This window comes from Miscanthus floridulus, chromosome 3 (assembly GCF_019320115.1).
Source record: "Miscanthus floridulus cultivar M001 chromosome 3, ASM1932011v1, whole genome shotgun sequence".
Classification (NCBI taxonomy): domain Eukaryota; kingdom Viridiplantae; phylum Streptophyta; class Magnoliopsida; order Poales; family Poaceae; genus Miscanthus; species Miscanthus floridulus.
The window spans coordinates 96,444,852-96,516,940 of record NC_089582.1 but is presented as its reverse complement, the minus strand read 5'-3'; the positions used below and the strand labels follow the sequence as shown (position 1 = coordinate 96,516,940).

At 43.7% G+C, this 72,089-nt stretch overlaps 2 protein-coding genes and 1 pseudogene across 2 annotated transcripts; 2 read left to right on the top strand and 1 right to left on the bottom strand.

The window, feature by feature from the left end:
- Nucleotides 1-8,436: 8,436 nt before the first annotated feature.
- Nucleotides 8,437-9,455, top strand: LOC136546197 (HMG-Y-related protein A-like; annotated as a pseudogene).
- Nucleotides 9,456-37,781: 28,326 nt separating this feature from the next.
- Nucleotides 37,782-40,077, bottom strand: LOC136544086 (uncharacterized). The gene is made up of 3 exons (XM_066536356.1): nucleotides 39,767-40,077; nucleotides 38,958-39,172; nucleotides 37,782-38,749 (listed from the first exon to the last, which is right to left on the bottom strand). The coding sequence occupies exons 1-3, from the start codon at nucleotides 40,075-40,077 to the stop codon at nucleotides 37,782-37,784; spliced, it is 1,494 nt and encodes a 497-aa protein (XP_066392453.1).
- Nucleotides 40,078-41,592: 1,515 nt separating this feature from the next.
- LOC136541933 (plant UBX domain-containing protein 2-like) lies at nucleotides 41,593-50,525 on the top strand. The gene is made up of 3 exons (XM_066534118.1): nucleotides 41,593-42,531; nucleotides 45,055-45,333; nucleotides 49,987-50,525. Exons 1-3 carry the CDS (start codon nucleotides 41,755-41,757, stop codon nucleotides 50,230-50,232), a joined length of 1,302 nt encoding a protein of 433 aa, XP_066390215.1. The 5' UTR covers nucleotides 41,593-41,754; the 3' UTR covers nucleotides 50,233-50,525.
- The last annotated feature ends 21,564 nt before the right edge of the window (nucleotides 50,526-72,089 follow it).

The following is a 72,089-nucleotide window of genomic DNA, read 5'->3' as shown; positions in this document are numbered from 1 at the left end:
CACATGTTGAAGACTCAAAGAAACTATAGTGACAAGTGTGGTCTCAGCTTCAAGAAGAAGATGACAAAGGGCAAAAGAAAGAGAGAGAGAAAGATGAAGAAGCTACAACAAAGAAAGCTCTCTCATACCATGTGCTACCGGTGTCATGAAGTGGGACACCTTGAAAATGGTTGCCCTAACATTGAGAAGCTCAAGAAGATAAAAGAAGAAGAGAGGCTAAAGCATTTTAAGTGCTTCAAGTGCCACACTTGGGGTCACCTTACCTCAATGTGCCCAACCAAGCAATTGGTGAAGCAACTAGAAGAGCCTCAACCAAAGCCACAAGTTGAGCAAGAGAAGACACCCCAAGAGCAAATCAAGATCAATCATGAAGATGGTGGTGACTTGATGATGAAGAAGAAGAAAACAAGAAGGGGTGGAAAGGCAAGGCATCCAATGCAAACTCAAGATGCCAAGATGATGAGCAAGAATGAAGATGATAAGAAAGATTATGCTCACATCAAGTGCTTCAAGTGTGGAAATATGGGACACTTTGCCTCTAAGTGTCCTACCAAGCTTGAGAAGAAGGCTCAAGCAATCCATGAGAGGCAAGGCAATGAGAAGCACCACATAAGCAAAGAAGAGAAGGCTCAAGCAAAGAGAAAGTGCTACTCATGCCGAGAAAGGGGACATATGGCACATTCATGTCCCCTAGGTGATATTTCTAAGCCTATTTCAATTGTTGATAATAATGTGCTTAGGAAGGATGGTAATGGTACCTCTATGATTGCTAGTGTAAAACATCCCGCTATTCATACTAAGGCTATGCCTAAGTATGTTGCTCCTAACTTGGGAGGACCCAAACTTGTTTGGGTACCATCAAAAAGTGGATGATTGATTGTAGGTACCATCGGCATTGGAGACTTGGTTCAAATGATATTCACCTTGTTGATCATATAGTTGAGCCAAGTATTGCTAAGAGATGATCATTGTCCCAATGCCATGACAAATTGAGTGAAGTCCATATGTGCTATCAACATACAAGTGCTATAATTCAAGTTGTTAGTGATTAATTGGATATATTTGATGGTTTGCAAATAATTGAGTTGAAGCTTGCAAGGTGGATGATCATGAGCTAATCAAGGTATATCTTTTGTTGATCATTTCATTTGAGTGCATATGAGTTGATTGAATTGGATAAATATGCAATATTGCTTGCTATGAGTTGATTGAATGGATAATTGATTAGTAATCAAGGTTGGATTGATTTGTGTTGGATAAATACATGAGATAACTTTTAGTAAGTGGATTGAATGGATTTATGTCTTGTGAAAGTATTCAAACGAGTTAGTTTCAAGTTTGATTCATATTTGATGAAGTATAGCTCAAGTGATTGAAATCTATCCTATATTGAAAATCTGAGTGAGCTATGATCTTAGCCATGTTTGAGTGATCAAAACTTATTGGATTGGCATGAAAATTGGTTTACATGCTCTAGACTTATGGTATGAGATTCTGTAGAAATTTCATGAGAATTGGATAAGAAATGCTTTAGTTTTGGAGTGGTTCTTGTCAGCTATAGTGCAGCAGTTTTCAGCATGTAGCAGTGGTGGAAGAATTGAAATCGGGTATCAATCTAGAAGTCAAATGAAGCTCAAATTTTTACAGCTGCTAGATAACTTAGTAAAGCACATCTCCACCAAATTTTGTGATATTTGGATTTGTACTTTGGGAGATATGCTTATTTCTTTAAAGGGTACAGAATCTACCAGAAAAGTGATAAATATTGGATTGATTTAGAATCACTTTGATTGAAAGGTCCTCAAATTGAAAACATATTTAAGAGTAATTGAGGTACCTAACTTGGTTTAGAGATGATCTAAAAGCATGACAAGATATGAGTACAAGGCTATTTGATTGTGGAGTGTACTTTACACACTTTTGGTACTCAAGATGAAAATCAAGATCAAACTCGAGTTGAAGATGAAGTTTAAGTTCAAGTGATGATTGAAGATCATTTGGTAGAAAGAAAAGGACTTAAAGAAGGAATCAAGGTTACTCATCAAGTTAAGTCTATCACTTGGATCAATCAATCAAGTTATTTCAAGTGAGTGTCAAGAATGGTTCTTGGAGAGAGGTCACTTCTCCCTAGTGTATGGGCTTGCCGCCTATGTGTAGGTGAACCAAATGTGGTACTTGGAAGGCTAAATGGAAGTGGTGATCCGAGGAATATTTGAGATGCTTAGTTGAAGCAATCAAAAGGGTTGATCAAGAAAAGCAAGCAATACCCAAAAGAGAGCTAGTCATGATATTTCAAGTGGTATTCTCAAATTGATGCTCTCATGCAAGCAAAGATCAAAAGATAAAGAAAGCCAACCACAACAAGAAAGTGCACTTGATCATAAGTGGTATTCATTTCATATGGGTGAAGAATGAAATTCAACATGGTATCTATTGGTCTTCACCAAGCTTATAATTGGACTTCACATTGCTATTGGAGTAATGAATTAGAATCTATGTGACTATCCTCTACTCCAACATAGCAAAGGTATCATTGTAATGTGCATGATCATTTCATCCCTTACTAGTATGCGGTTAGTGCATATAGTACATGCTTTATAGGATCATGTATAACAAATGAAATGTTTAAATTCATAACCTACCACTATTGCTTAAATTATTACTTGATCTAGTGGTTAGTATATGAATTTGTTCATGAGCTAAGTAAACCCAAGTACTTGATTTAATTTGGATTGCAAACAAGTGATAAGTACAACATTGGCTTGATAACCCTTGTAAGAGGTGTGAAGAAGCTTGTCATTGGTTCAAACCGGACTTGAAAGCTTAGGCAAATCAATTTAGTTCAATTTAACCATAGAAGCTCATGATAGTGATAAGAGTACAAGCACAAGACAACAATGCAAATGGATATCTAGTTTGTTTGTTTCAAATGGTATCTAGACTCAAGTATTTCATCAAGAATCTACAAATGATGTCTAGATCAACTCACAAGTGATATCCTATAAGTGGTACTCATGAAGATAGCAAATGTTCAAGAAATGGTTTTTATTGATAAATCCAACAAGTGGTTCCGTACTAGAAAATTCTTTCAAGTGATATCATATCTACATATGGTATCAATCATGCAAGACGATGGTTCCATAAATGATCCTCAACTTTAAGTGATCATCAAATGAAGAATGCATCCTTCACCTACAAGAGCTCAAGTGTATCAAATGGATGACCCATGCTATCACATAGGGGGAGATGTCCCACAAATTGATCTCAAGATCAAAAATTTTATGTGTGGTATCTTAAGAAGCCCTGTACAAGTTACAAGTGGTATCTACAAGTGGTGTCATTCCAACGATCAAGTGATGTCCATAAAAAATGCAAGATTCAAGCCTCAACCATCTACCCCAAATGTATACCTTTGCATCAATGAGAAGCTCACCTTTTATGGAAATTGATGACAAAGGGGGAGAGATTGTACAAAGATATGAAAGCTTTGAGATTGAGATTGTACAAGGCGGAGATATAAGATATAAAAGCTCAAAGAAGTAGAGGTTGGACATAGACATGGACAAAAAGGGAGCAACATTGAAGAAAAGAGATGGATCAAAATTCTTGGACAAGAGAAGCACACAAGTAGGGGGAGCAAGCTCATGAACTTTGATTGATTGCATTTGATATGTGCATATTCATGTGCTTGATTGCATTGCATAAGTTTTTAAATTCAATATGCATGCTTGTGTGGTGTATGCTAGTTGTAGAATTTGTTTGATGATTTGATAACTAGCATGCATAGGATGATAGCTAGACACTTGGTATGCTTTTCAAGTAATGCTAGTACCTTGCTTTTAATGTTGATCTCACAAGGTATCTAGTGCTTTCATTTCTAAGTGATATCTAGCTAACCATTGTGCTAAGGATGAACTTAAAGGTGCAACTCCGATTGGTACACGCTTCAAAGGTTTATTCTATACACCTTAGCATCATTTAGTAGTAATTATTCTCCCACAATTTTAATCTATGCATATGTGCAAGCTTCAAATTAAACACTCTAGCACATATGTAAGGGGAGCAAATACTACCATTTCGGGTTTGTGGTACTTGTCCAAAATCATTTTCACATGGTAAAATTGCTTGGGCAAGCAACATGAATCCAAAAGAGCTTAATTTCCATATCTTTGTAGAGTTGTCATCAATTACCAAAAAGGGGGAGATTGAAAGGTCCTCGTGTGGTTTTGGTAATTGAGTGACAACCTAGGTGGACTAATTGTGTTTATGTGAGATACATAGGTGATTAGTCCATAGGTACATATGTGTGAGCAACATATGCCATGAAGGTGAAAATGGCTTGGAGATGTTGCAAAGCTCACACATGTGATGATGAAGGAGCTCATTGCAAATGAGACATGACATTGAGTCATGAGATCAAGGTGGAGAAGATCAAGACAAGACTTGGCTTGATGGACCAGTTGCAAGTGTGAAGGGCAAGTCAGAGGCTTTGGAGTGATGGACCGCGTGGCGGTGAAGCTTGAGCAAGACTTGGCGCCGATGGACGAAGGCAATGGTGAAAAGCAAATGAAGTCAAGATCGATAAACCAATATGATCACGTGATGATATGAAGTGGATCATATCATTGTTGATCATGTTGGTGCATGTGTTGCATCAACATTGGAGGAGATGGAATGGAATGCGCAAGGCAAAGGTATAACCTAGGGCATTTTATTTCACCGGTCATAGGTGTGTAGAGAAGTTTGTGACCGGGTTTAGGATAGATGGCCATACTATCAAGAGGGGCAAACTTGTTTATATATCGGTCATCTAGTGCCACTCGAGTGATCTAACTTTGTATCGTCGCTAGGATTGAGTGGTGTGGCAAGTTGAGTGGCTAATCCTTTGAAAAATGATTGTGAAAATGCTAACACACATACACATGGTGGTGTACACTTGGTGGTGTTGGCACATTATATAAAGGAGATGAAGTCGGAGTTGATGTGGTTCAACTCGGTGATGGAACGGAGGTGAGAAAAGTTTGAAACTCCATCGGTGAAGTGTCTGCCCGTAGAGTGCGGACATTCCGATGGTGCCACCGGCGACCTATATAGAAAAGATTGGGTCTCGTAGAGTGGACCGGACGCTGGGGTCCTGTGTCTGGTCAGTGGCGGCCGAGAGCGTGCAGTATCGGTCTTCGACCGGATGCTGGCGCTAGAAGTGATCGGACGCTGGCAGGGTGTGTCCGGTCAGGCTGACGTACGGTGACATAGGCGACACAGAAAAGTTGGAGAAGGACCAGACGCTGATGCTGCGTTCGATCATGATTGATCGGACACATCTAGTCATGTCTGGTACCTTACTGGAAATGACTGGACTCTGGGGTTGCTGTGTCCGGTCCATTGTTGTTGTAGCGTCCGGTCGACAGATGACCGTTGAGATTGGGCGAACAATATTTGAAGCAGGGACATGTGGCGTGCATCGCACGACTGGACGCTGAGGTCCAGCGTCTCATCGATCAGACCGGAGCGTCCGGTTGTCCCAACTTTTGCCCAGTGAAGGGGTAACGGCTCTATTTGTTCGTGGGGTTATAAATAGAAGCCATGGTCGGCCTTGGGCCAATAGTGGTGCACACTAGAGCCTTGGTGGCTTATGTAGTAGTGCTTGGGAGTCCTTCATCTCACATATACTTGATAGTGATCGTTCAATTGTGTGAGAGAGCGATTCTAGTGCGATTGCATCATGAGGTTGCATCGAGTGGCACTAGGTGATCGAGTTGCAAGCCGATGGTGCTTGTTACTCTTGGAGGTTGCCACCTCCTAGATGGCTTGGTGGTGATCTCCGTCGAAGCCCGCAAGAAGATTGTACGGTGCTTTGGAGAAGAGCTTTGTGAGGGGCATTGTGCTCGCCCCGTGGGAGCGCGAAGAGCAACTCTAGTTGATCGTGTCATTGAGCTACCCTCACTTTCGGGGTAGGTTCTTGCGGTGCCCAACATGCGGGCTTGGTGGGTGATGCCAATTAGCCACCGAACCACCAAGTGAGCGGTCGACACAACGGGGATGTAGCGTGTTGGCAAACACATGAACCTCAGGAGAAAAATCACCCTATCAACCTTGTTCTTCCCATTGGTTTGCATCCTCATTACACAAGCTTGTAATTACTTTCATATACATTGTGCTTGTGTAGTTGCTCTTGTAATTAGTTAGCTTGTGTAGCTTACTAGTTACCTTCTTGCTTGTGTAGCATAGAAGTAGCTCCCTTGCGTGGCTAATTTGGTTTGTGTAACCTTGTTAGTCACTTTGCTTAGTTTGTGTAGCTAAGTATTTGCGCTCTCTAATTTGGCATTGGTTGCCTTGTTATTGAGCATTGCTAGTGAGCATTAGGTGGCTTTGTGCTTTTGCTTACTAGCATGTGTAGGAGCTCCCTTATTTCTTAAAGTACTAGTGGCATAGGTTTGTGTGACCTTGCTCCTAGAATTGGTTAGGTGAGTTTTAGCTACCCTGGCACCTTTGTTGCTTGATTAGTATCTTTGAAAGGTGCTAGAGAACATAGATAGAGGGGTGTAGTTTTGGCTAGATCGATAGTTTTAATTCCGCACTTGTTTCGGCTAGCCAACGCGATTAATTTTAGAAAAGACTATTCACCCCCCTCTAGTTTGCCATCTTGACCCTACATAAATGACAACCAAAATCATTAGTTTGCCAAATCTTTTAGCTTGGCATATTTTAGAAAAGCCAACCAAGCAAGCATTCTCTTGTTTAGGGACGGAGGGAGTAGGATAGATAGTGCTATAAAAAAGAGTAATGCTAAACAACACTCGAGTGTTTCTCTCCCTCTCAAGACTCGATTACTCTCCCTCTCATTCTTCTCCACCTCTGGCCTCTCCCCCTCTTCTTCCCTAACTCCAGTGGGCTTACAAGAGGCTCAGGGGAGGCAGCATGGTCAGACAGTGGGGACGTCGAGAGAGCGGCATTAGGGTTCTAGCGATGACGGCTGGGCCAAGGTGGGGCGAGGGCGCCCATGGCCATAGTGGCGGTGAGAGACGGATGAGGAAGAAAGAGGCTGCCACGGACATGGTAGGATCTTGCTGGAGCTCCACGGTGGGACGGTGGGCCATGGCCGCGACGACACATCATAAGAAGAAAGAAGAGATAGGGCTTAGGATGAGCTATGAGCCGTTGGATGATCAGATCAACAGTCCAGAAATTGTGTGTTTTCCCCTCAAAACATCCGAGTGCTCCCTGGACATATCCATAAAAAATCAAACCATAGGGATCCCGTCCTACACCGATTTGCGTGCGGTGTGCCTACCTGTCACCTTCTCCGTGTTCTCCGATGCTTCAACCAGCCACATCCGTCTGTGGACTGTGGCACACAAAAACCTATTCCATACATACCCTTTTAGGTGGGTCCAAGGCCTCGACTCAAGCTTGTTAGACTGACTCTAACAAGAAGATGCAAACCCAAAAATACGTCCCACATAGTGTTTTACCTGCCCAAAACATCCTCCAACAGCTGACCAAGACACATGACGCATTTTGCGTACCAACCCAAACGCTACGCAAAAAAGCATCGCCTCTCTCCTCGCTACTCAAATCTCCGATGGTGGCCCGCCCGCGCACGCCGCTCATGCGTCGGCGCCCTCCAACTCCCCCCTCCCCTCCATGTCCTCCTCCCTCTCCCCTCCCAGGCCTAACCCCACGCGGTCGTGACTCACCCGTGTGAGGGCGCGTGCGTGCATGGCATGGCCACCACCGCCCTCCTCCTCCCCCCTCCTCCTCCCTCTCCCCTCCCAAGCCTGACCCCATGACTCAGGCCGCCGCCACCGCCCGCGTCGAGCACCGTCGGCGCCACTCTGCCATCGAGCCTGGCTGATGCCACTGCGGCCACCCTACACCCGGGCTCGGCCAGATCTGAGGCCCCATGGTGCCCAACCCCTTACTGCCCATCCGGCGCTGAGAAGGCTCCACGGGCTCCACCTTCACTACCACCGAAGCCGAGGGCTGCTATCGCAGCTGTCGCCTCCTGATCCGAAGCTAGGGCACGGAGGGATGAGGACTGGGGAGGAGGTGCACGGGACCGCAGCTCGATGGCTTCCTAGGCCAGGCGGTTGTCCTTTGCTTCGGGATATGGGTCACTGTCGCGGCGAGCGAGGTAGGCAGCTCGGCGGCGTTGCTGTTGGAGAGGACTGAGTTATGGGTGCGTGACCTTTTCCTGTGTATAACCCAAAACCTGGAACGGGTGTCGTGTTTAGTTCTCATTTGTTGGAGACAGTCTTAAGGCCCATGAGTGGGTGTAGTACGTCAACATCCCAAACATACAACCGCCCCTGTACAGCACAGAACAGCCAGCCCTTCTCTGCTCTCGTCTTCCCCCGTCCGTCGCCTTCACCGACCCATCCAAAACCCCAAATCCTCTCTCCAAACCCCACTCACGCGCAACACGCCGCCGCATCCATGGCCGGCGAAGATGGCGCCGCCCCTCCCCCGCCTCCGCCCCCACTCCCGTCCTACCCTGAGGTATGATTCTCCCATTACATTCTATTCTCGCCGCCAATCTATCCATGGTAATTTTTTAATCTACCCTGTGCTGCTCGCAGGCATGCCCACCGTTGCGGCCGTTCGCTCGCACAGATGATCATGGAGGCAATCCGCGTGCTGGGAATCAAGAACGTCTCCAACAAGACTGCGATCTCGGTCTAGCACAACGCCATCCTTACGGGTCACCTCGCCCGCATGAAGGCCACCAGCGAGTTCGCCTTCCTAAGGAACAACTACCTCCTCCCCGACGACGATGACGACGACGGCGAGGAAGCCTCCCCGCTGCGCACCGATGGGCACAAGGACCTCGCCGCCGACACCGACGCTGAGGACACTACTGGCATGTTCGATGCCACTTCCTCCCTCCTCGACTTCGATGACGATGAGCTGCTTGCTCTCCCTATCGTGCTCGACGCTTATGACATTGCCGTGCTTGCTCCAGCTCCCGTTATCACCGCTGATGTCAACCCTGTTCCTACCAAGTGGAGACGCGGACGCCCCCCCCCGAAGCCCAAGGACCCTGTTGTTGTGGGCTCTAGTGGTGAGCCCGCTATAGCTCCTCCCATCGTCGCCGCTGATGCCGTTGCCGTGCCTGTCAAGCACGGGCGCAGACGTCCGCTGAAACCCAAGAACCCATCATCGACGACTCAGCTCCCACTGAGGCTTCCGTTGTCACCGCTGATGCTAATGCCAATGCCGTGCCTGTGAAGCGTGGGTGCGGACGCCCCCCCAAGCCCAAGGACCCCATCAATGAGGACACCGACCGGGCCACCAGCGGCATGCTCAGCCCATGTGGCCGTGGCCGCCCGCCCAAGAAGGCCCAGGTCGCTGTGGAAGATCCCAGTGGTGAGCTTGCTGCTGTTCCCGGCGTTGTTGCTGATGCCAGTGCTGTACCTGTCAGGCGTGGGCGTGGGCGTGGGCGTCCCCCAAGGTGAGTCTTTTAGGTGGTCTTTGGCCAAATGTCAGGACACATGCACGGAGTATTAAATATAGACTAATTATAAAACTAATTGTATAGTTTGCGATTAATTTATGAGACGAATATTTTAAGCCTAATTAGGCCATAATTTAACAATGTGGTGCTACAGTAACATGTGCTAATGATGGATTAATTAGGCTTAAAAATTCATCTCGTGGAGTACTGACGAATTATGTAATTTATTTTTTGAGTCTGTCTACCCAACAACCATGTGTTTTATGCAGTTTCAACACATGAATTTTTTTGCACCATAGAATTAAGATCCAACAGCCTCCATTTCCTTCTACCTCCAGCTTTCTTCTACCTCCAGACAATCATAAATCACAAGATCATAGATCACAAGAAACAATTTTTTTTCTATAGAAGGACAAATCACAAATCTTCTTGACGCGTTCCGATGCAGCCGTTCTGATGCAGCACTGTGAGTCACTGCCGAGTCACTCCCGAGGCCGTAGTAGCATGGCGTCCACGCCCTGCAGCTCCGACAGGATGGCGTGGCAGGACCTGACGGGTGAGCTCGCCGGAGCCGGTGATCACCGGTGAAAAAAGAGAGAAAAAATCCATGTGTTTTCCCCTAAAACACATGTGTGTTGTATAGCATTTCTGTTTGTTTTTTTATTAGTATCAAATATCCCGTGCAACATCCTCCCAACACACCTCCTAAATTTTAGTCACTATATCCAAACACCACCTTAAACCACGCACATTGAATTGTGTGATGGTAATGGTTGCAAGGTTTGGAACTTGAGAGTAGCCTGGCTCATCAAATTGAGTTCTGCACTAACTTTTGCAGTTGGTTGAATAGTATCGGTTAAAGAGTACTCTTAGTAATCTAGATGGGTTTCTGTACATTGAATGGTGGGTGATCTGTAATAGTTGACTGCTGCTGAGAGCGATTTAATCAGTGCTATTTTCCTCTTGTTGCTGCGTGCTAATTATGATGATGATATTTGCAATGTTGACGGTGTGGTGACTGTCTCCTGGACCTATTCCTGATCTGTGCATTTTGACTGGTCAAAACAAATGAGTCCAGGTCCGAAGTTTCCGAGATTCACCCGTTTCGGTCAGGTCTGAATTTGTTTTTGCATTTGAATCCCAGAACCTTGATTCTGTTTCAGTTTCTTGTTAGAGTATGGTGGTGTGCTACTGGATTATCGCTAAATTGTTCTAGCATACTGCTTGAGTACAGAATTAGTTCTTTAATCTGTTCTGACTTCCTGGATTATATACTAGTAAAACTTAATTATTTTTTTATCATCAAGTACACAGGTTATTTCGTTAAGGGTGGTTTATAGGAATTGCTTAGGGCTTATCTGTTATGCATCCGCATCTCAGCAAAGATTCAAGTTGGTAGTTTAAGGCTCAGTTCAATGCATATGTGATTTGGTTGTTAGTTTCCATTACTATTACACAAACATGTTCAGTGAAAGTAGAATTTTGTTTACACTTTTCTTTTGAACAGGAAGTTGATCATCACTCTGTTGGAGTACTACCAAAAGAATAAAAAATCTAGAGTCTATATCTTGAAGTTTTTCCTTGTCTGTGTGCAGCCCTTAATTAGTCTAGGAGTCATGGCATGGTTGGTTGAAGTATGATATGATATGATATGATATGATATGATATGATATGATATGATTTGTGGTAGGTTCTTGCATTTGAACTATGGTTGGACAACGTGACATTGCAGAGAAGAATTTAGCTTTTATTGTCAATGAATTATCAGTTTGACTTCAGCGTAATGATGCATGTCAATATATTGCTGCATTGTTCTAGCATGCTGGCTTGATTGTATTTTTTGTAAGAACTTGTGCTACTTGCTGGACTATGATAGTAAAGTTGTACTGCTTCTTTGTTTAGGATCATTAAGGCATACATGCTATTTTGGTAAGAGAGGTTTAAATGTATCAGATGCAAAGTGAACTAAAACTCTAGCGCCTAGAGGTGTAGTCGTCACTTATTTTTTTTACCCATAGTTCATCCCTATTAATAGTCAACATAGCGTCGATTTGGATTGTCTGGGTGTGCTTACAGTTGGTATTTTAAGCCTGTGTTCAATGGATATATGATATGGTTGTTTGGCAAGTGCCTTCACTATCACAACTTCACAAGAACATGTTTAGTGGAAATAGAATTTTGTTACCAGTCCTTGAACTGGAAGCTGACCATCTGTCAGAATTAACCCATTAGATATAATGCTTGCGATAGCTTGTTTCTTTTGGACAACTGGAGTATCACACTTATATTATTTGAAACATTTTCACATGGAGACATTATTGTGTTTTTTTTCAGGTTTGAGTGTCCTTTTTTTTGACAAGGGGTTTGAGTGTCCTTGATTAATATCCTGAGATGTCATGACTGATTAATGTATGATGATACGACCTTGTATATGTGTCCTAAACATGATCCAGGAACAACCATTACATTCTAGTTGAAAAATATCTGCAACTTTTTGTGATTTGAAACACGAATCTGCAATTTTTTGTGAAATTTGAGCATTTATGTATATCTTGCAAATTTCAGCATATAAATTCACATAATCATTTGGACATCTTTTACAATAACGAGTCTGATGATTTTAAGGTTGCCATGCCAGGGTTGAATTTCTTGTGCACTTATGTTTTATGTTGATGAATGTCCATGGCATCATCATCTTTTCCACCCACGCCTTTTCTAGATGAATTTAGTTAGTTTTTTTCCCCAAATGTCACCAGGCGTGACTGCAGATCAGCAATTTCTTGCTTATTTTCTGGGCCTGTATAGCAGTGATCCTTGCACACTTCTTATTTGATATGCTAGGAAGTAAGAGCGTGTTTGGTTCGGGACTTCGGGCGTTTTACCTCGTTACCACCGGTTCACAGCGGCATCATCACCTCATTTGCTTCCGATTGACGCGGTGTCTGAAACCTGTGTTGTCTTCAGAATGATAGTGCCCATCGCCCGGAGTTATCGATTGATCGACTGCGCCCGGCACTTCTCTTCCCCGTCTCCGCTTGCGGGAAGCGGGATATTCGTGACTTCGTTCGCATCCTAATAGCCAAACAAAAGCTGCCATCTACACTAACAGATAGCAGCGTGAGCTGATTACATTACGATAATGATAAGCCACGGACGTCTGTCCGACGGACCGACCCACCTGCATCACTCACCTGCGCTGCGCGCCGTGCGTCTAAACCCACGTCGCCCATCCGCGCCGCGCGCCCCCGCCCCACTCTGTGCTTGCTGAGACTGCCGCCCCACTCCGCCTCGCTCCCTCCCTCCCGTCACACGTGCAGTCTGTTCCCACCAGTCGCGCGTGCTGCCTGCCCGATTGAGCCAAGGCCGTTGCTAGTGGTGCTGACGATGGTGGTGCTTGTGCGTCGCCGCTCGCCGCTGGCTCCCACCCCGACGTCTGGAATCGACCAGCTCCGGCCTTCCCTATGTTGCAAAATGCATGTTTAAAGTATTTCAGGTGTTTCGGATATATGTTTTAGATGTTTTATATGGATGTTGCAATAGTAGTTTTTGGATGTTGCACATGTTGCAATAGTTATACACGTATGTTGTAAGAATTTATTCAAAATGTTTCATCTATTTCAGACGCATGTTTCAAGTGTTTTATCTGGATGTTGCATATGTTGCAATGGCTATGTTGCAAATGTATGTTTCAAAAGTTTTATTTGTTTCAGACGTATGTTGCAATTGTTTAATCTGAGTGTTATAAAAGCAAATCTAGATGTAGGGTTGTTGAGCGAGGAAGAGAGAGATAGCTTGGGAGCCATGGCGGCGCCGATGTGGGGAGGAGGCGCAGGCCACGTAGCGTCGGTGTGGAAGAGATGGGGGAGTCATCGAGCGGTGCGGAAGATGTGGGCGCGAAGTGGTGTGGAAGAGGAGGGCGAGGCGCTGATGTGGAAGAGATAGGGTCGAGTCATCCGGGCGGTGTGGGCAGCGGAGTGGAAGGGAACGGCCCGAACACAGGCGTGGGAAGCTGAGTTGGCACAAACGGTGCGTGAATCTGAGAGACCAAGGTGGAGCAGACGCGGACGCCCGGACACGTGCAACCATGTGCGCTAGTCTTTCCACATTACATTAGTGTTACCATCACAAAAGTTGAACCAAACAACAACTTGAGAACAAGCCAACAATGAATTTCTTTAGTTGTGTCTGATGTTAGAAATGATTCACCTTAGAAGATGTGAATGCCATTTAGTGGCTTGCCGTCATGGCTTCCAATGTGCTGAAGGCATGTTTGTTTCCGTGATAAGCGAACGCGGCTCAGATGCTGCATTGGTGATTTCTCATCATGTAGTTTATTTTTCAACATATCCTATTGCGGGCGGCCGGCGGACGCGCATTCACGTGAGGTGTTCGGCAGACCTTTCTCGTGATTTCGGCTTGAAAGAATCTAGCAAGTGGCCTAGAGAGGGCTGTGATGAGGATATCACTTCTTCATCACATACAAGCCAAGGAGAGGAGGAGGACCAGCATGGACGTCCAATTCATCTTTCTCATGGTGGAGGCCTAGTCCAATTGAAGTTGGAGCCCATCTCGGGTTCTAAGACTAGTCTGCCTTAAACTGGTCACCCAGGACGCATTCAGACTTTGTTTTCGATGATCCACATATGGTTCAAAGCTAATTTGATAAGGAAACCAGTCCAAGTGGTCTCATGTCAAAATACCTTTGGAATCAACGGGAATCGTTGAAACAAGTCAGCATCCAGAATCTGTCAGGGTGCTATGACACCGTCTTTTGGTCCGTTGGACCGTGTATCGTGTTTAGGCCCATTAGAGAGCGCGTCTAGGGGGTGACGCCCAAGACTCTATAAATAACAGTTGTCGCTCTTCTTAGGGTTTGGGTTTTGTTTACTTCTTTATTTCCTCGTGAAACAGACATCGTTTTGCTGCAACTGTGCCGCCAAGGCTGCTTGCTGTGAACCAGGGCCTCAGTTCTTGATTTTGTTCGCCTGTGGCGATTAGTCCTTTCAAATAAAGACTTGAACTCCTTATTATCATAAGCCTCATATTTATTTGTAATTTCAGATTGCGTTCAACCCGTTCTTACTTATGTTCTCGATTCGCTTGTAGGAAAGCCTTCTCAATGAGGTCAATCGCGTTCGCGTGGTTGATAACCAACGGAGTAATGGTGTAACGGTTGCGGGGGTCTGAATCAGTCTTAGTTTGAAGCCTAGATCGTGAACATCGAGTCTCCACCAATCGATGCTATCATACCTTTCGGAAGATCGGGCCTAGTCTACATCAAGTGGTATCAGAGACCTTGTTGCCCGTTAGTTATAACTTTGTTTTTTCCTTTAGATTGTTACTGTTTTTGCATTACCTATAGTCCACAAAAAGCCAAAAACTATACAGAGCCACATATTCCCTGTCATATAGCCTCGTTGTGCCATGCAATTTCGTCTCTGTGTCGCGTGGTTGAGTTTGTGCCCTAGGTCAAACTCTGGTTGCTGGTTTTAGATTGATTTTGAGTCCAGTTTGTGTTTTTCCTTTGTTTTTCATCATAATCTGTGAACACCTTCAAGTCTTGCTGTGTTTCCTTTATATCCATCAAACCCTAGTCCACGTCATCTAATTTGTTATACTTGTCTTCACTGTTTCTATCAAATCCTTGCTGTCATGACTAATTTTGCGCGCATTGTTCCTATTTTGTCCTCTAATTCGGAGTAAGTTCGTAAAACTGGTCTAGTTTTCGCATACGAACTCAGATTTCGACGTTCCATATATCAAAATCGATCAAAAAAAATTTCGGATCCATCCATCCCCTGTCTTTTCAGGGTCAGAGATTTTTATTTTAGTCAAAAACTGGTCACAAGATCCTATTTTCGTGGTCACAAGCTTTTTGTCGATTTTGAGCATGTCTTCTAAAATTTCCACAGGCCACGCCTTTCACTTGTCTAAGCTCATATTTTCTGTGGTTACTTCTTTTGTGCTCCTAAGTGAAGAAAAAATATCAAAAAAATAAAAAGAAAAAGTCAAAGAATCCCAAAAAACACCGACAGTCCAAAAATAAAGAAAAAAGAGGGGCAGAAGTGGAACAATATCTAGAGGAGCACATAGAGAGCGCCATTTGAGCTGTGTTTGCATGTGCTGATTTCTGCCTTATTCCTAATCATATTCCTGCTATTCACATCACTTGATACATCTAGTACTTGGAACGTGAATAGGCCAACAACTAAGACAAGTACTTGGGATATTTATTCAGCTTTGCTATTCAATTGCGAATTTTGCTATTCCTTGCTACTATATTGTGCCTGTCCAAGCTCCACTTTCTTCTAACCAAGTACAGGTTCGCCTTACAACTGTTACACTCAAGCTACAATGGTATCATAGTCACCGACCGATTGCACCGCATGTTGCTTTGGTAAGAACACTTGTAAGACCGTGGTAAGACGCTTGAGAGTTAAGTGCTTTGTTTTTCCTTGTCCACAACCTAAGTAGTTGGTAGGGATAATACTATTTGTGTTGTCTTCTTCTTTCTACTAACCATGTCAGGAAAAGCGGAAGGCAGCGGCAAAGGAAACGGGGACACACCTATAGATTTCAATGACTGTGTTTCTAAGAATGAGCTTCGTGCCGTTCTTGATGACAAGTTCAATGAGACCCTTCAACAAATCACCAACTTGGCCAAGAGGATTGAAGATGTTGAACAACGACATCCTGGACCACGTCCTGAAGATGATGATCTCTCTAAGGAGGATGATGGCGACACAGAGGCTAAAGCCGAAGCTCAACAACGCGCTGAGGATGCACATAACCATAATCAGTTGAACTTTAACCGACACAGTATGGGAGGTAATAACCAAGGTAATAATGATCATTTCTCTAAAACCAAGTTTAAGATACCTCCTTTTTCTAGTTCTGCTGATCCTGAAGCATATTTAGATTGGGGGATGGCTGTAGATAAAAAATTTAGCTCCCATCAAGTCCCTAAAGAATATAGAGTTAGACTTGTTACTAGTGAGTTTACTAGTTTTGCTCTTTTCTGGTGGAATGATATTTGCAATAATGCTAATGCTAATGCTGATGCTCAAATACCTCAAACCTAGACTGTACTTAAATGACGAATGAAATCGAGATTTGTTCCTCCATACTATCAGCGTGATCTACGATTAAAACTGCAATGTTTAAATCAAGGTAGTAAGACTGTTGAGGAATATTATCAGGAGCTTTTAATTGGTCTAGCACGTAGTAACATACAAGAGGATGAAATGGATAAATGTTCTAGATTTTTTGGAGGTTTGTGTCGTGAAATACAGGATGTTCTTGACTATAAAGAATGGACTAAATTTTCCCAATTATATCATTATGCTCTTAAAGCTGAAAGGGAAGTACAGGGACGACAACCTAGGCGTTCCATGACTCCATCCACTCCTTCATGTCCAACTGAGGTGAGTAAATTTTCTGATGTGCAGACACCACCAGCGCTTGTAAAGAAGAGTTCTTCTATCACTCCTTCCAGTGGACCTGCTACACCTTCCTCTAGCAGCTCTTCTAAAATTGTTTGCCACAGCTGTAAGGGCATGGGACATATTGCTAAAGAATGCCCTAGCAAACACGCATATATTGCTACTGATGATGGTGGGTATCCTAGTGCTAGTGATGTAGAGAATGAATTTGCACTTGCAACTGATCTTTATGCAGATAAATTTGCGGATAGTGCTGAAGATCCTGATGAGGTAATTGATAGTGTGACATACACTGCAAACTACAAATCAATCCTTGTTCAGCGTATTTTGAGTACACAAGTTGAGCCAGTAGACAAGCTACAACGCCACAATTTGTTTCAAATGTTCCTCATTGTCAATAATTTTCATGTTCGTGCTATAATTGATAGAGGGAGCAGCAATAACTTAGTAAGTTTTGAGCTTGTCAAGACCCTTGGTTTATCTACACGTGCTCTTCCACATTCATACCATGTTCAGTGGTTCAACAATAGTGGTAAGGCAAAGGTAACACAATCTGCTCGTGTGCATTTTTCTATCGGATCATACTATGATTATGTTGATTTTGATGTCGTGCCTATGCAAGCTTGTTCACTTTTGTTAGGCCATCCTTGGCAATATGATAATAATGTTCTACATCATGGTAGGCAAAATAGATATACTTTTATATTTAAGGGAAAGACCGTTGCTTTACTTCCTTTAACTCCTGCTGAAATTGTGCAATATGAAAAGGAACTTGCTGAAAAGAAAAATAAAGGCTGTGATAAAGACTTTATCAAACCAACAAATGAACCATCAAGTAACATAAAAGAACTTTTATTTGCTCTTAAATCTGTTCTTGCTGATCATGATGAACCTTGTTATGCTTTAACTTGTACATCGCCTATATGTTCACTTGGTCCTGCTTCTAGTGCTATGCCTCTTGTTGGTACTAACCTTTTGCAAGAGGAGGATGAATTCCCAGCAGGGAAGCCACCATGGCAGCCGCCTTTGCGAAGGATTGGGCACCAAGATGAACATCTTCTTACGGAGCCATTGTTGCTGTCATCCAATGGAGGAGACGATCTACTTCAGTCGAGGACGACTTCAATTCAAGAAAGGGGGGATGATGAGGACATCACTTCTTCATCACATACAAGCCAAGGAGAGGAGAAGGACCAGCATGGGCATCCAATTCATCTTTCTCATGGTGGAGGCCCAGTCCAATTGAAGTTGGAGCCCATCTCGGGTTCCACGACCAGTCTACCTTAAATTAGTCACCCAGGATGCATTCGGACTCCGTTTTCGATAATCCACATATGGTTGGAAAGCTAATTTGATAAGGAAGCCAGTCCAAGTGGTCTCATGTCAAAATACCTTTGGAATCAACAGGAATCATTGAAACAAGTTAGTGTCCAGAATCTACCAGGGTGCTACGACATTGTCTTTTGGTCCGTTGGACTGTGTATCATGTTTGGGCCCATTAGGGGGTGCGTCCAGGGGGTGACGCCCAAGACTCTATAAATAGCAGCCGTCACTCTTCTTAGGGTTTGGGTTTTTTTAGTTCTTGATTTCCTCGTGAAACATACATCGTTTTGCTGCAACTGTGCCGCCAAGGCTGCTTGCTGTGAACCAGGGCCTTAGTTCTTGATCTTGTTCGCCTGTGCCGATTAGTCCTTTCGAATAAAGACTTGAACTCCTTCTTGTTATCATAAGCCTCATATTTATTTACAATTTCAGATTGCGTTCATCCCATTCTTGCTTGTGTTCTCGATTCGCTTGCAGGAAAGCCTTCTCAACGAGGTCAATCGCGTTCGCGTGGTTGATAACCAATGGAGCAGTGGTGTAATGGTTGTGGGGGTCCGAATCAGTCTTGGTTTGAAGCCTAGATCATGAACGTCAAGTCTCCACCAATCGACGCTATCATTCCTTTCAGAAGATTGGGCCTAGTCTACATCAGGGTGAATAGGTCTTTTTCTAAAATTTAATCAACTTATGAAAACAGTCAGAACGTGGAACCTCCGGGTTTCAGCAAGGAGGTTCTAGGGCGCAGAGGTTCCGGGACTGAGCGTGGAACCTCCGGGGATCAGAGTATGAAATTGATCTACTGCGGAATTTAACGAATGAAAAATAGATCAAATGTAATACCAGCCTTCCTGGGGAGTATGTTGACCTATCCAAACAGTCGGTTGCACCTAGAAGATGAGGAATTCATAGATCAGATGCAAACCCTAAAAATCAATCCAAATGACAAGTAATAGCAACAACAACAACAACAGCAATCACAGTGAACACAAGGATTTATCTCGTGGTTCAACTCACCACAAAGGCTTGTTTACATCCACGTTGTTGAGGTTAGCCACAAAGGCTATGGAGTCTCTTTCAACTCGCTCCTCTTCTCCAACCTATGGCCAAGGCAATGGGTTAGAGGGTTCCACTAAGTCACAAAGAGTAATACAAACTTCCTGGTGCTCAACCACAATGGATTGGGAGCTACCGGGCGATCGCTAGCCGTCTAGGAGCCAAGCTCAAGAGTAATGAACACACCAAGCGGTTAGGGCTTCACCAAGTGCACAAGAACGGAGGAGAAGGATCTTCTTGAGCTTTCTCACACTCTCTAGAGCCAAATCTCTCAAGGAATCACAAAGATTTGAGCAAGGGAGTTGGGAGCACCAAGCTTGGGTGAGAGAGAGAGAGCTTCAGTTTGAGTCTGAGTGAATGAGGAAGAAGATGACCATTGGGGGCGAAGGGGTATGGTATAAATACCACCTATGACACCCATAAAATGGTCTAGTTAGACAGACCTCGGAGCCTTTGTGTTTGATCGTGGAGGTTCCGCGTAGGCTAGAGCAGATAAGAATTCAGCTCGGCTGGCTTTTTGTGGCTGGGATTATTTGAGTTGAAGATAGAGTTTTGAGCACTTGGTTCCACCCAGCACACCATTAGTATCCCCTTGATAGTATGACTTGTCCTATGACTCAATTTCAAAATATAAAATGAATTAACATAGCTCTTTGAGCCATTGCAAGCCATCGATTCAAGTTGGAGAACCTCCTCCTTTGTTTCTTTGCATCCACGATTAAAGATATTCTGTCAAACACTTGTCAAAGCCATTAGTCCTTTAATTATGTGGTCAATATCACCAAAACCCACTTAGAGCTTGATTGTACTTACAATCTCCCCCTTTTTGGTAAATGTTGACAACACAATTAAAGCTTACATTTAATTGAAAGATTGAGCTTTTGATAGCAATAATACAAGGGCCCCCCCCTTAATATATGCAAGATTTGTTTGGAATTATAAAAATGTCCTTCAAGGCATACTCTGCATATATTAAGAGCAAGTGTGAAAGATACATTGTATTCATGCCATCGTGGGGTACAAAAGAAGTGTGTCAAATAATAATCTATGATGCGTATGATAGTTTATGCACAAAAGAAAATATCCTAGGTCTGCTGATCGCGGAGCCTTCGGGCCAAAGCGCAAAGCCTCTGCATTCTGCACACTTAGAATCTTCTAATCAGAATAGAAAGCATCACATATATATGAATAGACATCACACAGTTATGGAATGCTAGTAACTTATAAATATAAAGAAGTTTTACTACAGTTATAGCATTTCATTTCACATAAAAATTCACATATCCATGTCCATGACCACCAATCACCACACAAAGGTGAATCAAAGTATTATTACAGACCACTAAGAAAGAAAGAGAGTTCAAAAAAAAACTTCGACTCTCACAACTCACAATGTCCACTACTACTACTGCCACCATGACAAAAAAAACAACGACAAGACAACGACGACACAAAAGAAACATCTCAATCTTGCCTCTCTCCCCCTTTGTCAAGATATGGAAAAAAGGGAAAGAACAAGAGAGGTAAATCACGGTCGTCTCACTGCTCCCTACTCCAATCACTGCCAATGTCACTGTCATCATCATCTACCGAGTCAGTCTGCTGCCTACTGCCTGAAATAGTCCTCTCACTGAACCCCTCATCATTATCACTCACAATAGCCCTGCCGACTTTGTGTGTAGTAGTTGTGTGCCTCTATGGTGCTCTTAAAGCTGAAAGGGAAGTACAGGGACGACAACCTAGGCGTTCCATGACTCCATCCACTCCTTCATGTCCAACTGAGGTGAGTAAATTTTCTGATGTGCAGACACCACCAGCGCTTGTAAAGAAGAGTTCTTCTATCACTCCTTCCAGTGGACCTGCTACACCTTCCTCTAGCAGCTCTTCTAAAATTGTTTGCCACAGCTGTAAGGGCATGGGACATATTGCTAAAGAATGCCCTAGCAAACACGCATATATTGCTACTGATGATGGTGGGTATCCTAGTGCTAGTGATGTAGAGAATGAATTTGCACTTGCAACTGATCTTTATGCAGATAAATTTGCGGATAGTGCTGAAGATCCTGATGAGGTAATTGATAGTGTGACATACACTGCAAACTACAAATCAATCCTTGTTCAGCGTATTTTGAGTACACAAGTTGAGCCAGTAGACAAGCTACAACGCCACAATTTGTTTCAAATGTTCCTCATTGTCAATAATTTTCATGTTCGTGCTATAATTGATAGAGGGAGCAGCAATAACTTAGTAAGTTTTGAGCTTGTCAAGACCCTTGGTTTATCTACACGTGCTCTTCCACATTCATACCATGTTCAGTGGTTCAACAATAGTGGTAAGGCAAAGGTAACACAATCTGCTCGTGTGCATTTTTCTATCGGATCATACTATGATTATGTTGATTTTGATGTCGTGCCTATGCAAGCTTGTTCACTTTTGTTAGGCCATCCTTGGCAATATGATAATAATGTTCTACATCATGGTAGGCAAAATAGATATACTTTTATATTTAAGGGAAAGACCGTTGCTTTACTTCCTTTAACTCCTGCTGAAATTGTGCAATATGAAAAGGAACTTGCTGAAAAGAAAAATAAAGGCTGTGATAAAGACTTTATCAAACCAACAAATGAACCATCAAGTAACATAAAAGAACTTTTATTTGCTCTTAAATCTGTTCTTGCTGATCATGATGAACCTTGTTATGCTTTAACTTGTACATCGCCTATATGTTCACTTGGTCCTGCTTCTAGTGCTATGCCTCTTGTTGGTACTAACCTTTTGCAAGAGGAGGATGAATTCCCAGCAGGGAAGCCACCATGGCAGCCGCCTTTGCGAAGGATTGGGCACCAAGATGAACATCTTCTTACGGAGCCATTGTTGCTGTCATCCAATGGAGGAGACGATCTACTTCAGTCGAGGACGACTTCAATTCAAGAAAGGGGGGATGATGAGGACATCACTTCTTCATCACATACAAGCCAAGGAGAGGAGAAGGACCAGCATGGGCATCCAATTCATCTTTCTCATGGTGGAGGCCCAGTCCAATTGAAGTTGGAGCCCATCTCGGGTTCCACGACCAGTCTACCTTAAATTAGTCACCCAGGATGCATTCGGACTCCGTTTTCGATAATCCACATATGGTTGGAAAGCTAATTTGATAAGGAAGCCAGTCCAAGTGGTCTCATGTCAAAATACCTTTGGAATCAACAGGAATCATTGAAACAAGTTAGTGTCCAGAATCTACCAGGGTGCTACGACATTGTCTTTTGGTCCGTTGGACTGTGTATCATGTTTGGGCCCATTAGGGGGTGCGTCCAGGGGGTGACGCCCAAGACTCTATAAATAGCAGCCGTCACTCTTCTTAGGGTTTGGGTTTTTTTAGTTCTTGATTTCCTCGTGAAACATACATCGTTTTGCTGCAACTGTGCCGCCAAGGCTGCTTGCTGTGAACCAGGGCCTTAGTTCTTGATCTTGTTCGCCTGTGCCGATTAGTCCTTTCGAATAAAGACTTGAACTCCTTCTTGTTATCATAAGCCTCATATTTATTTACAATTTCAGATTGCGTTCATCCCATTCTTGCTTGTGTTCTCGATTCGCTTGCAGGAAAGCCTTCTCAACGAGGTCAATCGCGTTCGCGTGGTTGATAACCAATGGAGCAGTGGTGTAATGGTTGTGGGGGTCCGAATCAGTCTTGGTTTGAAGCCTAGATCATGAACGTCAAGTCTCCACCAATCGACGCTATCATTCCTTTCAGAAGATTGGGCCTAGTCTACATCAGGGTGAATAGGTCTTTTTCTAAAATTTAATCAACTTATGAAAACAGTCAGAACGTGGAACCTCCGGGTTTCAGCAAGGAGGTTCTAGGGCGCAGAGGTTCCGGGACTGAGCGTGGAACCTCCGGGGATCAGAGTATGAAATTGATCTACTGCGGAATTTAACGAATGAAAAATAGATCAAATGTAATACCAGCCTTCCTGGGGAGTATGTTGACCTATCCAAACAGTCGGTTGCACCTAGAAGATGAGGAATTCATAGATCAGATGCAAACCCTAAAAATCAATCCAAATGACAAGTAATAGCAACAACAACAACAACAGCAATCACAGTGAACACAAGGATTTATCTCGTGGTTCAACTCACCACAAAGGCTTGTTTACATCCACGTTGTTGAGGTTAGCCACAAAGGCTATGGAGTCTCTTTCAACTCGCTCCTCTTCTCCAACCTATGGCCAAGGCAATGGGTTAGAGGGTTCCACTAAGTCACAAAGAGTAATACAAACTTCCTGGTGCTCAACCACAATGGATTGGGAGCTACCGGGCGATCGCTAGCCGTCTAGGAGCCAAGCTCAAGAGTAATGAACACACCAAGCGGTTAGGGCTTCACCAAGTGCACAAGAACGGAGGAGAAGGATCTTCTTGAGCTTTCTCACACTCTCTAGAGCCAAATCTCTCAAGGAATCACAAAGATTTGAGCAAGGGAGTTGGGAGCACCAAGCTTGGGTGAGAGAGAGAGAGCTTCAGTTTGAGTCTGAGTGAATGAGGAAGAAGATGACCATTGGGGGCGAAGGGGTATGGTATAAATACCACCTATGACACCCATAAAATGGTCTAGTTAGACAGACCTCGGAGCCTTTGTGTTTGATCGTGGAGGTTCCGCGTAGGCTAGAGCAGATAAGAATTCAGCTCGGCTGGCTTTTTGTGGCTGGGATTATTTGAGTTGAAGATAGAGTTTTGAGCACTTGGTTCCACCCAGCACACCATTAGTATCCCCTTGATAGTATGACTTGTCCTATGACTCAATTTCAAAATATAAAATGAATTAACATAGCTCTTTGAGCCATTGCAAGCCATCGATTCAAGTTGGAGAACCTCCTCCTTTGTTTCTTTGCATCCACGATTAAAGATATTCTGTCAAACACTTGTCAAAGCCATTAGTCCTTTAATTATGTGGTCAATATCACCAAAACCCACTTAGAGCTTGATTGTACTTACAATCTCCCCCTTTTTGGTAAATGTTGACAACACAATTAAAGCTTACATTTAATTGAAAGATTGAGCTTTTGATAGCAATAATACAAGGGCCCCCCCTTAATATATGCAAGATTTGTTTGGAATTATAAAAATGTCCTTCAAGGCATACTCTGCATATATTAAGAGCAAGTGTGAAAGATACATTGTATTCATGCCATCGTGGGGTACAAAAGAAGTGTGTCAAATAATAATCTATGATGCGTATGATAGTTTATGCACAAAAGAAAATATCCTAGGTCTGCTGATCGCGGAGCCTTCGGGCCAAAGCGCAAAGCCTCTGCATTCTGCACACTTAGAATCTTCTAATCAGAATAGAAAGCATCACATATATATGAATAGACATCACACAGTTATGGAATGCTAGTAACTTATAAATATAAAGAAGTTTTACTACAGTTATAGCATTTCATTTCACATAAAAATTCACATATCCATGTCCATGACCACCAATCACCACACAAAGGTGAATCAAAGTATTATTACAGACCACTAAGAAAGAAAGAGAGTTCAAAAAAAAACTTCGACTCTCACAACTCACAATGTCCACTACTACTACTGCCACCATGACAAAAAAAACAACGACAAGACAACGACGACACAAAAGAAACATCTCAATCTTGCCTCTCTCCCCCTTTGTCAAGATATGGAAAAAAGGGAAAGAACAAGAGAGGTAAATCACGGTCGTCTCACTGCTCCCTACTCCAATCACTGCCAATGTCACTGTCATCATCATCTACCGAGTCAGTCTGCTGCCTACTGCCTGAAATAGTCCTCTCACTGAACCCCTCATCATTATCACTCACAATAGCCCTGCCGACTTTGTGTGTAGTAGTTGTGTGCCTCTATGGCCTGGACTGTCCTCTCTCACGTCTGAGGATGTTCATCCTCTCACCAAGCGTCTCCTGATCATGAGGATACTCTATCTCTTCATCATCCTCACTACTATCCTCATAAGGTGGAAACACTGGCGGTGGTGGAATCTCTCTAACCTCAAGTCCCAGCTACCTCTTCATGTCATTGATGTCCTTCCTTCCCTCATAAGCGGCATCCATAGGATATTGACACATGAAAAATATGTTCTTGAGGAACTCCTTGAGCTTGCTCCCCCTGGATCTATGGTGGGAAGAGGAAGGCCTGCTACTGCTAGGTCTCTCTAAGGGTGTAGCCCCTCCTGCAGCTGACGTGCCAGCAACCCCAACCAGTGCCTCCTAGCCTGTGTGCTGCCACTGTGTCAACCTGTATGGTCTGTGCTCCACATCCTTCTTAAACTCAATGCTGGACACCCTCTCAATTGTATACATGATGTAAGGAGCATACGAGAGATCATTCCTAGCATCATCTAATGAGTCACTCAACTCAACCCAAATAAACCTACTAACAGAGAAAGCATCACTCCCTGGAGCCATCCTTGCAAGCAAGTTCCTTGCATACTTCCTTAGTGAAGTTGAGTCACCACCTTTTGGGTTGATTGTCTCTCTAATAGGTTGTTCATGGCATAGTAGAAAGACTTTAGCCCTACTGTTTTCCCATCAGCTAGACCTCTCCTCTCATATGCAAATACAATATCCTTAGCTTTCATGACATTCTCTATCTGAATGGTGTCTGCATATCTATCTCCACTCCTAAACCCTAGAAGATGAGCAAAAGTAGTGAAATCTACCTTGTAGTGAACTCCTTCCATCAACCAATGAATGGTCTCATTTGCCACATCATGGAAGAAAGTGGCATGAAACTGAGCTAGGATCTCTTGATTCCAATCATATTGGAAACCCATGATGTCCTTCAGCCCATGCTCAATCACTGTATCTATCACTCTCTTGGAATCTAGGGTGTTCATGCTCTCAATGTGATCCCAGTCAATGTACTTTATCTGCACTATCTTCTTTTCTTTGGCAAGAATCACAGTCTTATAGAAGTCAAACTGAAATATAGACCAAAACATGTAGTCTATCCCTCTGTCATTCAGCCACACATAGGGATTTTCTACCCTAGCTCTCTTGACTTGCACTCCCAAATTGTGATAGTTACTGTGTTGCCTTTGGACTCCATGATCATAGATCATTGGTTCTGTCCTCACTGGAGCACCCTAATGCTGAACCATGTAGGACTGATCAAATTCTAAGAATCAAGGAGGTGTATCTAGTGCTCCGACTATAGGTATGGTCTTCCTTTCTCTTCCTCCATCATCGGTACATCCTTCTCCATGTACAGCACTAGCCCCATGGCTAGCACTACCACGACCAGCACCACTGCCGTTGCCTTGCCCACTACCTCTTCTAGGTTGAGCTTTTTGGCTACCTCTACCATAGACTTGCTGCTCATGGCTGTGCCCTTGCTGCTCACTACCACCCTACAGCTCTCGAAACACAAGACCTCTGATCTCTCGGTCTACTGGATCATGATTCCCTTTTGATCTTTTCTCCCTTCTCTGACTTGGATCACCATCCATCTAAAGAAAAGTGCATAGAAAGGATGAGAAACTAGTGCCAAGTCATAACATCAACATTACATGAGGTTAGAGTAGAATTTTGAATCAAACTGAGGCTGTTGATCCTTCCATACCGCGGAGCCTCCACACTCTGGCGCAGAGCCTTTGGGTCCCAGAGCCTCCACGTAGAGGCCTAGAGCCTCTGCACTCTGGTGGATTACATCCTAAATTTGATTCAACCTTCTACTCAAATCTTACTATAATGTACTACTAGATCTAGCACTAGAAGGCGAAATAAACTCATCCACATAGGAAATTGAAAGAAACAAAGACCCAAAATTGAATCCATGGTAGAAATAGGATTTCACCTTGGATGAGAGAGATCAGAGAAGAAAGAGATAGAAGCAGTCGATGATGGCCTCAAGGAGCACCCTCCTACCACGAGTGCAGCTAGAGAGTCAAGGATTTGGCTGGTCGTCAATGAATCCTCTAGGCGACGACTTGAGCGGCTTCTTCTCCTCTGCAGACTCCCCCTAAGTCCCAACCTCTGGCACCACCACCACAAATGCCTGTGCGACATAGGGGAGTAGGGCGATGGAGCGGCTGCAGCGGGAGCGGTGGCGCGACAACGGCGATGGCGAAGGCGAGCGTGCACGTGTGCGAGAGGAAAGGGGCGTAGTGTTGCTTAAGTGAATCCCCAGTAACTCAGAGAAGTTACTAGGAGGGGTAAAACAGGAAAGATGAAAAAATATTTTGATTTTTACCCAAACCCTAACTGAACCGTCAGGGCATGGAGCCTCCGAACCGTGGAACCTCCACGCATAAACACGGAGCCTCCGCGATCTGACACCGAGCAGAAACTAGGTCTGTATTCCAAGGAGTTTCTAAGTGTTTTAATTAATGGTCATGGACTTTTGTTTCTTGTAGCTAGCCAGCAAAACAACAGTACATAACAATAGCTACTAGAGACAAGATTGGACATATGAACCAACATTTTGAAACACTTATGAAAATTTTGCAAGCCTAACTAGTTGAAACATAAAGCAACAAACAGAGGCGTGCACAATTTCAAACTACGTTACGAGAGTCAAGTATATTTAGTTCACTCCTCAAAGCATAGAACCTTGACTCGTTGAGAGGCTTTGTGAAGATATCAGCTAGTTGTTTTTTGGTGCTCACATGATGAATTGTGATATCTCCTTTGGCTTCGTAGTCTCTCAAGAAATAATGATGGATGTCTATGTGCTTAGTTCTTGTGTGGCTCACTAGATTGTTTGCAAGCTTTATGGCACTTTCATGGTCACACAAAAGTGGGATCTTGGTAAAGCGACATCTGTAATCATTGAGGGTTTGCTTCATCCAAAGTAGTTGGGCATAGCATGCGCCGGCCGCCACATACTCGGCTTCAGCAATGGAAAGGGCTATAGAATTTTGCTTCTTAGAGCTCCAAGACACTAGAGACCGTCCAAGGAATTGACATGTCCCCGATGTACTTTTTCTTTCTACTTTGCAACCGGCGTAATTGGAATCCAAATACCCAAGTAGATTGAAATTTGAGCCCTTAGGATACCACAAGCCAAAGTTAGGAGTGTGTACTAAATATCTCAAGATTCTCTTAATGGTCATAAGATGACACTCTTTTGGGTTAGCTTGAAATCTAGCACACATGCACACACTAAGCATAATATCCAACCTAGATGCACATAAGTAAAGTAGGGTGCTGATCATGGAACGATAAACCTTTTGGTCAACAGCTTTCCCATCTTTATCCAAGTCTCAGTGCCCATTTGTTGGCATAGGTGTCTGATGGGTTTGGCGTTTGCCATGTCAAACTTCTTGAGTATATCCCTTGTGTACTTAGTTTGGCATATGAATGTTCCTTCCTTCAATTGCTTGACTTGAAACCTAAGGAAGAACATCAATTCATCCATCATAGACATCTCAAACCCCTTTGTCATAATCTTACTAAATTCTTCACAAAAAGTTTGATTAGTACTACCAAATATTATGTCATCGACATATATTTGGCATACAAATATATCATTCTTAATCTTTCTTGTGAAGAGAGTAGTGTCGTCTTTGCCTATTTCAAAGCCTTGCTTGAGCAAGAAATCCTTAAGGCATTCATACCATGCTCTTGGTGCTTGCTTAAGCCCATAGAGCGCCTTATGGAGTTTGTAGACATGGTGAGGATGCTTAGGATCTTCAAATCCTGGTGGTTGCTCCACATAGACTAGCTCGGAGAGTGGACCATTGAGAAAGGCACTCTTCACATCCATTTGATATAGCTTGAAATCATGATGGGCGGCAAAGGCTAGAAGCATTCGAATTGCTTCAAGTCTTGCCACTGGTTCAAAGATCTCTTTGAAGTCTAGCCCTTCAACTTGAGTGAACCCTTGAGCAATCAATCTTGCCTTATTCCTTGTCACCACACCATGTTCATCTTGCTTATTTTAGAAGACCCACTTGGTGCCAATCACATTAGTCTTGGATCTTTCCACCAATTTCCACACATGATTTCTCTCAAAGTTGTTCAACTCTTCTTGCATAGCCATCACCCAATCTGGATCCTTAAGAGCTTCATCTACCTTAAGAGGTTCTAAGAAGGAAACAAAAGAGTAAAATTGGCAAAAAATTTGCTAGACGAGATCAAGTTGTTACCCCCTTTCTTAGGCTCCCAAGGATGTTGTCAACGGGGTGATCCCGTTGTACACTTTGATGCACTCTTGGATGAGGTGGCCTATCTAAAGGTTGATGTAGAGGTTGGTTGTCATCATCTTCATTAGCTTGAGGCTCATCATCTTGTATTTGTTCCTCCTCTTGCTAATTGTTGTCCCAGACCCTGGAGCCTCCACGTCCTGGCATGGAACCTCTAGGCCCCGGAGCCTCCACGTCCTGCATGTTCATAGGACCTAGGACAATAGTTGGCCCTTGGAGTGGAGGGTCTTCTTCTTCGGTCACTTCAACTGGTCTCACATCACCTATGGCCATATGCTTGATTGCTTCACAAGGTGACTTTTCTTTTCCTACAACATCTAAATCAACTTGCTTCACTTGAGAGCCATTAAATTCATCAAATGTCACATCTACCGTGATTTTAGTTCTTCTAGTAGAAAGATTAAAAACCTAATAGGTGTGCTCATTTGGATCATAACCAAGAAGAAAGCCTTCATCAATCTTAGTTGCAAATTTAGAGCTTCGAGGCTTCTTGTTAAGAATGAAACATTTGCACCCAAATACTCTAAAGTATGACACCTTGGGTTTGTTACCAGTTAGAAGCTCATATGAAGTCTTCTTGTAGTACTTGTGAAGATAGAGGCGGTTGATAGCATGACAAGCGGTGCTGACTGCTTTGGCCCAATAGTTGTCTAGAGTCTTATACTCATCAAGCATTGTTCTTGCCATGTCAATGAGAGTTCGGTTCTTCCTCTCAACCAGCCCATTTTGTTGAGGGGTATATGGAGCCAAGAATTCATGCTTGATGTCCTCCTCATCAAGAAACTCTTCGACATTGGTGTTGAATTTGGTACCATTGTCGCTTCGCACCTTCTTGATAGGTAGCCCGGACTCCCTTTGTGCTCTTCTAATGAAGGTCTTCGCCTTCCCTTGCACTTCACTCTTATCATACACAAAGAACACCCACGTAAAGCGAGAATAATCATCAACAATAACAAGACCATATTTGTTATCGCCAATGCTAACGTAGGCAATCGGTCCAAAGAGATCCATATGGATGAGCTCCAATGGGCTTGAGGTAGCAACGATGCTCTTTGGTGGGTGTGGTACGCCTACTTGCTTTCCAACTTGGCATGCTTTACATATCCTATCTTTCTCAAATTGAACATTTGTTAGTCCAAGGATGTGTTCCTCCTTTAGAAGTTTGACCAAGTTCCTTATCCCAACATGAGCTAGTCGGTGATGCCATAACCAACACATGCTAGATTTTTCCACTAAACAAGTCTCAAGCATTGCTTTACTTTTGTTGAAGTTAACTAGGTAAAACTTGCCCTTCAAGCGACCCGTAAAAGAAATAGACGAATCATCCCTTCTAATGGTGGTCACACCCTTATCCATAAAGTGACAATCATAGCCCATCTCACATAATTGTGATATGGACAATAAATTATAACTTAATGAATAAACATGTAAAACATTGGAAATTGAATGATCTTGAGTTATAGAGATTTTACCGACACCAAGCACTTCTCCTTTTGAATTATCCCCAAATACTATGTTTTCACTTGGACCTTCCATTTGGGCATAAGATGAGAACATACTCTTCTCTCCGATCATATGATTTGTACATCCACTATCAAGCACCTAATTTGATCCACCAGAGGAGTATGCCTACAAAATAAGTTTAGGTCCTTCTTTTAGGTCCCCAATTAGCATTGGGGCATTGAGTGTTAGCCACTAGAATCTTAGGAACCCATAGAGATCTTTTCACATATATGTTGGACTCATTTCCAACATACATGGCGACAGCTTTACCAAGGTTGTTGTGTCTCAACACATAGCTAGAGGACTATGGCAGAATCGCCTAATCTAATGCCTCCTAGGAATACTTGTCTTCCATTAGACACTAAGTACTCAAGGGAGGACACTAAATTATACAGTTCCATCGAGCACACCCCAAGGGAGAACCCAAAGATCCACATTTTTCCGTTAGGATCACAAATGAGAGAATAAAGCTTACAACATTTTAGCCATTTCTCACATCCCTTTCCATGCAACATCAGAGTGTAATATTTATTGTTTATAATAGCAGAATATGATCATGTTATCAGAGTTATGAACAATTTAATTTAACAGCGGAATATAAACATGTGATCACAGTTATAGCAAAAATAGATATCTATTCATGACATGATGAAGCATTGATATGTAAACTGTTACAACAGATTATAAAACTTCTATTTATAAAAACATTTAGTGAGAGTTATAAATAAAAACTATGATCGCATCATAAAGGAATCCTCACTGAGCCCACTAGGAGGTTCCCGCACATAAGTGTCAGCTCTAGCATCCGCCTATCACCTGCAATAGGGTAGAACAAACCTAGAGTACTCAATTGTACTCCGCAAGACTTACCCATCAAGAGAAAAGAAAAGACTCCAAGAATATGCAAGGCTATCTGGCTTGTGGGTTTATTGTATCTACTGGAGCATTACTAAACGTGTGTCCTTATATTCAATTTTATTAGCAGTCATTATTAGTTCATTAATTAATCATTCTATGTAAGCACCTGTACTACTTTCAAGCAGGTGGTAAGCAATCAGAACCAGTTTTACATCTTTCATATTCTAGTTCTTACTACGGTGCTAGACTGTAGACAAGTCGTACCGAATCACCCGGCGATTCACAAACTAATATATCCTAGCTGGGTACCCTGAAACACATGCCCTGCTTGTACCCCAAGCACAAGCAAGACCAACCCACTACCCTCCTGACACATGGTCCAGGTCTTGTCCAAACTAGGACTCCAAGCCCCCGCTCCTGAGTCCTGGACTCAGTGCGGTGCTTAGACCTCCACCATCCCCACCTCTAATCAGTTAGTCCAGAAAAAGCCAAAACCCATGACAAGATAGCAATGAGCCTTCCCACGCCCATACACAAGTATGTGTTCAGGAAAATAAGTCCGTGACCTGACTACAATCCAATGCAATGGCCGGTCCTTAACCGACACAGGCAGAACAAGTGCAATCCGAGCCTCGCTCGAATGCCAAACCAAGTCCAGATCTAAAGTACCATTCTGCCCGATCTCCAATTATCATTCATATATATATTCTAGATGATAATAATATAGTAACAACAATAATATATTTCCTATCTCTCGCGAGTGACAGGCAATCACTCGACTTCTACCATAGTCCTATAGCATAGCAATCTACATGATCCTATCATACTAGTAAGACTCATAGGATAAAGATATATATATGCAAGTGGGTTTCATTCAACTTCTTAAAACTTAATGCACAAATATAATATAAAGTGCAGAAAAGTAGGGGTTATGCACTGGGGCTTACCTGGGTAACATATAACCAAAGTTAGTATTCCATCTTTGTGTCCTGATCCCTGGCACCATCTTTTCTGCTACTCCATTTGATACCATCGATCCACTGTCATTCCTATTATGATATGTATTGATGCAAATGCAGGGATGGCGCAATCAATCAAAAGGCAACAACAATTCTTAAAATACGAGTGCACAAACCAAGCTAACTCCTATGACTAATATATATTAGCTAAATATTAACTTCACTAAACAAAGCATCATTTTCATCAAAAAGTACTAATTCTTACCAAATCAAGTCTTTTTTTATTTATTAATGATTTAATATACTTGAAACTAGGGCACATTAACTACTCTAGTAAACTAATTATTATCGGGCTGCAAAAATTACACAGAACACCTGATAACACTTCTAATCTACTGTAAAATTTTTAGAGCTAACACTATCACCGATTTATCATGTAAATTCCTACAAGTTTATGTCTTAACAATATTAAGTATGTTAAAATAATTAGAGCAACCCTAAAAACATATAGAACCTATGCGAACAAAATACACTATCAGATAGATCATGATTTTAGAAACTTAACAAAATTAGCCCGGCATTTTTGTGTTTTTTTCTACATTTTATTATCAATTTTACAAGATCACTGCTTTGGAACAAAACACAAAATCAGAAAGGAAAAGCTTCGCGGCTCGGCTAGGCCCAGCACTGTCCGCTCGGCTAGCCACCGACCCAGCGGCTAGAGGCCTAGGTGGGGGCGGGGCGAGCGTGTGGCCACAGGTAGTGGCCCATTGCATGACGAGCGTGGCCCAACATGGCACGGGCATGAGCGGCCCAACAGCCGGCTGAAAGGTCCTAATATGGCTAGAGGGGGGTGAATAGCCTATAAAAAATCTATAAATCAACTAGAGCAATTTGATTAGTGTGACAAATAGCGTAATGTAAACTTGCTCTAGCTCTACAAGGGTTGCAAGCCACCTATCCAACAATTCTAGTTGCAATGATTACTTAGGCACACAAACTTGCTATATAACTACTCACTAAGAGCTCTCAACCTTGCTACTCTAAAGAGCTCAACTAGATGAATGACAATAATAAAGCAAGCTCTCAATTCTAATTACACTAAAGAGCTTGTATCAACTAGTTTGCAAGAATGTAAATAGGTGAGTAGGGTGATTATACCGACGTGTAGGGGATGAAACAATCACAAGATGAAGATTAAGCCAATCACCGGGAGAATGCAAAAGACAAGAGACAATTGATTTTCTCCCGAGGTTCACGTGCTTGCCAACACGCTACGTCTCCATTGTGTCGACCAACACTTGGTGGTTTAGCGGCTAAGAGGTGTTTCACAAACCTCGTCCACATGATAGGACACCGCAAGAACCAACCCACAAGTGAGGTAACTCAATGACACGAGCAATTTACTAGAGTTACCTTTCGGTGCTCCGCTGGGGAAGATACAACTCCCCTCACTATCACCGGAGATGGCCACGAACAATCACCAACTCATGCCAATCCTCCACCGCTGCTCCAACCGTCTAGGTGGTGGCAACCACCAAGAGTAACAAGCGAAATCCGTAGCGCAACACGAATACTAGGTGCCTCTAGATGCAATCACTCAAGCAATGCACTTGGATTCTCTCCCAATCTCACAAAGATGATGAATCAATGATGGAGATAAGTGGGAGGACTTTGGCTAAGCTCACAAGGTTGCTATGTCAATGAAAATGTGCAAGATGGTGAGCTTGAGCCAGCCATGGGGCTTAAATAGAATCCCCCACGAAATAGAGCCGTTGTACCCCTTCACTAGGCACAGTGCGGGCTGACCAGACGCTCCGGTCAGACTGACCGGACTCTAGACCCAGCGCCCGATCAACCGATGTAAGCCACGTGTCATCCTGTGTTCAATAGGAGTCGTCTGATCTCAATGGTCATGACATGACCGGACACGTCAGTTACAAAGTGACCGGACGCTGGATCTCAGTGTCCGATCGTTTCCAGTAAGGTTCCAAACGTGAGATTTTACGACCGGACGCGTCCGGTCATGCTCAACCGGACTCACCCAGCATCCGGTCACTCAACTTCTCTTCTGTACGCCCTACGTCAGCGTACGTCAGCACTGACTGGATGCACCCTACTAGTGTCCGGTCGCTTTTAGCGCCAGCATCCGGTCGAAGACCAAAACACGTGCCCTCTGCTGCCACTAACCGGACGCTCCGGTCCAACTGAGGCCAGCGTCCGGTCACTTACAGTGACCTCCAATTTTTCTGTCTAGGGCGCCGGTGGAGTTCCTTACTCTTGCTCCTAAACTTCACCACCCTTGATCAAATGTGCCAACCACCAAGTGTATCACCTTGTGCATATGTGTTAGCATATTTTCACAAACATTTTCAAGGGTGTTAGCATTCCACTAGATCCTAAATGCATATGCAATGAGTTAGAGCATCTAGTGGCACTTTGATAACCGCATTCCGATACGAGTTTCACTCCTCTTAATAGTACAACTATCTATCGTAAATATAATCACACTCACTAAGTGTCTTGATAACTAAAACAAAATGACTCCTACATTTTATACCTTTGCCTTGAGCCTTTTGTTTTTCTCTTTCTTCTTTTCCAAGTTTAAGCATTTGACCATCACCATGCCATCACCATTGTCATGATCTTCAACATTGCTTCATCACTTGGAGTAGTGCTACCTATCTCATAATCATCTTGATAAACTAGGTTAGCACTTAGGGTTTCATCAATTACCCAAAACCAAACTAGAGCTTTCACCGGCCCACACGCCCAAGGCAAGGCGGCGGCACTTTTGCGAAGAGACCCCTGAGCTTCTCTCTATTCAACCCTTAGTACATCACACACTATGCATCACTATTTATATGTCATGATTTTGCATTAGGAACCCTGGAAAAGTTTCTATTCTATTTTTCTCACCTTTCTTCTTCCTTTGGCGTAGCAGAGGAGCAGAGGAAGGACAGCTCTGGCCGATTCTCACCAGAGGGGCTACTGCCTAGTGGCATAGGAGTAGCAGCAGACCTGGTCATGCTCGTGGGCACTGGCGACAAGGCCAGGGGTGGCCCGAGGCACCCTGGCCATGCACATACGTGGTCAGCCGCTCAACAACAGTGGCACAACCATGGTGGGGGCGCTGCGCGGCGCGACAACAGAGGTGGAGTGGCATGGGGCAACGCGAGGGCCACGATCAGGCCCAAACCTGGCCATGGTGAGAACTAAGGCGGGGCACGGCACGGCGGCCACGTGCGGCCATGACAGGGGAGGTGGCATGCCGGAACCCGGCAAGGGAGGATGGCCGGTGGCGAGGGAGAAGGCCACAAGAGCAGCAAGGTGCTTGGCCGCACCCGAGGGGCTGCTCGGCTCGGCCCGAGGCGGGCCAGGTCGGCCTGCTGGCCACAGAAATAGATGGTGGCAGCGATGGCTACGTTAGTGATGGCGGCTTCCGATAGCAACATGGTCGGCAGAGGAGGCGCTCGGAAGCTCATGCAGGGCAGCGTATGGCTAGGCGGACAGCGGCAGCACGCATGAGCCGGCGTCCATGGCGGACGCATGAGAGAGAAAGGGAGGGAGAGGGGCTAGACAGAGGGGCATGAGAGCAAGCTAGGAGCCATGCGTGTCACACCTTGTCCAAAAGCCAGACGCAGGGGCAGGGCGGCATAGGCAGTGACTATGGCACCATCGAGCTCGGTCCTTTCCTTAATAACGCACAAGTTGTACCGAGCGAGGTAGGTGAGATGAGTGGCTAAGAGCGAGCGCTACAGTGACTGAATGACAACAGACAAGAGCACCACTCGACATGCGCGCACGGATGGCATTACAGTCGACAGGAGCTACACACGAGTTTTAAAGCGAACAAAAAACTGCTAACGATCACAATTGAGGTTCAACTAATTCCACAACTCTAAAGTTGATCTTATCAGCTATCTAACAGAGCAATCTGCACAACAAAAGGACCACCTAAGAGGAAAATACATGCATGCCAAGATGAGTTCATCATCGAAGTTTTAGTTCACGACAGAGTGTTAACACAGAGCTCGCAGCGCGTTCTAATGAACTTAGGCAAATTTTTATGAGAGTGCCATGACACCCATCGCCACCTCGACCTACACCACTCTCAAGTGCTCATTTTGATGCAACTGACGGTGCAAAAACATGGAGTTGGTGTTAGGAAATTTTGTGGATCTTTAAATGTCGATGTAGCATTGTCTATCGTCTTTTCAGACTTAAAAGGAATTCAAGGTTCCAGTTAGAACTAACACTCCCTGGCACTTTGCCATAATTATAGCAAGGTCTAAACCTCGATGATTTCAATTAACAAACATAGCACGACATATCACATACTCCATACTAACCCACAAGAGCAACACATTTGAACACCTCTTAATTATTTTACTTAATATAAATAGTCAAAAATAGCATCCTAACTATAATTTCAACTTCTTGTTGATTCACGAAAGGTCTAGTTTAAATGTCGGATTCAATTTTTGAACTATCAGATATACTATTGAACAACTTTTATTCACCAAAACAAGAGTTGCATTTTCATCTATTAAACTTGCGCTCCAAATTTTATTCAAGTACTAAATACAAGTTATATTTTATTTTGTTTATAAAAATTACTTCTCATGCCAAACAATTAAAAGTACTTTCCCTATTTTCTTGTTAAGATTTTCATTAGCACATTTAAGTAACTAACTCACTATATTTTAGATCTATTCCTTAGGCCATAATCTCAGTGCTAAGCGAGCACGTAACACCAGAGGTGTTACAATGACATGCTCTCATGGGGTGCATAGGCCTTGGGCTTGTAAGCATACTTGTTCCTCTTTGGTATGATTGGGTTCTCCTTGACATGCAGGCAAGTGTTAGATGCTTTAGGAGCTTATTGTATTGGTTGAGATGGTGCCTTGATTCTGTTGGTGCCACTATTCTGCTAGACCCCAGAACCTTTATGTTTTGGCGTGGAGCCTTCAGGGCACGGAACCTCCGTGTTTCTACGTGGAGCCTCCGCGGTCTACACTGGTTGCACCTCTCCAATGGTTTCCTTCTTCTCAAACCTGATGCAAGACACTCCATTCACCATCTTCCTTTCATCGGTCTTGCCACCCTTCTTGTGCCTGAGACCATCCTTGATAAATGGATGTCTTCCTTGAATGAACTTGTTCTTCTTGCTTGCATCATCCATGCACCCACTAGCTATGATATTGTTGAGTCTTGCAATTTCCTTCTTCATAGCTTCTATGTTAGCAAGGTTAGTAGCACAAGCTTCTAAATCAACATTGTAGCATCTATCACAACCCTTGCTAGTAGATGCATTAGAGATCTCACTTGCCTTCGTAGGATGTGAGGTTTTATCCCAAAGGATGCTAAATTGCTCTTTAAGCTCCTTATTTCTTGTCTTAAGGGCATTGTTCTTCTCTTGAAGAGTATTTAGGTCATCCTTTAGGGTAGCTATGACACTTTCCGCTTGGTCAATTTCCAAACGTAAAGTCTCAACCTCACTTCTTTCCGATGCAAGAGCTTTCTTGCAAGTAACATAGAGTTTCTCTTGTTTGGCAATAGTAGCTTGAGTTCTCTCTAATTCATCTACCACCTTGGCTATAAAGTTCTTAGATTTTTTATCCATTTTACTTATCAAGTTGTTTACTTCATCATCACTAGATTCATCACTAGAGTCTATGTTGGATTCATCACTAGATGGAGGAGAGGGTTTAGGCTTGGATTTTGGTTTTACCTTTTCTCCTTTGCCCATGAGACAAAAGAGTGTAGATCTCTCCTCATCATCGGTCAAGTTGGTGAAGAGCTTTGGTGAACAAGAATGCTTCTTGATAGTAATGGCTGCAACTTTGTTTGTTTCTTCTTCACTTGATCTATCATCATTTGAATCCCATTCATGACCAATATGAGCTTGACCCGAATAGTTCTTCTTCTTGTGTTGGGTCTTGTCATCTTTCTTGTATTGCTTCTTGTCTTTCTTGTTCTCTTTGTTCTCATAAGGACAATCGGCAATGAAATGCTCAGCATTTCCTCTTTTGCTTGTTGGGAAATCTCCTCTTCACAAACTTGTACCCTTCTCTTTTCAACCCCTTCTTGTACTTCCTCATGAACAAAGCAACATCACCAATCTCGCAGAAGATACTTCATCATGTTCATCATCACTTGAGTCACTTGATGAATCAACCGTCTCAACCTTGCTTGATCTTGATCTTAGTGGCTTGCTGCGAGGTGAAAGCCTTGTTTGATTTGTTTGCCTTGAGAGCTACCTCCTTGACCTTCAAGTTCTCCATCTTTGCTTCTAGCTCTCCAAACTTCTTCCTTTGTTGTATCTCCATCTCCTTGAGCTCATGAGTGAGTATTCTTCTAAGGACATCGCTAGGGGTGAACTCTTCAAACCTCTTCTTCTCTCTAATCAATGTCACAAGAGTTGGGTTTTTTTGGTGCAAATGCTTCCAACATCACTTTTACAACATGATGATCATTCAAGTCATCCCCACCCAAGCCTCTAATCTTGTCAACTATCACCATCAATCTATCAAACATCTCTTGAGGGTGTTCTCCATCCTTGATAACAAACCTATTGAGTTGAGCCATCAATAGATCAATATTGGACTTCTTTACCTTACTAACCCCTTCATGTGCAAGATGAAGGGTGTCCCAAATCTCCTTAGCAATCTCCAAACCAATCACTTTGTTGTACTCTTCCAGGTTTAATGCACTTAGAAGAGCACTAGTAGCTTGAGCATTGCAATGTATCATGCGAATCTATCTTGGTGTGGGATTTTCAAGATCAATGGGATCTTCAAAACCTACACACACAATATTCCACATCTTCGGATGGAGTTCAATAAGATAAGCCTTCATCATATGCTTCCACTTGGCAAAGTTGGTCCCATCAAATTAGGGTAACTTGCCACGGGTATGTTGATGTGAGTGTTAGTGGGCAAATTTACAGAATCATAGTTAAAGGATACACTCGAATATGATCTCTTGGTGTTAGACCTGAGTGTCCTTTTTGGTAGCCTTTGAGCATAGTACTCATCATCATCATCTCTATTCTTCGACTCGCTGCTTGGTTGTGGACTCGATTGCACCTTTCTTCTTGATTTGTGTTTCTTCTCCTCTTTGTTCTTGTTCTTGTCCCTTTGCTTGTCTCCCTTGGAGGATCCCTTAGCATCAAGCTTGAGCTTTGGAAGTCGCTCAAGCGCTGCTGTGGCATCATCCTTAGGAGCTTTGGGTTTCTCTTCACTAGGAACATCCTCAAAGTAGTCCTCTCCATCTTCCTCCAGTGCCCTTTCTCTAGGACTTGCCATTTCCTCACACGGTTAAGTGCTATCACGAGAAAACCTGGCTTCGATACCAATTGAAAGGATCTAGCAAGTGGCCTAGAGGGGGGTGAATAGGCCTTTTGCTGAAATTTAATCAACTTATGAAACAGTCAGAATGTGGAACCTCCGAGTTTGAGCGTGGAGGTTCTAGGACTGAGGGTGGAACCTCCGGGGATCAGAGTATGAAATTGATCTACTGCAGAATTTAACAAATGAAAAATAGATCGAATGTAATACCAATCTTTTTGGGGAGTATGTTGACCTATCCAAGCAGTCGGTTGCACCTAGAAGATAAGGAATTCGTAGATCGGATGCAAACCCTAAAAATCAATCCAAATTACAAGTAATAGCAGCAACAACAACAATCACAGTGAACACAAGGATTTATCCTGTGGTTCAACTTGCCATAAAGGCTTGTTTATATCCACGTTGTTGAGGTTAGCCACAAAGGCTATAGAGTCTCTTTCAACTCACTCCTCTTCTCCAACCTATCACCAAGGCAATGGGTTAGAGGGTTCCACTAAGTCGTAAAGGGTAATACAAACTTTCTAGTGCTCAACCATAGCGGATTGAGAGCTATCGGGCGACTGCTAGCCGTCTATGAGCCAAGCTCCAAGAGTAACGAACACACTAAGCGGTTAGGGCTTCACCAAGTGCACAAGATTAGAGGAGAATGATTTTCTCGAGCTTTCTCACACTCTCTAAAGCCAAATCCCTCAAGAAATCACAAAGATTTGCGCAAGGGAGTTGGGAGCACCAAGCTTGGGTGAGATAGAGAGCTTCAGTTTGAGTTTGAGTGAATGAGGAAGAAGATGACCGTTGGGGGCGAAGAGGTATGGTATAAATACCATCCACGTCACCCATAAAACAATCTGGTCAGACAAACCTCGGGGCCTCCACGTTTGAGCGCGGAGGTTCCGCGACTGAGCGCTAAGGTTCCATGTAGGTCAGAGCAGATAAGAATTCAGCTCGGCTTATTTTGTGGCTGGGATTATTTGAGTTGAAGATGGAGTTTTAAGTACTTGATTCCACTCAGCACACCATTAATATCCCCTTGATAGTACGACTTGTCCTATGACTCAATTTCAAAATATAAAATGAATTAACATAGCTCTTCGAGCCGATCGATTCAAGTTGGGGAATCTCCTCATTTGTTTCTTTGCATCCACGATTAAAGATATTCTATCAAACACTTGTTAAAGCTATTAATCATTTAATTATGTGATCAATATTACCAAAACCCACTTAGAACTTGATTGCACTTACACGTCAGAGACGCGATGCGACCGCGGAAACAAACAGGCCCTTACTGCTGCGTGAGAAACGCGAGAGGCCCATTTTGATTCCCGGGCTTTGACCGTGTACGAGGCTACCAGCCCGTGCAGCCCAGCAAGGTATTGCGGCCCGCCATACAGTCTAGTAGCGAAGATGCCTTGGCAGCTACTCCAGTAGGCACAAGTACAACCGCACAAACAAACGATTTTCGTGCAATCAAGCTGTATCGCCTCTCGCTTTTATTCCTCGTTTGCTTCGTCCCCGCGGCGACAACGATCCACCAGCGCCACTCCAACCAAGTCGTCTACTCCGCGTGAGCGCGCGTCCACGCCCCCAATCCCCTCTGTTCGCGGCCGCCCACGCTTCCTCCGCCGCCGGCGCCGCGCCATGATGAAGGACAAGATGAAGGAGTTCATGAAGAAGGTCACCTCCTCCGGGTCCGGGACCGCCTCCTCCTTCAAGGGCACCTCCCACGTCCTCGGCTCCGGCCCCTCCCCCTCCTCCTCCCACCCCGCTGCCCGCCCCTCAAACCCTAGACCAAACCCCAGGCCCGCCCCTAAGCGGCCGTCGCCACCTCCCCCGCCCACCTCAACCACCGATTTCACCCCCTTCACGCCCCTCGTCTCCTCCCGCCGCCCCGATGCGAACGGCACCGCGGCCGCCGCCACCGTCGCGTGCCCCAGCTGCGGAGACGCGTTCCCGTCCGAGCTCGCCGTCTCCGAGCATCTCGACGGCTGTCTCGCGTCGGCGGGGGGCGCCCGCGCGCGCGCCGCCGCGTACCTCGCCGCCGACCCGCCTCCGCCCGGGGCCTCCGTCGAGGTGGTCAAACGCCTGCTGGGCAATCTGCTCCGGGAGCCCGGCAACGACAAGTTCAGGCGGGTGAGATTGGGCAACCCGCGGATCAAGGAGGCTGTGACGGACAGGGATGGCGGGGTGGAGCTCCTGGAGGCCGTCGGCTTCACGGTTGGGGATGAGGGCGGGGAGCCCATCGCCGTGATGGACGAAGTGCCCAGCGACGCTAGGCTCAACGGGATCAGGAGGGCCGTCCTCCTGCTCGAGGGGGCACACCCCTCTGCGCCTCCAGTGAAGGCGGAGGCTGAGGCCAAGGAGAGCAGCAGCAATGTGGCTGATGTGCAGGAAGGTGCTAAGACTATTGATCGGCAGGTAAGCCGAGGGTTTAGGTTGGTAATAAGACATTTAATGTGCTTGTTTTAGCGTTAATCAGCTGGGTAACACAAAGCTTTCATTCCCATCAATCAGCACAGTTTGGTTGTTTGATTTACTTATGGGTTAATTAGATCTGTGCCATTATAACTTTGTCTTTTCTTAAGAACACCATTACTATTCGCCTATTTCCATTACAATTCTTCGTTTCCCACAAATATGCCACTGAATACGTATGGACACAGTCTGGGCCCAGCTGCAGGCGTATACGAAGACGTATACTTCATCTCCCCTGTCACTGACACGCGGGCCCCACATGTCATCTTCTTCTTCCCCCTCTCCTCATCACCTTCCTCCTGCTCCCACCTTCCGTCCATGGCTGTCGTGAGATGCTGGCATGGCGCTCCAGCGACCGTGGAGGGCTAGTGGACGGCGGAGGAGGTCAAGGGTGGCCCTGCAAACACACCGAGGGTGCCCTCACCGGTGAGAGCGGATCAGGTGAGGCCGGCGTCGATGAGGATGGCCCAAGGTCCGCCGGCGTCTGTGGGAGACGAGGTTTCCAGCTTAGGTTAGCCACGAGATGTAGCGAGATGGCCTCCTCATGCGCTTGCGAAGCCGATGGAAGCAGCGGAAGGGCGCAAGATGGCTTGTGCGAGGAGATCGACGAGCTCGGGTTGACCCCGGCAATGGTGGTGGCGGTGCTTGGTGGAGGCGCTGGAGCAAGGAGGGCTTGTGCTGCTGCTGCTGCTCGCGGCTTGGAGATGCCCATCTCCCCGAGCGCGGCCATCACCTCCTCCCCGAGGCCGAGCTCCTTGAAGCTCTCGGCGGCCTCGACCCTCTTCCCCTTCCCCTGCTGCGAGCTTCGCTCCGTGGCCCTCGAGGCGGGCCTCGGGACGCTAGGGGACGAGGCGTCCTTGAGGTGGCGGAGGCGGAGGCGCTCGAGGAGGAGCTCGTGCCGCGGAGGGGGAGCGGGAGTGGAGGTGGGGCCGAGGGTGGGGGCGGCGGTGGAGAGGGCGGCGCGGAGGAGGCGGAGCCGGAAAGGGGGCGGGCGGGAGAGGAGGAGGCAGCGACCCGCGGCGGCGGTGCCGGCCATCGCCATGGGCGACCTGCGGAGGCAGCGACCCGCGGCGGCCTGGTGCTCGGGATGGAGAGAGAGAACCGGAGAGAGAGATTCGGAGTAGAGGAGGAAGAAGATGACATATGGGGCCCGCGTGTCAGTGACAGGGAAGATGAAGTATACGTCTTCGTATACGCCTGCAGCTGGGCTCAGGCTGTGTCCATACGTATTCAGTGGCATATTTGTGAAAAACGAAGAATTGTAATGGCATGCTTCAAAATAGACGAATAGTCATGGCGTTCTTCAGAAACGACAAAGTTATAATGGCACAGATTCAATTAACCCTTTACTTATTATGTCATGACATTTTTACATGAACCGCCAATTTTAGGCTTGTTTCGTTGCGCTGTTAGCTTCATTAGGACTTAGGAGATAATAGTTAGTTATAGACAAATGTTAAACAACACTCGGTTGTTTTGGAGCAATCCAACACTTGACTTCTTGTGCCCTGTGATTAGCTTGGTTAGGGTTTGGGGTTGGGTGCCTTTCTTCTCCAACTCTGGCGGGTTTAGAAAAAAAATTGGGGAGGAAGGCTGGACAAGCGGTGGCGCCGCCGGCCAGGCGGTGGAGGAAGGCGGTTGGGCAAGGGACGGGCGGGGGCGTCATGGTGGGAGCCCGGCGAAGCCGGGTTAGCGTGGCAGCGGTGGGCGGTAGGGAGCCAGCGGAGATGGAGGAGGGCGGGGCGGGTTAGCGTGGCAGCGGTGGGCAGAGATGGAGGAGGGTGAGGCGGGGGCGTCATGGTGCAGCGAAGCCTGGTTAGCGTGGTAGCGGTGAGCGGCATGGAGCCAACGGAGATGGAGGAGGGCGGGCCAGGTTAGCGTGGCAACGGTGGGCGGAGATGGAGGAGGAGGAGGGCGAGGCGTGGGCTTCATGGTGATAGCCCAGCGAAGCCGGGTTAGCATGGCAGCGGTGGGCAGTGGCAGATTCGGCGGCGGGGAGCCGCTGGAGATGGAGGAGGGGCGGAGGCACGGCAGACTCGGTTGTTGGGTAGACAGATCCTAGTTATAACATATTTCCCCTTTTGAACTATTATCTCAAAAAAATTGCTGTTAGCATAAACATAGAACAGTGCAAGATTGTAAAGGCATGTACCCGGAAGATCGTATGTGTTACTAAATGTGTAACCATTTCTTGAGGAGGTATTAGTGGGACACTAGCTATAAATTAAGGGATATCAGAAATGCACATATGGGATTGACTAATTAATACGTACATATGGAGGTCCTTTTAGTTCTCTGATATTCATGTTTACAATGTCATTGATCGTTTCTGATGTTTATTTTGGTACATTGTATGATTTGTGTATGTTGTTGCTTGCTGTCCTGCCATGAACTATGTTCAAAATGTATTAATAAGATATTATACTGAACTCCAAAAGATTACAGTATGCGTTGTCACCTTTACAGATTCGGGTATTTGTCTCTGTTCCTGGGAGTTCTGTGGCACAAAACGATGTACCAGATTCTTTTTACAAGCTTAGTGGTGAGGAGATAAGGAATGAAGCAAAGATGAGGAGGGAAAGGTTAGAACAATCTCGATTGCTGATACCAAAGTCTTACAAGGAGAAGCAGGCATTGGCTGCTCGACAGAAGTATAAACAAGCAGTCATTCGAGTTCAGTTTCCAGATAGAATGATTCTTCAGGGCGTATTCCTACCAGGAGAGGCCACTAGTTCACTGTATGAGGTACCATGCTTGTTTCTTCCAATAATTTGTCATGTTTTTCAGTATCCTTATTTTCTTGATTCGGAATATGCTGATGTTCCATTCTTGGTGGCATTTGAATATACTACATTTTTCGGTATCCATATTGTTTTGATCTAGAATTTGTTGATATTCTTTTTTTGGTATCATTTAGTGGCGCTTCCTTAGTGGCGCGCTACATCGGCGCCCAGGTGTAGTGAAAAATGAGCAAGGGTATTCACATCTGAGTCGACGGGTGCGAAGGGTAAGAAAGCTAGTCGAACCAACTAGAATCCGTTTAGGTAGTTGGAATGTAGGGTCGCTTACAGGTAAGTTAAGAGAATTAGTTGATACCGCGACTAGGAGGCGTGTAAATATATTATGCATTCAAGAGACTAAATGGAAGGGTCAGAAGGCGAAGGAGGTGGACAATACAGGTTTCAAGCTTTGGTACACAGGGACAGTCGCGAATAGAAATGGAGTAGGAGTTTTGATTGATAAGAGCCTCAAGAATGGTGTGGTGGGAGTGAGAAGGCAAGGAGATAGGATTATCTTAGTCAAGCTTGTCGTTGGTGTCTTGAACGTAATTAGTGCGTATGCCCCCCCAAGTAGGCCTCGACGAGAGTGCTAAAAGACAGTTCGGGGAAGACTTAGATGGTTTGATTAGAGCTATACGTAGTAGTGAGAAACTTTTTATAGGAGATCTTAATGGGCATGTAGGTACTACAAGCGCAGGTTTCGAGGCAGTTCATGGAGGATTTGGGTATGGTAGTAGGAATCAGGAGGGGGAGGAAGTTCTGGATATCGCGGTAGCTTTTGACCTGATTATAGCCAACACTTTCTTTAGAAAGAGAGAATCTCATCTAGTGACCTTCAGTAGCGGACAACACTCTAGCCAGATTGACTTTGTCCTCGCAAGAAGAAAGGACAAACGAGCATGCTTGGGTTGCAAGGTGATACCAGGGGAGTGTTATTTCTCAACATAAGCTTTTGGTGACAGACTTTCGTTTTCAAGTGCGTGCCCGTAGGGATAAACAAGCTAAGATTGAAAGAACAAAGTGGTGGAAACTGAAAGGGGAGACGTCATAGGTAATCAGGGAAAGGATTATCAAAGAGGGCTCTTGGAAGGAAGAAGATGACATAAACAACATGTGGGAGAAGATGGCAACCAACATTCGGAAGGTGGCCTCGGAGGTGTGTGGAGTAATCAAAGGAAGTGGAGGCGAGGCTAAAGATACTTGGTGGTGGAACGAGAAAGTCCAAAGGGCTATTAAGGAGAAGAAAGAATGCTATAGACGCTTGTACCATGACAGGAGTGTGGACAACATAGAGAAGTACAAGGTGGTAAAGAAGACTGCAAAGCGAGCTGTAAGTGTGGCAAATGGTAGAGCGTACGAGGATTTTTACCAACATGAGTACGAAGGAATGAGAGAAGGATATTTATAGGATGGCTAGAGTTCGTGAGAGAAAGACAAGGGACTTCAACCAAGTTAAGTGCATTGAGGATGAAAGGGAGCATCTCTTGGTGAAGGAGGATGAGATCCGACATCGATGGCAAGAGTTTTTTTGACAAATTGTTCAATGGTGAGAATACGGACACAACCTTTCAGTTGGATGACTCTTTTGATGACACCAATAGGCGCTTTGTGCGGAGAATTCAAGAATCTGAGGTCAAAGAGATGTGGAAAAGGATAAAATGAGGTAATGTGATGGGATCGGATGGTATCCCAATCGAGGTGTGGAGATGTCTTGGGGACATAACTATAATATGGCTAACCAAGCTATTTAACCATATTGTTCGATCGAATAAGATGCCTGACAAGTGGAGGAGAAATATATTGGTACTGATCTACAAGAATAAAGGGGATATTCAAAGTTGTACTAATTACTGGGGAATTAAGTTGATGAGCCATACTATGAAACTATGGGAGAGAGTTATCGAGCATCGCTTGAGAGCAATAACGCGGGTCTCTATGAACCAATTTGGTTTCATGCCCGGAAGATCAACCATGAAAGCCATTTTCTTAATAAGACAAGTTATGTAGCGGTATAGGGAGAAGAAGGACCTACACATGGTTTTTATTGACTTGGAGAAGGCTTATGATAAAATACCAAGAAATGTTATATGGTGGGCTTTGAACAAACATAAAGTCCCAACGAAGTACGTCGGGCTCATTAAGGACATGTACAACAATGTTGTGACTAGTGTTCCAACAAGTGATGGAAACACGGATGACTTCCAGATTAGGATAGGACTACATCAAGGATCAGCTTTGAGTCCTTATCTGTTTGTCTTAGTGATGGACGAAGTCACAAGGGACATACAAGAGGACATCCCTTGGTGTTTGCTTTTCGCGGACGATGTAGTGCTAGTTGATGAAAGCCGGACAGGAGTGAATCAGAAACTGGAGTTATGGCGGGAAACTTTGGAGTCCAAAGGTTTTAGACTCTCAGTAGAACTAAAACTGAATATATGAGATGTGACTTCGGCACTACTACTCGGGAGGAGAAATATATTAGTTTGGAAGGTCAAGTAGTGCCTAGGAAGGATACTTTTCGATATTTAGGATCAATGCTACAGAGAGACGGGGATATTGATGAAGATGATAGCCATAGAATCAAAGCAGGGTGGATGAAGTGGCGCCAAGCATCTGGTGTCCTATGTGATAAAAGGGTACCACAGAAGCTAAAAGACAAGTTTTATAGGACGACGATTAGACCTGCTATGTTGTATGGTGCAGAATGTTGGCCTACGAAAAGACGACATGTTCAACAGATAAGTGTCGTGGAAATGCGTATGTTGCGTTGGATTTGCGGTCATACAAGAAGGGATCGAGTTCGGAACGATGATGTACGTGATAGATTGGGGGTAGCATCAATTGAAGAAAAGCTTGTCCAACACCGGTTGAGATGGTTTGGATATGTCCAACGGAGATCTTTAGAGGCACCGGTGCGCAGTGGAATCCTAAGCCAGGATAGTAACGTGAAGAGAGACAGAGGAAGACCGAAGTTGACTTGGGTAGAGGTAATAAAAGGAGACTTGAAAGGATGGAATATACCCAAAGACTTAGCCCTAGATAGGAGTGCTTGGAAAACAGCTATTCACGTGCCTGAACCTTGATTGCTTCTGCTAGGTTTTAACTCTAGCCTACCCTAACTTGTTTGGGACTTAAAGGCTTTGTTGTTGTTGTTGTTGTTGTGGTAGTATTTAAATAAACTGAGCATCTGTGCTATGCTCTTTGAACTGTTCATCATTTTGGCAATTGGTGTGTAATTCACTGGTTCTAACTTGCTCATTCATGTTAGCCCTAATATAAATTGGTAGCATTTGTGAAACTAGCTCACCGTGAATTGACTTGAAATGCATGGTTGGTTGCCTCTCTGGGCATTTGGTGTTTCTGCTTCCTTTTTTTTTTTTAATATTAGTGTTCAAAGTTGTATCCTGGAAACTGTGAACTCTAAAGTGACACTTATATGCGGAATGATGATCCAGATGATAACTAGGGTGTTTGGTTGAGGGATTGCTTGATCCTAGGCTAGATTGGTCCAACATGGCATCATCCTATAACATTGGTGGATGACCACATTCTTTGTTTTTCTATCAATATGGTTATGGGAGATGAAAATATTGGTGGACCAACTTATCAGATCCATCCAGTTAATACTGTTCCAAATTGTAGTTCACTTGGGGTTTGTCCTAAGTCAAACTACTTTAACTTTGACCAAGATTTTTGGAAAAATATATTAGCATCTATAAGTCCCAATAAATACATTATCAACTTATTCCATGGCTCTCCTGCGTATTTGAGAGAGAGAACATATGTCATGGATAATAATTTAATAAAACTAATTTGATGTTTTAGATGTTAGTGCATATTTCAAAGTTGGATAAGTTTGACTTAGGACAAAATCAAAGTGGACTATAATTTGGAATGGAGGGAGTAAGTAGGATTGGTTCGGAGTTGGATTTGTGAACCATTTTCAGTCAGAAAAATTAACAACCTTGGTTGCTGACACAGGGATCCATCAGCAGAACCTGTTTGTCTGGGCTTTGTAGCCTGTACACAGTGGTCTTCATGGCAGTGCATATTATGTATTGTTTGGTCTTTGTGGGTACAGTGGTTGACTAATATCAGGTGGTGCTGGTGTTTCAGTGACACTGGATATTCATCTATTGCCCCTAATAGAAGTTATAGAGTGCTGTATGGGAAGCTCGAGTACAATACCCTTGCTATATCAACATGATCTATTTGTATGTAGCTAATGTGCTTTGTGAATCTGACATCATGTCATCTATGCTAGCTTATTTTTGTAAGTAAGCACCGTAGCTGTTTCCTGTACATCATTTTATGCAGACATTTTTTTTCTACTTGAAATTGTCCTTTTAAACTTGTATCTTGTTCATGCATTATTTCTGGTCGAAAATGTCTGTTAATATTTGAACTTGTATCTTATTCATGGCTTGGCTTTGTAGCATGGATAGTCTGACTTCTATATGTACTGAGTCTTGCAGCTGTTCAATATTGTTATTCTGTGACCTGTGCCACTGAAAATTGTTCCATTTGATGTTTATACCAAATTTCTTGCAGTATAATCTATCTATGGCAGTTTCTGGTTTGTAGCTGCCGACTAACGTGCTGTCTTTCCTTATTGCAGTTCGTCACATCTGCTCTGAAGCAACCAGGTTTGGAATTCGAACTTATCTCTCCAGCCATTCCTAAGCCACGTGTGGTGCCCCATTTTCCAAACCCGGGAGAACGGGCACGCACCTTGCAAGAGGAGGACCTGGTCCCTTCCGCGCTCCTCAAGTTCATTCCCAAGGAGACTGATTCCGTGGTTTTCACCGGTTTGCTTGATGAGCTTCTCATGGCCAGTGAGCCGCTTCCTGCTGCATCACAATGAAGTGTGTGAATAGCAGTTTATTGGTGGGCTGCTGACTTCTATTGCTTTTTCTGCATAATATAGATGATTTCGTTTTTTCCTACCGAGTTTCTCTTACATTATACAATAAACACAGGATGATTACTTAAGATAACTATACATACATACCTGTATTGGCTGTTGGCTGACATATCTTGTGGAAAGGCTACTCAAGAATTCGTTAGGCCCATGTTGAACTGGATCTGAAGTGGGCTGGGGTGGACTGTAAAACTTCCAATACATGGAAAAATTGCTTGATTCGGCTGTCGTGGATTCTTACCCATTTTTGCAAAGGCCCAGTCTCTGTACTCTTCATTTTCCCCACACACATACGTTTTTAAGTTGGATGAACGCAGTGTTGTGACTTGAAGGTTGAAGTAATAATACCATTGTGCTGTTTATGTACGTGTGGCATATGACGCGGGTAGTATTACTGCTCTTTGGCACCAATATTGCTTTTGTCTGGTGGTTTCATTAAAGAAATAACGTCTTCGTGAATCGTGACTCCGTTGTGGTTGGCCCTTGCTGGTTGCCGCACACGGAGCTTAATGTTCAACAAATAATTACAAAATATTGATGAAAAAAGGATAGTGTCCTATATATAGTCACAAGTGAGTCCGTAGTTCAGCGGAGGAGTTATGTGAGTTGAAGGTTGTAAGTTCGAATCCTGAGAGATGACTCATTAACAAAGACTATTTAATTAACAGAGAGGTTGGCCACCACGTCTGGTGTTTTGATTATAATAATCTAGTCTATTTGGATCACAACTACATAATGTAGTTGATTGATTATTATAGTCGCAATAGGATCTTAACAGACCCTAATTCTAGCAAGACAACCTGCTCTTTCCATTAAAAAACGAAGCGAATCCGCTCAAAATGAGGAAGCTCCCCGGTTAAAAAAAAAAAAAAAAAAAAAAAAACCGAAGCAAAGCTTAAACATCAACATGCGATGGTTTTAGTAATTATTAATCCTTCTTTCTAAATTACAGTTCGTTGTAGTTTGTCTAGATATATGATTTTTATTATATAACTAGACATAACGTATATCTAAGTGTATGATAAAGGTTGTGTCTAAAAAATATAAAATTAAATAACATATAGTTTAGGATGGAGAAAGTAATTTATTACTATGTAGATATAATAGATAATTAAATAAAGAGGATAAGTATAAAGTATCGGTACCACATTTAGTTTCTTGCACATTGACGCGCTGGAGTGGGACCTCTAGTAGATCTTGCCCACCACAAACACAAGTAGTAGTGTGTGAACCAAACCCCACGTCCGGAGCATCGTGACTCAAACTTGGCTGTCGTTTAACCGATGAGCTAGGTGTTGACACAGAGCGCTCTGCAGCTAGCTGGTAACGTGGAGCCCACGCACTGGACCCCCAACCCAACAGGCCAACAATGGCAGGCGGACGCTACTGCGTCCCACGCGGTTTGGGCTGTGGACACAGGATGGACAGCGTGCGCGCGAAAGCGGCTGGGAACGGAATGGGATCGCCGCTGCCAGCTCACGTGATCCTTGGTCTCGGCCCGGCGGCCCCGGCGTGGGGCGAAATAGTCGTCGACGGCGACGGCTCGACATGCGGACCGCGGCGGACACGGATCCGTGGGCCGCGCGCGCGCACGAGCACAGCCGCGCACCCACCGCCGGCACCGATAGATGCCATTGCCATCCGTCACGTGGCTTGGGGTCCACATCCCAACGCCAACGACCGGTCCGTACCATGCGGGACCGCATGTCCCCGGTTGTGTTTAAAATGTACATCTCGCTTTTTTTTTTCAGGAGTCAAGTTTTTAAATTTAAGTAGATACATAATATTTATACATTTAAAATTTAGTATAATACTTAATATTTATACGTTTAAATATATTTTTATAATATGATAAATTTAATGATATTTATTGCACATCGTAAATATTCACAACAAAAATGGTGGAATTCTTCTATTGTTTTTAAGTAGTAATAAAGCACTACCACTGGTTATAGCACATGAGAATTTCATAAGGAGACATTTAGTAGGAAAAGTTTATACTAAATTTTAAATGTCAAAACACTAGGAGAACCCTACCTCACTAGGAGAAATCTAATATTCTGGTTGTGTGTGTGTATATATATATATAATTTGATTCCTTGAGAAAGCAAGAGAGTGCATATGGAGTATCGATGTTAATATATTATTTTGTTCATCTTGTGATATTTTTTACTATCAAAAGACAAACACATGTTTTGAAATAGAGAAAGCAATGCCAAAATTATTCAGTTAGTTCGGTCTAGAAGGAATACCGAACTGGAATGATTGAAACCAGTTGCTCAGTCTTCAATATTTTGCAATGTATTTCAGTTTTTTTTTTGAGACTAAACATCCGCTCCCATTCTATATGTCTACAATAGAACACCTCATTTGTAAAGTCTCTTAAAGCGTGTTTGGATCTTTTCATTTACTCAGCTTTACCTGGCCTCTTGCTTGTGGGCGCTAGCAAGAAATCCTAGCTGACACTGACAGGTGAGCTAGGGACACGCTTGGTTCTCTGCTCAGCTGGCCTCGCTTTGGCAGGCCAGGGCAGGCAAGCTATTTTGGCTCTCCTGTGCTGGCAAAGAAAATCTTGCTCGCACAAGCTTTGAGGCATGCACTCCCGGCTGGCCGGGCAAGGCTACATAGTGCCGAGCGAAGGATCCACACATGCATGCCCCTAATTTCACTCTCCTATAGTAAGGCTAGCACTCGGAAAGGAACAGGTGTGGTGGGCATGCTAATTATCCAACCGGCGGTACGTACACAAATATCTATGTGTTCGTGATCCAAACTAAATAAGCCACTTTTTTATATGCATGATAGTATAGTGTCCAATATCATATCGTTGCCCACATCTTTGCATGGATAGCTAATTCATCAAACAAGGTGAAACATCTTATTAACGACGACGATGGGGGAAGAATCTGATGACATCTTACAGAACATTTCCAAGCCGCGCGAACATAGACAAGGATTGACGTGGAACGAGAGGAATCAAATTAAGAACCTTTTTCAGAACATTTCCAAGCATGGAAACAAATGAAATCCAGATTCGTTATCAAAAGCATACGCACCATATGAGACTGAGGAGAGGAGGTGGGGGTGGGGGTGGGGGTGGGGGTGCATGTGGGAGGCGACTTTCCCGTGCACAACGCTCGAGCTCCACACGCCCGACACAGTGCGGGCCTGGATCCTCTCACCGTCCTTGTGCGCGTGCGTGCACGACGCCACAGCTACGTTTGCGGGTGCCCGCGATCCATGCGTCGCCACATCCACTACCTTCAACTCGACTTTGCTGCCTGGTGCGTGCGTGCGTACGACCACACACTGCTCGCGCACAGTGTGCTACTCATCAGTGCTTGCTGCTTTTTGTTAGTGCTGGATACATTATTAACCATGAAAACGCGTGTATTAGTAGCCGGACTAATTGCCGCGTCTTTATAGTAATTATTAGATCATTGCACTACTGGATTCAGGCGCTTTGCTGAGTGCCTGCGCCACTCGGCAAAACCCTAAATACACTCTGTTAGCTCTGTTAGCGGATTCCTGATAGACTAGCCCACACAGGTTCATCAAGAGGAAGAACGACCCATGCTGATGCGTTATGTTGTTGTGTATTGTCCCTGCTCTGTAGAAGATAAGCAACAACATGTCACACTCGGCATCGTCATTGCACCTGTCAAGCAATACAAGGAGCTAGTCAGGGCCAATGTAAATAAACTCTGGCTCATTACATATATGCCAATGATCCCTCATGGCGGCATTGCGAAGATCTTTTTTCTTGTGAGCACTCTACCACCACATGGAAACTAGTTTCTTCTGTTGTACCACAGAGGAGACAATGATCATCTTCCTCAAGCTTCCGAACAAATTTATTTCTTTTGGTTAGTGATACATCTCGATAGAGTTTCCAAACGAATATTTTTTTTTTACTTTAGGATTGTTGCCATTCCACACCTCCTCCCATATCTTGCGTTCACCCCTAGTACTCTCAATGCATATTTTCATTATATTTTTAATAGATATTAAATTCTATCACTCATCTAGAGATGGAAACGAAGGCACGAGAGTTTCATCTATACGAAACTCACTTCTTGTTCTCTTATTAAAAGCCTTGCCACCTCAACAACAAAAAAATGCTTATGTAGCATGCTATAAATACATTAGGAACTTCGATGAAACTCCGGTTGAGACTCGCCTTAGTACAACATACATTTGATTTGTTTCTACGTAAGTTTGTAGCGTGGCATTTAAAAATTCATACATAATCAGATCAAAGAAATTTTCATAAAAATATATAGTTCTCCATAAGATGTACAACTCTGCAGTTGAAAACTAAAGTCAGTTATTTGGGTCTCAAACAACTCATAAAAGTTTCCGACTACAAGGGCCAAAATAAGGATAAAAAAAAAGAATATCCTAGATTATTGATTTATTGTCACAACTGGTGAGATAATAAGGAGCATCGTGCGATGCACGATAGGCTTGCGTGTTTCTAGTCTAAATTGGTCTGCAATCTTGTAGATCCAACAATGTTCTCCATTGGTCTGCAATCATGAAGATCTAACAATATTCTTGGCTTGATTCGCCTCTATGTCTTTAGATAAAAAGGACAAAGAATATATCAAAGTCACAGAATTGATGTACAGTATAAGTCAATCACTTTATAGCGCTTTCCCTTGTTTCGCAAATAAAGCCACAGACGTGTGATAGATTCTAGCTAATGGAGCTATTTGTGCTAGTCACGAATTCATGCTTTGTCATGGAGGAAGGACTTGAACAAGAAGAAATAAATAGATCTTGCTGTGATTATTTGTACTGTTACTCACTCTCGGCTTGTCGGTGACAAAAGGGTAGTCACATTGTTTTTTTTCTTCAATCGGCCTGTTCGCTGGTCGGTTTCTGGACTGGTTTGGGCTGCTTAGTGCTGGTTTATTATGAGAGAAAAACACTATTGGCTGGCTGGTTTGGGCTAGCTGAAACCAACAAGCGAACAGGCTGAATAAACAAGCACCTATATTTATACCTAAATGCTAATTTCCGCATGCGCGTCAGCACGCTGGCATGCGCATCGCTCGCTGCCGTCCGATTTCTATACTGCGGACGCGTCCGTTCAATGCACAGGCGACCGGAAGAGGTGGAAACTGCTCGGTGAAGCCCACTATCAGGCAGCACTGTTTGAATTTGGGGAGTCGCGTCCGTCATTTCCGCCCCCTCTCCTCTCCCAGGTCCCTCTCCTCTCTCTTCTGTCCTCCCCAGTGCCAGCGCTAGGGGTAGGGCACGAGGTGCGACGACCGAGGGCCTAAGCGGAGGAGGGGCCGAAGCCCAGGTATACAAACCCTCAAGTTCTATAGTACATTAGACATTAGTAAACTAATGAGAAGAGAGACATAGAACTGGCCAGGTGGCCCAAAAAGACAACATCCGTATTTCTTTCCTAGTTTTCTTTCCCCACGGCCCTCGGGTAGAGAGAAGGCGAGGAGTCACGCTGCACACAACACACTCTGATCGTGAGTTCGCGACGTGTGCCTTACACACGCGGAGCTGGTGAGCCGCGCCGCCGCGAAGAGCTAGACTACCGGAGACACGGACACGGCGCACGAGGATGACGACCAGGCAGGGGTCCACGACGACGACATCTTGATTCTTGGCTTCTTATGAATTGCGATCACCGATCAGTTGTTTAGGCCCAATGTATTTTTTTCTTTTTCTTTTTAATCCAAATTAATTATTTGTATAGTATTCCAGACTTTTAGTACTCTGTACTCATATAGTCATATTTTTGTTCTAATTTAGGTGTTAGAATTTTAGAATGTTACCTAAGAAACATTTGTTATGGGTGAAAAAAGAAAACGAATATATTGCTTTTTTAATCTACATTGTTCCTCGATAATTATTATACATCTACAAATATATTGCTTAATCTACATCGTTCCTCGATAATTATCAAACATGTTAAATTAAAAATATGTTATTGAATTTGTTTTCGTTTTGCAAGTAAAATTAGCGCCTATATATTATAAGATTTTATATATGATCAAAAGAGACCGTTGCGATAAGATCGTCAGAAGGCCCATAAAATCCTCGGACCGGCACTAGTCCTCCCCGTCACCGGCATAGGCGCAGGGGTTCCACGGCCGTGCAGGCCCCCCGCCCTCCCCCGCGGCTACGGCGCCAGCACTCCCCTGCGGCAAACAACTGATTCCGTTTGTTTATGTTGCCGGATACACAGATCCAAGTCAGAGATAGCGTGGCCTAAACTGAGGTTAGCTAGGTTTTCGTCATTTTAGGATTGTGCTTGTTTTTCGGTCTATATTGTACTTCCATTGGATTAATTCTGCATTTTTGCAATTCATTGGAGCCGCAAGCTACCATTTGGTCGTGGTACAGATTCGTGAAGTAATATTCTTCCTCATACCATCATCATAAAGGGGGACCAGCTTCTCTTCAGCAAGGTGAGGCTTGATTCCATGCACCCGTGGTTCTGTTTGCGCTATAGGTTTTGTGGTGACTGCACATCAGTAGCACAGTCTTCGTCCCTCCACATGATCACTTGATGTACATACAGCAGTAGCCACACTGATGATTGACTGATGACCAAACGAGCTATAACAAATGGGAACGAGACAGATCATGCAGCACATGGCTAGCTAGGCTGAACACTAACAAACCGATCCTGCATGCATACATAATCCGTCGAGGTCGATCCATCTTGCCTATATATATTAGGAGTACTACTGTATACTATATCAATAGGGTAGGGTAGCTACAGATGACATGCATGAACGACGTCTGTCAGCCATGCTTATCAGCCATGATATAATGTTTTTCTTTCGTAACAAAATAGTATCAGTCGGTTTATAAGCTACAGAAACGATCAAGCGAACAGTGTGGAAAAGGCTGGCCATGTAGCTAGCTAGCTATATCTAAATACATGTTCCAAACTGTGAACTGTACCTAGCTAGTTAAATTACTACTACAGTATATATATATATATATATATATATATATATATATATATATATATATATATATATATATATATATATATGCGCCTGTATAAGCAAGAAGGCTGCAATATGGTGCTTCTTGAAGCAATGTAGCTGAACTGAACTGATAGTATCATAGATTGCTGGAACAAAAGTCACGATGAACAGTCAGCAAGCATGTCAAGCAAATTCCAATATTTTAAGCATCGGTCTTGCAACAGTAAGACAGTATCTGACCATTAGTTTCAATCCAGCTAAACCATAGTTCCTTCTTTACCCCATGACCTAGCAGCTATTCCAGAAGTCTGGCACTGACGTCACTACTAGATTCAGCTTCTTTCTCGAGTGCCCCAGGCACTCGGTAAAGGCCGATATACACTTGGCAAAGCCTTTGCCAAGTGTTACACTCGGCAAAGGGCGCTCGGTAAACAGTTTATCGGTAAAAACCTCTTTGCCGAGTGCACTTTATCGGGCACTCGGCAAAGACTTTGCCGAGTGCCAATCCGACACTCGACAAAGAAAAGTGGCCGTGACGGCGAGTGCCACCGTGACGGCGGCTTTGCCGAGTGTCAAGGTCAAGCACTCGGCAAAGGTCCCCGTTTTGCCGAGCGCCGTTGACTTAGACACTCGGCAAAGGTGGCCACTGTGCCGAGTGTCGCCGGCAAGACACTCGGCAAAGCATGTGATGTTTGCCGAGTGCCTGTCCCGTGGCACTCGACAAATCTGTGATGTTTGCCAAGTGCAATGGCCTTTGCACTCGGCAAAGCATGTTCTCAGTAGTTCCCAAGTAGTCACTTTGCCAAGTGCTTGACCTTGACACTCGGCAAAGGTGGCCACTGTGCCGAGTGCCGCCGGCAAGACACTCGGCAAAGCATGTGATGTTTGCCGAGTGCCTGTCCCGTGGCACTCGGTAAATCTGTGATATTTGCCGAGTGCAATGGCCTTTGCACTCGGCAAAGCATGTTCTCAGATAGTTCCCAGGTAGTCACTTTGACGAGTGTCATGGCCATCGCACTCGGCAAAGTGACTGAAAACAGCCTTTTTAATTTGTTTTTTACATCCCATCCAAACAAACAGAAGATATATATAACAAACATCACCAACATCACATATATATCATCAACAGCACATATATATCACCAACACCACATATATATCACAAAAGTCACATATATATCACAAACGTCACATGTCTCACAATATATCACAAATAAGTTCACAAGTAATCCAAGTGCTTCATCATCTTCAATCACCTGCAATTAAAAAGAGTAAACCAATAAGCACAGATAAACAAGAAGTACTTAGAAAGAGATGCAAAATAAACAAAACGTAATTACAAAATAAAATAGTATTATATGTATTAGAAATAATCTTCATGATCGAGATTAGCTGGATCATAAGTCTCATCATCACTATCAATCATGTCGAAATAATCAACACTATCCGAATGAGCAATGTTGCCATTGTCATTGTCTAAATGTAACCTCTCAAGCATTTGTAAGTCCTTCACATTTTGCACCTCATCTCCAGCGTCCTCTTTAATAACCGTTTCATTGTCTACTTCCATTCCGATCGCTTCGGTTAAGTCTATCTCAAACCTCCCTTCTAGTCCCTCTTCTTTAAAGAACTCTCCGTCATATGTGTTTGGGTCTAAGTTATAATCTTCATCATTTGGGACAGGCACTTTACTGTGTGGCGATACCCTGTGCACAATATCCCAACCCTTAAGATGCCTTTTGGTTTGACACGCATATGGGAGATAATAAACTTGCATGGCCTGTTGGGCCACAATATAGACATCGCCTCCTGGTAAGACGAAATCCTGTCGAATTTCGACTAGCCCAAGATTAGAATATGTCCGTCTCGTTACTTCAGGATTAAACCAATGGTATTTGAATATGATGGGATTAAAAGGTTTAGAACCATGAAACTTGAGTTCGTATATTTCTTTAATTCTTCCATAATACTCGACCTCATCAATGTCGGGTGTAAAAACTCCAGAACTTGTGGTTCTTCGATTGGGCTGACTCTGCTCGTAGCTTGTTGTGCGAAAGCGATATCCATTCACGTCATAACCAGAAAATGACCTGACCCTATAGGCAAAGCCATCGGCAACCTGTCTCAACCTGGCACGCATAGACGCATCCCTCTGGCCCTGCAAGCTCAAGCAGGATACATCGTTATATTATTCGCACCTACGAGTAACTTAGAATGTCAAACTAAGTACGAGCTAAATTGGACGGTACCTTCCGTTTGAACCAAGAAATAAAATCGGTCATTCCATTTCTCGCACCCTGTCTAAGAAGGGTATCTAGCTGCTGCGCGGTAGGATCCCTTGATTGATGCCAGAATTCATGAAGAAATTCCCTATACCAACGAGAAACAAGGGGTTGGATGCAGAATAGTGACAGTGTATTTAACAAGTTCATTGAGAACTTACTGCATGTACGACGCCACTTCATCAAGGTTGGTCAACACGTATAGCATGATATGACGCCACTCTTCATGATTCAAAGTCTTGGGGGTTGATGCACTTGCGCTTCCGAGTTGCCCTCAGAAAAGGCTGAGGTTCGATTTATTTTCGCCAGCATTATAACGAGGGGGTGGATTATGCACGCTAGGGAGGTTGTCACCATAGTATGTTGTTGTGAAGTTTGCCACCTCCTCCAGAATGTATGCCTCTGCAATGGAAGCCTCGATTTTGCATTTATTTCTACATTTCTTTTGAAGAACCTTTAGACATCTCTCGATTGGATAGCACCAACGGTCTTGCACGCCCCCCCATTCATGCCTCATACGAGAGGTGCAAAATCAAGTGCTGCATCGGATTGAAGAAGCCGGGTGGAAAGATCTTCTCCAACTTACAGAGCAACATAGGTGCCATTCTTTCCAAGTCAGCAATCACAGTCCGAGATAACTCTTTGGCACAAAGCTGGCGAAAGAAATAGCTCAACTCTACCAGCACTAGCCAGACATGCTCAGGGACATAGCCTTGAACCATCGCCGGAAGAAGCTACTCAATCCATATATGGTAGTCATGACTCTTCATCCCTAAGACTCGCATAGTAGATAAGTTCACTCCCCTCCTCAGATTAGCTGCATACCCATCAGGGAACATTAACGCCTGGATCCATTCTAGTACTTCCCTCCTTTGGGGCTTGCTCAAGACAAAATTGGCCTTAGGCCTTCTCCATGTCTTGCCACGACTAGGAGGCTTCATATGTTGGTTTGGTCTATCGCATAACGTTGCCAGATCCACTCTAGCCTTAACGTTGTCCTTTGACTTGTTAGGAATGTCTATGATTGTTGCCCAAAGTGCCTCGGTGACATTCTTTTCAGTGTGCATTACATCAATGTTGTGTGGAAGGAGAAGGTCATCAAAATAGGGGAGCCGAGTCAAGCCCGACTTATGAGTCCACATATGTTGCTCTCCATATCCCACAAAACCACCTTCTAGATTGACCACGAGACCATCTATCTGTTCACGAACTACGGCACCAGTCATTATCGGTGGTGCAGGGTCTGTCACTACGACACCTTTCATAAAGTTCTTGGTGTCTCGTCTGAATGCATGGTCAAGAGGGAGGAATTACTGATGTTTGTCGAATGATGAATACTTGCCACCCTTCTATAACCAAATGAACCTCAGACCTTCCTTGCATACTGGGCATGGGAACTTCCCGTGAACACACCAGGCACAGAATATCCCATACGCCAGGAAGTCATGCAGGGAGTAGTGGTACCAAACATGCATTTTAAAGTTTTTCTTTGTAGCTCGGTTGTATGTCCATACCCCTTCCTCCCAAGCACGGACCAATTCATCAATCACAGGCTCCATGAACACACCCATATTATTTCCCAGGTGTCTAGGAATTATCAACGACAAGAATATGTTCTGTCGTTGAAAGCATACTCCGGGGGGGGGGATTGAGGGGGATAACGAATATGGGCCAACATGTGTATGGGGCAGCCATCATTCTATAAGGATTGAACCCATCTATTGCCAGCGCAACACATACATTATGAGCCTCTTTAGCTTTCTCATGATGAATGCCATCAAAGTGGGTCCATGTTTCACCATCGGATGCATGTACCATCCTTTTAGGATTGTATCATTTGCCATTTTTGTGCCATGTCATCTGTTTCATGGATTCCTCGGTCATGCATAGTCGTTGGATCCTCGGTTTGAACGGAAGGTGCCGTAGGATTGTCACGAGAATATCAAGCTGCCTCTTCTGGCCATCACCAGAATCTACCTCTAGGAACCTAGAGGATTTACACTTTGGACAGTACTTTGCTTTCACGTATTCTTTCCAAAATAGGACGCACCCCTTCGAGCAAGCATGTATCTGCTCTTATGGCATCTTAAGTGCACGAAGGAGTTTCTGTGACTCATGCATGCTCTTTGGCAGAAGGTGACCCTCCGGAAGCAGGCTGCCAATAACTGTCAACATACCATCGAAGGCGTCTCGACTCAGGCTATACTGGGACTTTAACGCCATTATGCGTCCAATGGCATCCAGTTGAGAAACCTTTGTCTGGCCATCAAGGGGGTTTTGTGCCGCGGCAAACATGTTGTAGAATGCCTTTGCGGTTGCCTCTAGATCCTCCTCCGTATGTCCTTCAGCAAACTATGCCTCGTGAATCATGATAGTCATTTAACATGTCTGCTACCCCGACATCAGCATCATAATCCTCGACGTGTGGTCTCACCACCTCCTCTCTCATACGATCGGCTTCACCATGGTAGACCCACCGGGTATAGTCTATCGTAAATCCATTCTTCCAAAGATGTCCCCCCATGACCTTCTTCGTTTGTCTTTTCCTATTTGCACATTTGCTGCAGGGACATTAAATTTTACTCACTCCTTTAGCAGCCATGCCAAATGCCCATTCTAAGAAAGCATATGTCTTGTCGATCCATTCATTGGTGACCTGACCCTGACTTGCGTGGCCCATGTACATCCACTCACGGTCCTCCATCCTCTAACATATATAGCGACGAGTAATATAAACATCAATTGCATCTACACGACATTCCTACTATCTAATAGGTGAGGATAGGTCATAATCCCACACGAGGATCCGTAGATGAGGTTAGTTTCCATGCTCTACTCCTATCCGAGATAGAATTTCGGCAGCACCTCTTCGCTGTTCTCCAAATACACGTCCTGCTAGGGAGAGTGTGTATCCGGAGAACAAAAGGGAGATGATGCTAAAACTCTATCTCGAATCGGAGCAGGCCATGGAAATTAACCCCACCTACGCATCCACGGACTGTCCAAAAAATGTGGACAATTCGAAACAGATACGGTTTTAGATATGGAAATATCTACATATTTCCAACCGTATCTCTTTCGAACAGGAGACGCCTAACTGGGTTATGTGATCTACGACCATGATACGGAAAGAGGGGTTATACCTAGGGTGGTGGTGGAGTCAGGCTAGCAGGGCCATGGTGGGTCGATGCAGTGGCGAGGCGACGCGGTGCAGGCAGACCCGCAGCGGCGAGGAAGGCAATCGGGGTCGCCGAGGTACTCCGGCTCCGCTCCGATGGGCTCTTCTCTGTAAAAAAAGAAACATAAAACTATCAATACAAAATTTCGGCATCACCTCCCCTGCACAGTGAGGTTTCCAAAACCTGCAAGAAAACCAACGGCACAATGGCTGACATGCATATATATATGAATGGCACGATGGCCGACATGCACATATATATGAACGGCACACCTAGCAACATAATCAGGATAAGCAAGGATCTGGGATTACAAATTCAGGATCTATATCCCATTACTAATATATTCCATAAGCTATATTAATTTATGACAAACATCAATCCATGCATCCACAATCCATCCATACGAAATCTCATATTTGCAACTATGCACCATAACCAGCGTCCACGAAGGCACCCTAACTAGGACATCTTAATCTATTCATGCATCCACATCCATCAGGTGGAGACGGCATAGGGGCTCACTACTGTAGAATGGAGACCGAGATGGCCGAATGCGGGCCACCGCTACTGCGGGGCAGCGCCGTACCCCGGCGGCATTGCTGCGGCACCGCTGCAGGAGCGCGCAAGGGCGAAGGCGCCGTTGCTTCGGTGGCCTCCTTCTCTTCCTCCTTCTTCCTCCTCTCCTCCTCTCCTCCTCCTCCTCTCTTTCTCCTCCTCCTCCGGCGGCGCGGCGTGGGGGGCGGCGGCGCTGGTGTGGGCGGCGTGGGTGCGGGCGGTGGCGGCGGCGGCGCTGGCGTGTGCGTGTGTGCGGTGTGTGTGGCTGGCCCAGCCGACGGGGTTAAACCCCCCTTTGCCGAGTGCCCCTGATCTGGCACTCAACAAAGGTTTTTTAATTTTTTTTAATTCTTTGCCGAGTGCCACCTGGCCTGGCACTCGGCAAAGAGTTTTTTTTTTAAAAAAAATTAAAAAATCTTTGTCAAGTGCCAGCCGTCCTGACACTCGGCAAAGAGGCTCCTTTGCCGAGTGCCATTTTTTGACACTCGGCAAACCATTTTTTTTCACTTTTGACCTCCAAACTTTTTCTGTAGTCCTCATACAATACTTGGTACTCTATGTTCTAATGTGGCACATTTCTTAGAATTTTTCTATATTTCTTTAATTTATTTCATTTAATTGAATTTTCTTGGATAATTCAAATTATAACAGCTAGTCATTCGAATAATAAAAAAAATAAATGGAAAAATGATATTCATGTTATTTAGTATAATGTGAGGTTGTATCTAGGAACAGACCACCAATTTCGAACATCTTGTTCACGAAATATGACCACGAACTTGCGGTCGAGTTGTTTTTAAATTCTATAAAAAACAAACGAAGTCCAAAAATCATGAAACTTGTCAAGATGTCAAGATATCATATGTGGAGGCTGTGATAAAAAATTGAGGAGGTTTCGCGCAAGTTTGTCACGTACGATGCTTACCACCTCGTCGGCCTCTTCATAAAATCATGAAACTTCTTTGGAGATTCTTCAGTTTGCAAGCATCGTACGTGACAATTTACGCGAAACCTTCTCAATTTTTTATCACAACCTCCACATATGATATCTTGACATCTTGACAAGTTTCGTGATTTTTGGACTTCGTTTGCTTTTTATAGAATTTAAAAACAACTCGACCGCAAGTTCGTGGTCATGTTTCGTGAACAAGATGTTCAAAATTGGTAGTATGTTCCTGGATATGGCCTCACATTATACTAAATAACATGAATATTTTTTTTCTATTCATTTTTTCATTATTCAAATGACTAGCAGTTATAATTTGAATTATCCAAGAAAATTCAATTCAATGAAATAAATTAAAGAAATATAGAAAAAGTTCGAGAAATATGCCACATTGGAACATGGAGTACAAGGTATTGTATGAGGACTGTAGAAAAAGGTTGGAGGTCAAAAGTGAAAAAAAATATGGTTCGCGAGTGTCAAAAAAATGACACTCGACAACGGAGCCTCTTTGCCGAGTGTCAGGAGAAGACACTCGGCAAAGGATTAACGGCGGCTGCCGGCCGTTAACGGAGGCGTCCCTTTGTCGAGTGTTCTAGTTTGCTGAGTGCCGAGCACTCGGCAAACCACCTCTTTGCCGAGTGTTATTGTTTGCCGAGTGCTCGGCACTCGGTAAACCACCTCTTTGCCGAGTGCCAGTTGTTTGTCGAGTGCTTTCTCTTTGACACTCGGCAAACAACGTCTTTACCGAGTGTCCGATAAAAAGCACTCGGCAAAGTCTGGGACACTCGGCAAAGAAGCCGTCTCCGGTAGTGCGTCACTCCATCTTCTAAAATCATCAAATAAGTATAACAGCAAAATGCAAGTATTTATGTTACAAGACTAAAAAGGGACGTATCCAGTGCAGAGAGCTCCCGCTCTATGCGGGGTCTGGGGAAGGGTGTTAGTGGCGAGCCTTACTCTCGCCTGTGCAATACGAGGAGACCGCGACTCGAACCGGGACCTTCCGATCATAGGCGGTAAGACTCTACCGCTTGCACCAGGCCAACACAAACAATTTCTTTGCTGCTCTCTCAGCTATCTAAATGTGGTCAAGTTCTGGGATAATTTTAAATTGCAGAATTTTTGCTTTTTGGAGCCGATGAAATTTCACCTTCATCGTCCAATTAACATTCATGTGTATGCTTTTGCAGGTACAACGCGTCTGTGATTCTTCTGTTGCTTCAGGTATCATATCATTCATACATCTTCGGTGTCACATCAAGTATGTTGTGTTTCCTTTCTTTACTAATTATTGGTGGTTCATACTTCTTACTGCACAAAATCTACTACCTATGTTTCATTTGTTGAAATGGTTGCTGAAATTTTTTTATTTAAAAACTAAGGATAAAGATTAAGTGTGCTCACTATTGGATTGCCTTTTTGGTTTTATTTCATAAGTATGACACAGAGTGTTCTCTACAAATGGTTCTCAGCCTATGTACGGTATATATTCAGACTTTATTTGTTCGTTACCATAAGACACCCGCAATGCACATCATAAATTGCTTTCTTTTTCATACATAAATGCCATGTGTATTATACTAAATTGCTAGTTTTTATTCCTACGTACCTGGCCCAGCTTTAACTTGTCCCTCCAATTTGTTTCATTGTCGGGCTGTGTCACCCACTTGTGTGTCAATAGCTTTCGTATATTGGGAATATCTTTCTCCTTGAAGTTGTATATTGTATGGGCATCCCAGTGCTCAGCATGCATGACCATATAAAATCCACAATCATGGCTGCAATAGCACAATGTGCAACACTTATTAGATTTAGCCAATGTATAGAATCTGCAGCACAAGAACCGGTTTTAATTTTCAACTTACTTATTCAATTGTTTTGGCACACCAATGTCCACAACCTCGTAGTTCTCTGTCTTTTTTTGAGTTTGGGTAGTGTTTCCTCCATAGAGTTTTAATGCCCTCCATGATGGTGTTGCAGCTTTTTCTTAGCCTTTCGTCTCCCAAACTCCTCATCGAGTTCATTACCTCGAATCTTCTTCCCCTTAGGTTTAGAACCAGCAAGTAGTAGTGTCCCACTGTGTCTGATCCATTGTTTCCCATGGCCTCAAGCACAGGGAACATTACCTGTGTTGTTTTTGTTCACATCTAGTTAGTAACACAACAAATCTGAATATTCTGAATTTTAGGAAAACATTCATATGTGAACACCCATCTAACGGTGGTCAAGGTTGTTATCAGCATGCCTGAATACGTGAGTCACCTGTCACTTATCATGCTGGCCCGATTGGTTACACTGTCTGCCAAAAAAAATGTCCCTTTCTCAATATTGTTCCAAGTGCACAACTTGTAAAACTGCATATGCACTGATCTTTTTTTTGTATCCACTTTATGTTACCTTCCACCGTCAACATTGTTTTCAATTATCACATTTTTTTCATTGTATGTAGGAAAATGGCTAGAGGACTTCGACAGCATCAACATGCATCTTCTTCCAATCAGGTATGTCCATACTTTCTGTTTTGTAATAATTATATATGTGGTATCTTTTCTAGCACATATGTGTGCCCCATATATCATTTTTGTGTCACGTGTAGCATTTTTCTATATTTTCTTAAGCATTTTATATTTGACTACTGTTTAGGGTACAAGGAATGTTCAGGGTACAAGGAACCGAGCTTCCCCTTCTCGGCTTGTTAAGCTATACAATAAAATGACTGAATCTCAACGTAATAGGATAAAGGCAATCGGGTTTGGAGGCCTACTGAATATAAAATGTTATACACTACTAGCAAGGTTAGCAAATTGGCTAATGGTGGATTGTTTCGATGTTGAGTCTTCGCAGCTGGTGTTTCATGGAAGAGGTGTAATTAAAGTCACAGCTAAAGCTATGCGGTCTATCATGGACTTGCCAAACAATGGTGATGAAGTAAAATATGAGCTTGATGTCAATGCAATAGACTTCATTCAGGCCAAGTATAAAATTGCTCGAGGAAAAGCACCTAGGATTAGGGCAATAGTGAAAAGAGTGCAGTCCACCAAGAGAGGTAGTGATGATTTTCTAAGGTCTTGGCTGATGCTTGCTGTTTCAACATTCTTGTGCCCCCCTACTAGCTTGGGAATCAGTCCTAGATGCTACCCATCAATCATGGACCTTTCTCATGTTAAAAACCTCAATTGGTGTCAGTTTGTGGTTGACCAGCTGAAGAAATCAGCTTCAAAAATGGGAAAAAGGAGTTCTGTTAGGGGCTGCATTCTTTTCTTAGTTGTAAGTTAATTTCTTCTTCTTCTACCAATGTCTCCTTTTTCTATTTTGCCTTGTTTGTATTTGATGATACCATTTTCTTTTGTACATGTGCTTCTTTTCAGATCCTATATGTAGACTCTTTATTGGTTGAAAATGTTGACATCTCAACAACGACACCTAGGATTGCAGCATGGTCAAGGAGCTTGGTAGATCAGGTAGTTAAGTTAGACACCAACCGTGACGGCTCCTTTGGAAAGCTCAAGGTATGGATTATAACAGTTTTGCATTTTTTCATTTTCTTATCACAAAAAATAACCCATGTTCCTAATCTACTCTTGTTCTTTCTCTTTTAATTTATTCAGCTTAAAAGTTCTACCCATACTGTTGTACAATCTTCATTATTCCAGTTATTTGATGTGCGCAGATTCATGTCTTCAAAGGTGTCATCGAACATGTCCGATCAGGCCTGTCCATAAATCTGATGTAGTATTTTTAAATGATTTGTTGGGCAATTACACTATTTGTGCTAGGCAAATATAACATAGCAGTATAGTGATCATTAATCTGTTGTTTATAATCGTCTTTCATCCCATGCTTTTCTTGTTCATTAATCTTTGTATCCATATTTAAAATTCATTCCAAGCTTTCCTGCCGTTAATTTCCTTGCATTTGTTTAATGATCATGTCACTGTTTTCACTTGTAGAAAAAGAGGAAACTAACTATTGTTGTGAGTGAGTTTTGTGCTAGTTTTACCAACCTTATGGGTACTTTCTTTGAAAAAGTATCCAAAATCGAAGAACCATCTTTCACAACCAGTTCTCATGGAGATGGTGCTGCATCTGAATGCCAACCACCACGTGCTGAACAAAGGCAGACTAGGTCTAGGCAAACAAGACAAGCACCTGAGGATGATCAGCTGTCTGATGAAGAAGATGATGATGATGGCACTAATGATGATGAACATGACAGTGATGATGAAGATGAAGATGAAGATGATGGCACTGATGATGAAGAAGATGACGGTGGTGATGTTGAAGAAGAAACTGCAGGAGAGTATTCTTCTTCAGAGGATACAAAAGAAGAATTAGATCCACTTGAAGATGGGGGAACTCCACCCCCTGATTTTGATGATCCAGTTGATGGCATGTTTACTGGAAACATCAGTGAAGATGAGCACAGTAGTCAAGATCATGTGCCTTTGATTGCACGGTTAAGGAGGATACGCAAAGGTATTGAAGCTGATAATCAAGATAAAGGCTCTGACAAGCATTCAAGTCCACCTATGTCTGCAGATGGAAAATCTCCAATACACTCTAGCCCTGAGAGAGCAAAAGATGATGAAAGGCCAGCTAAACCTCAGCCTCTTGCATTTATCCTACCTAAAAATCATAGGAAAGTAGGAATTGCACACAACAGGAAGTCGAAGCTACAGCTGCCAAGTAATCCAGTTGAACAGAAAGATGCAAGTAATGTTGAAGCTACCTGCTGTAACATTTTATTTCCTTTTTCTTCCATCTTTGCTTATATCTTCTTTATTTTGTATGCAGGTGATGGTGCTGCCACAGCCACTTCGGTGCACAATGTTGGAGGAGGCTGCAGTTTGAAGGTTCCTGGATCAGAAAATATTGTCCAACAAGAAACAGGCAGTGCAACAAAGATGGATCCTCTGGATTTTGCCCCTCTAGACTTCAAGCTTTTTGATGAAGACAACATTTCTCCCACCAAGTCTGCAGGAGGTTTTAGTGGTGCTACATGCTCACTTGATGAGATACGAGAAGAAGAATTTCAGAAGTTTGAAGATGATGCCATCAAAGAGATTGAATCAAGAAAGAGGAAAGCACGGGTTGAGGAGCCTAGTAGTGGAAAACTTTCAGTTACACCTGCATATCAACCTCCACCAAAACGACTTTTGAAAAGGCCAACTACTTTGCGATCAACCATATGTTGATTACACATCAAAGCTGGATTTCAAGTGCACTAAAGATATTTGTGATGTCTATGATGCAATGTGTGCGCATGCAAGGTCTACTAGAGGAAGCCAACATACAAAGTATGTGTTTATGCTTAAGCAGTTTACTTATTCTGCCTTAGCAATTTTTCAATTGTAGCTTGGTAATTTTGTAGTTTACTTATTGTGCCTTAGCAATTTTTCAATTGTAGCTTGGCAATTTAGTAGCTTAAGCAGTTTACTTATTTAGCATATATGTTGCTGTTAATGCTTGCCACTACCTTGCCATTCATTCTTTGGTTCAATGGCATATATGTTGCCATTAATTGCTTGCTGAATCTTCTTTCAGCAGGCTTACACTACGAAGGTTCTTCCATGGCCTGCTGCTGCTCTGCTATCATTTTTTTGCTTACATGTGGAACCTGTTTCACTCAGTGTGCTATCCTGCTATACTTGTTCATGCAAAATAGTTTTTAATTATGATTGATGAACCAAATAATAAAGTTTAGATTTAGATTTGGAACTACCTTCTACTCTATTGTTTGGCTGCTGCTATGTGTTCTACTTGGCTGCTGCTCTATCTTGTGTTTGGCTGCTTGGCTGGTGCTCTATCTGCTGCTGGCTCAAATTTTGGTTGCTTGGCTGCTGCTCTATCTTCTACTGTTTTTCAAGCAAACAATGCTTGCTCCAATTGCAGTTTCGAGCAATCAATCAGCTAGCATATACTTCCTAGCTCACAGCTCTTCATCAGTTTATATGCCAGCTATGACATGAGCACACAGGCGCACTTGTGTGCTCGAATGGCCTCTAATTCTCACTGCTTCGGTTAATGCTTATCAACTGGAAATGTTACTGTTGAAGATTGTTTTCCTCCCTTGTTGGAGATTGGATTAGGAACTGTAACTGGCTTGTAGCATATTTAAACGTATATTGCAGCAACTGAATTCAACAGAAAGTTTTAGTGTATAATCCAGGTATATTATGTGCTTCACAGCTTCAGTATATAATTCAGATATATTATGTTATTGTCAAGATTCAGGAAGGTGTATAGCTATTTCAGTCAATTGATTTTAGGAACTGGGGCTACTAGTACAAAATGTCTGAATATCTAGTTCGATTTAGTTCTTTTCAGCCAAGTACATTGGTCTAGCATTTTCTTAAATTTATATATTTGATCCTATTCCACTGCTGAGATGTCCATTGCAATAGCATTTATTTAGTTATGGTTAAGTAGTTTATTTATTTTGCCCTGGCATTTATTCAGTTCAAGCTAAGCAGTTTATTGATGACAAGCTACCAACTTTATCTGACATCATTTTTGTTCTATGGCAGCAGTACATTGATAATAAATTTCTGAGAGTCCTACGTCGAACTGGGGCACCTTGCTGCATCAGTTAAACCAGGAGGCAACTTACATAATACTGTTGCAAAGATAGGAATTCAAGTAATTGACAAAGTGCAACCCCACAAGCCCTTCAAGCATATGCTTCCATTACGAGTCGCGGTCAGATTCTATATACATTCTTGTTTAATATAGTACATGTTACAAGCAGTCCTTGTGTTTACCACTACCTAGGTAGTATAATTTAGCTAGCTCAGACTTCTTCTTTTTCTTCAGCATTTCTTCCTTCACAATCAAGTATTTTTACATCTGCCCATTACCAATTTTGTAATTGTCTTTTGGCATTTCTTCATTTTTTTGGCAGACATTTCTCCAATCGGGCCAGCTTGATAGGTCACAGGTAACTCACGTATTCAGGCATGCTGATAACAACCTCGACCACCGTCAGATGGTGTGTTCACATCTGAATATTTTCCTAAAATTCAGAATATTCAGATTTGTTGTGTTACTAACAAGATGTGAACAAAAACAACACAGGTAATGTTCACTGTGCTTGAGGGCATGGGAAACAATAGATCAGACACGGCGGGGCACTACTAGTTGCTGGTTCTAAACCTAAGGGGAAGAAGATTCGAGGTAATGGACTCGACAAGGAGTTTGGGAGACGAAAGGCTAAGAAAAAGCTGCAACACCATCATGGAGGGCATTAAAACTCTATGGAGAAAACACTACCCAAACTCAAAAAAAGACAGAGAACTACGAGGCTATGGACATTGGTGTACCAAAACAATCGAATAAGTAAGTTGAAAATTAAAACTGGTTCTTGTGCTGCAGATTCTATACATTGGCTAAATCTAATAAGTGTTGCACATTGTGTTATTGCATCCATGATTGTGGATTTTAGATGCTCAAGCATGTTGAGCATTGGAATAGCCATACAATATACAACTTCAAGGAGAAAGATATTCTCAATATACGAAAGCTATTGACACACAAGTGGGTGACACACCCCGACAATGAAACAAATTGGAGGGATGAGTTAAAGCTGGGCTAGGTACGTGGGAATAAAAACTAGCAATTTAGTATGATACACAAGGCATTTATGTATAAAAAAGAAAGCAATTTGTGATGTGCATTGCAGGTGTCTTATTGTAACGAAGAAATAAAGTCTGAATATATACCGTACATAGGTTGAGAACCATTTTTAGAGAACACTCTGTGTCATACTTATGAAATAAAACCAAAAAGGCAATCTAATAATGAGCACACTTAATCTTTATCCTTAGTTTTTATATAAAAAATTTCAGCAATCAATTTTCACTAACTTAAGAAG

Bases quoted from the DNA above. Each gene is read 5' to 3' on its own strand.
- LOC136544086 (XM_066536356.1), bottom strand. From the start codon at position 40,077: ATGGCAAGTCCTAGAGAAAGGGCACTGGAGGAAGATGGAGAGGACTAC. The intron at 39,173-39,766 runs GTCTAACACCAA...GACATTGATTAG, and splicing joins CTACCAAAAAGGACACTCAG to AGAGAAGAAGAGGTTTGAAG. The intron at 38,750-38,957 runs GTTGAGACGGTT...ATGAGAACAAAG, and splicing joins TAAGATCAAGATCAAGCAAG to AGAACAAGAAAGACAAGAAG.
- LOC136541933 (XM_066534118.1), top strand. From the start codon at position 41,755: ATGATGAAGGACAAGATGAAGGAGTTCATGAAGAAGGTCACCTCCTCC. The intron at 42,532-45,054 runs GTAAGCCGAGGG...TCACCTTTACAG, and splicing joins CTAAGACTATTGATCGGCAG to ATTCGGGTATTTGTCTCTGT. The intron at 45,334-49,986 runs GTACCATGCTTG...TCCTTATTGCAG, and splicing joins CCACTAGTTCACTGTATGAG to TTCGTCACATCTGCTCTGAA.